Genomic DNA, 72089 nt, shown 5'->3' on the forward strand with positions numbered 1-72089 from the left:
GGTGAGCTCAATATGCTGCGGGAGATATAAAACTGGGAATAGGCTAGTGACCCCGTTTACGAGCTCTGCGACATGTCAAAGCGTGCATCACGAACGCTGTTGTTACTATTGGCTGTGACGCCCGTAGTTGACGATTTTCGTTACACATTTTTCAGTAGCAGAAACGGAACCTACTTGTTAAACAGTTGGTTGGTAGCACTCTGTTTCTTTGCCGGTTACGCTGTGCAACAGACAATAAAGCTTTGCAGACCAATGTTGAGACAGCAACCAGCCACAAATTTAAGTTCCTTTATTCAAAAACTACCTTCACCATTTTCGAATCATTACGATTCATCATCAGACGGTTTTCATTACAACATGTGCTGCATTTTTTACTAATTAGTTATCCTAAAATATAAATAATACATAATTATAAGCACGTTACAAAGATGGGTGAGTTACAGATTTGTATTGGGATGTGACTCACGTGAAATGTCGGTTTGGAGTACTTGTTTTCACAGTTTTCGTCCACCAGACAACGTTTGTAGTTTTCGTCGCATTCCCATCATTGTGCACATAAACTTGCATAACGGCGCAGTGATAAATTTGAAGCTCTCAATTATGCAACGTTTGTGGTTTTCGTCGCATTCACATCATTGCACACATAAACTTGCATAATTGAGCAGTGATAAATCTGAAGCACTCAATTATGCAAGTTTATGTGTGCAGTGATGTGAATGCAGCGAAAACTACAAACGTTGTCTGCTGGACGAAAACTATGAAAGGAAGTACTCCAAACCGACATTTCACGTGAGTCACATCCCACTGCAAATCTGTAACTCACCCATCTTTGTGACGTGCTTATAATCATGTATTATTTGTATTTTAGGATAACTAATCAACAAAAATTGCAGCGAATGTTGTAATGAAAGCATGAAAACCGCCTGACGATGAATCGCAATGATTGGTTCAAATGGTTCAATTGGCTCTGAGCACTACGGGACTTAACTTCTGAGGTCATCAGTCGCCTAGAACTTAGAACTAATTAAACTTAACTAACCTAAGGACACCACACACATCCATGCCCGAGGCAGGATTCGAACCTGCGACCGTAGCGGTAGCGCGGCTCCACACTGTAGCGCCTAGAACCGCTCGGCCACTCCGGCCGACAATTGTAATGACTCGAAACTGGTAACGGTAACTTTGAATAAAGAAACTTAAAATAAATTTTTGGCTGGTTGTTGTCTCGACACCTTCAAAGTTTGTCTTCAAATAACAGCCACGGTCTCCAACCATGTCATCATATGCCAAAATCGCATAAAGTTTTGCAGTTCAGCATTAAGGAAAAAGTGAAGGGTCTCGTGAATTGTGTCCCCTACTGCACGTATACATGACGACGAGGATGAGTTGTCAGTCCAAGCACCAACAGTGTTCCGAAGTTTTGCACCATTTAACTAGGGGTGCGACGTGTCCGTCTGCGTCTTGCTTCGCCTGCTGAAATCCTCGGATAAATTCTTAATGAGTGGCTTTTACCGTACAGAAAACTCGCTGGATGAGAGCCCTTATCTTACCAGAGAGTTGTCTCGTCTACAGCAACGAGGCCTACATGTCGAGAGTTTCCATCCACTTCTGTGTGTGTGTGTGTGTGTGTGTGTGTGTGTGTGTGTGTGTGTGTGTGTGTGCTGGGTGGAGCGCGGCTGTTGTTTTTGTGCGGCGCCTCCGTCCACTTCGCCGCGCCAGATTTCGTCCGGAGAGGCGCCGTGGGTACGGGTCCACCACCACTCCTGATAGCGACGCCTCGCCACGCCCTTTCACGGCTGTCGTGGAATGTCTGCCGCTCGAGCACGTCACACGTCTGCGCTCTGCATCGGAGTGGACGGCTTCGCGTCAAGTGGTACTGCTGCTGTAGCGCCAGTTGCGTGTAAACCGTGCGGGGATGGTGGAAAAACGAAGCAGTAGATCAGCGGCAACGTCAACACCTAAGTGGAAGGAGACCTACGAGGCATAATTTTTAAGTAATGTCCGTTTGAACATACACTACTGGCCTTAAAATTGCTAGACCAAGAAGAAATGCAGATGATAAACGGGTATTCACTGGACAAATACATTATACTAGAACTGACATGTGATTACATTTTCACGCAATTTGGGTGCATAGATCCTGAGAAATCCCTACCCAGAACAACCACCTCTGGCCGTAATAACGGCCCTGATACGCCTGGGCATTGAGTCAAACAGAGCTTGGATGGCGGGTACAGGTACAGCTGCCCATGCAGCTTCAACACGATACCACAGTTCATCAAGAGTAGTGGCTGGCGTATTGTAACGAGCCAGTTGCTCGACCAGACGTTTTCAGTTGGTGAGAGACCTGGAGAATGTGCTGGCCAGAGCAGCAGTCGAACATTTTCTATATCCAGAAAGGCCCCTACAGGACCTGCAACATGCGGTCGTGAATTATCCTGATGAAATGTAGGGTTTCGCATGGATCGAATGAAGGGTAGAGCCACGGGTCGTAACACATGTGAAATGTAACGTCCCCTGTTCAAAGTGCCGTCAGTGGGAACAAGAGGTGACCGAGAGGTGTAACCAATGGCACCCCATACCATCACGCTGGGTGATACGCCAGTATGGCGATGACGAATACAAGCTTCCAATGTGCTTTCACCGCGATGTCGCCAAACACGGATGCCACCATCATGATGCTGTAAACAGAACCTGGATTCATCCGAAAAAATGACGTTTTGCCATTCGTGCACCCAGGTTCGTCGTTGAGTAAACCATCGCAGGCGCTTCTGTCTGTGATGCAGCGTCAAGGGTAACCGCAGCCATGGTCTCAGAGCTGATAGTCGCTGCTGCAAACGTCATCGAACTGTTCGTGCAGGTGGTTGTTGTCTTGGAAACGTCCCCATCTGTTGACTCAGGGATCGAGACGTGGCTGCAGGATCCGTTACAGCCATGCGGATAAGATGCCTCTCGTCTCGACTGCTAGTGATACGAGGCCGTTGGGATCCAGCACGGCGTTCCGTATTACCCTCCTGAACCCACCGATTCCATATTCTGTTAACAGTCATTGGATCTCGACCAAGGCGAGCAGCAATGTCGCGATACGATAAACCGCAATCGCGATAGGCTACAATCCGACCTTTATCAAAGTCGGAAACGTCATGATACGCATTTCTCCTCCTTACACGATCATTCCAACCACGTTTAACCAGGCAACGCCGGTCAACTGCTGTCTGTTTATGAGAAATCATTTGGAAACCTTCCTCATGTCAGCACGTTGTAGGTGTCGCCTCCGGTGCCAACCTTGTGTGAATGCTCTGAAAAGCTAAACTTTTGCATATCACAGGACATTCTTCCTGTCGGTTAAATTTCGCGTCTGTAGCACGTCATCTTCGTGGTGTAGCAATTTTAAGGGCCAGTAGTGTAGGTACGCAACGAAAGGTTATTTCAGATAAGTAAATTTATTTTCAGAAATCACATACTTCATTATATTTTTTGACATAGTTGCCAAGTTTGTTCGAACACGTATCATGCATCTAAACCAATTTTAAAATACCCTCTTCATAAAGAGCTGCCGCTTGCTTCGATAACCAAGAGTTCAGTGCCGCTTTCACGTCGTCGTCATCATTGTCACGGTTGCCACTGAGCTGTTCTTTGAGGTGGAGGAACAGATGGTAATCGCTCTGCGCAAGATCATGACTGTAGGGTGGGTGGTCTAAAACTTCCCAGCCAAAACTGACCAATAAATCGCGGGTCTGACCTGCAGTGTGAGATCTTGCATTGTCATGAAGGACAATTTCCTTTGTCATCATGTCGCGTCTTTTATTTTGAATCGCTCTGCGTAGCTTTCTCAGGGTTTGGCAGTATGCTTCTGCATTGATTGTGGTTCCTCGTTGCATGAAGTCGACCAACAAAACACCATGCCCATCCCAAAGCACCGACGCCATGACTTTGCGCTGTGACAGAGTCTGTTTGGCCTTCACCTTTACGGCCGTGTGTGTGTGTTTCTCCATTCCATGCTCTGTTGCTTCGTTTCGGGAGTGATATGCGAAACCCATGTTTCGTCTCCAGTTTCGATCTAACTCAAGAAACCGTCACATTCATCGTGATAATGAGTCAAGAACTTCATCACACACTCAAATCTTTGGTTTTTGTGGTTCTCTGCTAGGTGTTTCAGGACCCAACAGGAGCACAGTTTCCTAAACTTTAGGTGTTCAGAAACAATGTTGTTAAGCACTGATCTCGATACGTCAGGAAATTCGTTTGAGGGACCTGTTATTGTGAAGCGCCTGTTCTCACGAATCCTCGCTTCAACTGAAGCCACCAAATCGTCTGTAATCAAAGAAGGGCAACCGGAGCAGTCTTCATCACGGACATTGTCACGGCCATCTTTGAATTCTCGTACCCACTTACGCACTTTCCTTTCACTCATAACAGTGTCATCGTACACTCCGCAAATCTGTCGATAAATTTCGCAGCAGACAGGTTCCTTGCTGACAAAAACCGTATCACTGGACGAACCTCACACGCGGCGGGCGAGTTGATAGTCTTAAACATTTTGAAAGCACAGAACAGTACCGTACAGGTTAGCTACAGAGCTGAAACTGAGCACAGTTGTTCCCAAAGCATGCCGGTACACGACGCAAGCGTTCGTTGCGGTATGCACGCAAACTACTAGTGTCTACGAGGTGCATTCAAGTTCTAAGGCCTCCGATTTTTTGTCTTTGGACTGGAAAGAGATGCGCATTGTTTTAAAATGAGGCCGCGTTCATTGTCAATACGTCCCAGAGATGGCAGCACCGTACGGCAGATGGAATTTTACCGCCAGCGGCGAGAATGAGAACTGTTTTAAATACTTAAAATGGCGACGTTTTCCTTACTTGAACAGCATGCAATCATTCGTTTTCTGAATTTGCGTGGTGTGAAACCAATTGAAATTCATCGACAGTTGAACGAGGCATGTGGTGATGGAGTTATGGATGTGTCGAAAGTGTGTTCGTGGGTGCGACAGTTTAATGAAGGCAGAACATCGTGTGACAACAAACTGAAACAACCTCGGGCTCGCACAAGCCGGTCTGACGACATGATCGAGAAAGTGGAGAGAATTGATTTGGGGGATCGTCGAATGACTGTTGAACAGATCGCCTCCAGAGTTGGCATTTCTGTGGGTTCTGTGCACACAATCCTGCATGACGACCTGAAAATGCGAAAAGTGTCATCCAGGTGAGTGCCACGAATGCTGACGGACGACCACACGGCTGCCCGTGTGGCATGTTGCCAAGCAATGTTGACGCGCAACGACAGCACGAATGGGACTTTCTGTTCGTCGGTTGTGACAATGGATGAGACGTGGATGCCATTTTTCAATCCAGAAACAAAGCGCCAGTCAGCTCAATGAAAGCACACAGATTTACTGCCATCAAAAAAATTTTGGGTAACCGCCAGTGCTGAAAAAATGATGGTGTCCATGTTCTGGGACAGCGAGGGCGTAATCCTTACGCATTGCGTTCCAAAGGGCACTACGGTAACAGGTGCATCCTACGAAAATGTTTTGAAGAAGAAATTCCTTCCTGCACTGCAACAAAAACGTCCAGGAAGGGCTGCGCGTGTGCTGTTTCACCAAGACAACGCACCCGCACATCGAGCTAACGTTATGCAACAGTTTCTTCGTGATAACAACTTTGAAGTGATTCCTCATGCTCCCTACTCACCTGACCTGGCTCCTAGCGACTTTTGGGTTTTTCCAACAATGAAAGACACTCTCCGTGGCAGCACATTCACCAGCTGTGCTGCTATTGCCTCAGCGATTTTCCAGTGGTCAAAACAGACTCCTAAAGAAGCCTTCGCCGCTGCCATGGAATCATGGCGTCAGCGTTGTGAAAAATGTGTGCGTCTGGATGGCGATTACGTCGACAAGTAACGCCAGTTTCATCGATTTCGGGTGAGTAGTTAATTAGAAAAAAAATCGGAGGCCTTAGAACTTGAGTGCACCTTGTACAACAAAATGGACCTTACTTAAAAAACACGTCCCGTATTACTGACCTCTAGTGGTGTCCACTAAGCTGCGACTGGTGAAATTTAGGGCCAAGTGATCTCTGAGTCCATGAAAGGTATAGAAGAAGTTCGCTAATCCCCGTGTCCGAACGTTAGAGCTTGCCCAGAAAGTAGAAGAGACGAGGGTTGTTACGTGGTGTTTTAATTTTCAGTAACCTCTGATGAAAAGTACTGGAGTTGCCTGAAGAAGGTCTGCGATGCCGAAGTCCATAATAATAGTTGAAGTAATTAGGATAGTTGTGGATGCATACCATATTGCAGTGCCTGTGTTATTCTGATTATGCATGCATGCATGTCCAAAGGAACTTTGCACCGTGATCAGAATAACACAGGAACTGCAGTATCTTATTTCTCTGCTGATACTGGGCAAGCGACTTTCAAACTACGTCTGACCTGTACGGGAATATACATTATGGATGTACGAGTCCAGGTCGTAGATGCATGGTTGACAACATATGGAAGTCTGCCCGGCCCGGCACAAATTTTCAAAGTCGCCATTCCATTCTACAGCTGATGCTTGTCATTATTGGCAATTGCGAATACATTTAATGTGTGTTGTGCATAAAACACGAGGAAACTCTGGACACACTGTTATAAAGATCAATAGTTGTAATTTCTTATAATCTAATATACGTGACACACAGTACTAATAGAAACAGTGTAAACATGCAATACTGACACATCTTGATATTAAAGAATATATACAAAAACTAACAACTACATTACTAACTACTTTCATTACGTATGTATGTACACTCCTGGAAATTGAAATAAGAATACCGTGAATTCATTGTCCCAGGAAGGGGAAACTTTATTGACACATTCCTGGGGTCAGATACTTCACATGATCACACTGACAGAACCACAGGCACATAGACACAGGCAACAGAGCATGCACAATGTCGGCACTAGTACAGTGTATATCCACCTTTCGCAGCAATGCAGGCTGCTATTCTCCCATGGAGACGATCGTAGAGATGCTGGATGTAGTCCTGTGGAACGGCTTGCCATGCCATTTCCACCTGGCGCCTCAGTTGGACCAGCGTTCGTGCTGGACGTGCAGACCGCGTGAGACGACGCTTCATCCAGTCCCAAACATGCTCAATGGGGGACAGATCCGGAGATCTTGCTGGCCAGGGTAGTTGACTTACACCTTCTAGAGCACGTTGGGTGGCACGGGATACATGCGGACGTGCATTGTCCTGTTGGAACAGCAAGTTCCCTTGCCGGTCTAGGAATGGTAGAACGATGGGTTCGATGACGGTTTGGATGTACCGTGCACTATTCAGTGTCCCCTCGACGATCACCAGTGGTGTACGGCCAGTGTAGGAGATCGCTCCCCACACCATGATGCCGGGTGTTGGCCCTGTGTGCCTCGGTCGTATGCAGTCCTGATTGTGGCGCTCACCTGCACGGCGCCAAACACGCATACGACCATCATTGGCACCAAGGCAGAAGCGACTCTCATCGCTGAAGACGACACGTCTCCATTCGTGCCTCCATTCACGCCTGTCGCGACACCACTGGAGGCGGGCTGCACGATGTTGGGGCGTGAGCGGAAGACGGCCTAACGGTGTGCGGGACCGTAGCCCAGCTTCATGGAGACGGTTGCGAATGGTCCTCGCCGATACCCCAGGAGCAACAGTGTCCCTAATTTGCTGGGAAGTGGCGGTGCGGTCCCCTACGGCACTGCGTAGGATCCTACGGTCTTGGCGTGCATCCGTGCGTCGCTGCGGTCCGGTCCCAGGTCGACGGGCACGTGCACCTTCCGCCGACCACTGGCGACAACATCGATGTACTGTGGAGACCTCACGCCCCACGTGTTGAGCAATTCGGCGGTACGTCCACCCGGCCTCCCGCACGCCCACTATACGCCCTCGCTCAAAGTCCGTCAACTGCACATACGGTTCACGTCCACGCTGTCGCGGCATGCCACCAGTGTTAAAGACTGCGATGGAGCTCCGTATGCCACGGCAAACTGGCTGACACTGACGGCGGCGGTGCACAAATGCTGCGCAGCTAGCGCCATTCGACGGCCAACACCGCGGTTCCTGGTGTGTCCGCTGTGCCGTGCGTGAGATCATTGCTTGTACAGCCCTCTCGCAGTGTCCGGAGCAAGTATGGTGGGTCTGACACACCGGTGTCAATGTGTTCTTTTTTCCATTTCCAGGAGTGTATTTACAAGAGTAACAATTAGGTTAGTTCGTGGTTACATATTGCTCTATAGCCACGTAAAATCCGTAAATAAGGTATTTAGATTAGATCTTAACTCCTTCCGAACAGGCCATGAAGGCCCAACGGTACCGACCGGCCGCCGTGTCATCCTCAGACCATAGGCGTCAGTGGATGCGGATATGGAAGGGCATGTGGTCAGCACACCGCTCTCCCAGCCGTATGTCAGTTTCCGAGACCGGAGCGGCTACTTCTCAATCAAGTAGCTCCTCAGTTTGCCTCACAACGGCTGAGTGCACCCCACTTGCCAACAGCGCTTAACTCTGATGACCTGACGGGAACCGGTGTTACCACTGCGGCAAGGCAGTTGGCTTAGATTAGATCGTGGTTCGATATTGTTCCAAAGCCACGTCAAATCTGTTTACTCAATAATTTAAGCGTTCAGTAGCAGTTGTTTTGTAACATAATATATGAACACAACATACTAACAAACATTGGCAATGAAAAGTAGAATAGAGCTACAAGCATTCCATGACTCGATTTTTGCTGTGGCGTGATCTTCATCATGTGGGTAATACTAACAATGGTAGCGCCTCCTAAGGACGCCGGACCTGAAATGCCTTCCCCCTGTCCCTTAAAAAAAAGACGCAATGTCTTTGAAGCAAATTGTGTTGAACACAATGAAATCCATACTACTTCTCTATAAGGGCAACCATTTTCATATTCTTCATGAGATCGTCAGACGTGTTCTTATCGCCACGCTTGCGAGTTACACTAAAATTTAATTCCGGTCGAAGAGAAAATGGAGCTCTTTCAGAGGGCGGTGGCTCACACGCCATCCAGCCAAGTAACGTCTCCTGTGATATCCCTAAACCATTAAGCTGCGAGCCTGGATGGTACATCTGGAGAAGAAACAGCCGATATCCTCGCTCAGTTAAACTTGACCTAAATTCTAATGACTTTTATTTTCAGCTGCGACAGAAAGTCACGCAGGAGCGCTGCGGTCATTGTGTTAATACTGAGAACGTATTTTTTCATCTTTTTCGTCCGCTAATAACAACAGTCCACTTGTTAATACTTTATTTGTATTTTTTTCGAGCGCGGCCCATCATCACAACTTTAGATGAAAAGACTTAATACACAGTATGGTGTCATATTATTCCGGCCTTAACAATCCTGAGCACCAATGTTAAGACTGAAGTCACGTGACACGATACTGCGTACGCAGCCCTTTCATCTAGCGTTCTGGCCACGTGTTGTGTCCGAAATGGATAATTGAATGAAGTCATAACTAAAGGGCTGTTGTTACTAGCGACAAACAAAGAGGTGAAAAAGATGTGCTCAGTATTCTAATGGTGTCGCCGTCCCCGGGACCTTACACCCGAATCTTCCTGTCAAAATAAAATCTACTACAGAACGTATGTAATGGGAGATATACTGGGCAAACAGGCAGAACATCTGAGACCAGGTACTATACAAAGAACATTCAGAGGCTGGAAGTATCGGACGAGCTGCTCAAGTTTTGCAGAACATTTAAGAGAAATGAATCACAAGCGAATTACAAGAGAGGAACATGTAATGGTAGTAAGGCACCTAGAAACTTCACAAGAAAACTATCAAAAAACAAAGGGAAAAAAGATATTACCAGTAAATGAGTGAGTGAAAATGACTAAGCGCTCATTGTTTAGACTAAATGATTATACAGTAGACAAATAGATCAACAGATGATCACATATCCATTACTCTCTTGAGTAGCGCCTAAATGGAACGGCAAAAATTTCGACACACACACACACAAACATATTTACATTAACACACAAGCAGACAAAAAACAAGCGAAAGGAAAACACCAAGAGAGTTGGTAACACTTACTAAAACAAATGACACACCAAACATAGAAAATGGTAACTGAAGTGTTAGGTATCGAAACTATAGTGATTACACGAAACAGTGGAGCCTTTCAACTGGTTTCACGGGAGGAAAAGCTGCGTGGTTTTGTGAAGGCGTTAGACGCTTTACAATAAGTACTTCTACATTATAAAAAGCTTCCATTAACTACTGTAGCGTTTTGAGATGCAAAAACCTATAAATAAAGTGCGACGGACTATTAATACGACAATAAATGTAAAATACCTGCTCCAGAGTTAAATACTCTGTGGACTTTAAGCATCTCCGTGCGGACTCGATAACAAAGATTTACAGACTGTATTAAGCTACGGCAAAGAGATAATTATTCCATGTTGGACATTGGAAGCGACATGTTCTATGTCGGATTGGGAGGAGCCATTAAGGCAGTAATCTATGTCTTATGGTATTGAAGAAAATAAATACATATAAAAGCACAAGAAGAGTATCAGGTGTGTAGAGTTCATAACCCTTAATCATTTCAAAAGAAATAATCAGTGATTATAAAGACTCAAGTCGTTTGGTAGGGAGGGGGGGGGGGGGGGGGGAGGGAACGAACCTGAAGTTTTACTTGGTTTTGGGATTTGTCGAGAATATTTCTCTGAAGACCCAAATAATTTACGAACTAAATTTGGACGCTACATTCCATACATATGACACAGCATAGCACTTGTCTGTAGCGATCGATTTCCGTAGAGCGATAAATTATCTTTGGCGATTTCAGGTGGAGAAGTTCCAGCAAGGAGGCTCAACGAGATATGCTGCTGCGAAACGCATATGGCATTAAAGTATACTTTAACTTAAGGAGAACAGTAAGCAATATAGACTTCATAACCACCGCAAACATAATTAACATGACTCAAATAAAAGGAGCAAACAGTGAAAAGGATTAGCTAAACCAAACCATAAATAACAATTAGTTAACAATAATACGCAATCACATTGATAAAACGCTCATTAAATAATAGAGAGAATAAGAACTTTAAACTACTTAAAAACCTATAACGAAACTGAAGTAGGGAGAAAAAGGTAGACATCTAAAAAAAAAAGATCTATTGTTACCCTCCACACTACCCTCCAATACTAAATTGGTGGTGATCCCTTGATGCCTCAGAATATGTCCTACCAACCGACCCCTTCTTCTAGGTAAGTTGTGCCACGAATTTCTCTTCTCTCCAATTCTATTCAATACCTCCTCATTGTTTATGTGATCTACCCATTTAACCTTCAGCATTCTTCTATAGCACCACATTTCAAAAGCTTCTATTCTCTTCTTGTCTAAACTATTTATCGTCCACGTTTCAGTTCCATACAGGGCTACGCTCCATACAAATACTTTCAGAAACGACTTCCTGACACTTAAATCTATACTCGAGGTTAACAAATTTCTCTTCTTCAGAAACGCTTTCCGTGCCATTGCCAGTCTACATTTTATATCCTCTCTACTTCTCACTCTCTTTTTGTGGTGGACTATCGTTCTTCTGTCACTCGTTATAACTATCTCGTCGTACACTTCTTTTCACAGCGTAAATATTGCGACTCCATTACGAAATCTGATCACAAAATTTGTACTTAACGGCCATATCTTCAGAAACCACAATGAAAAACATAAGAACTAAATTAGAAACATGAAGTTTAAAAATAATCTCTCTTCTACTTGACAAAGCACATTTAAAAATAGGTGTAAGACAAAGTATGGTTGCTACCCGGAAATCAGCATATGGCACATATAATGCACATGAGATGCATTGTCTTACTAATTAAAGGGCGAGGATTTTGCACATATACCAGGTGACCCACACAAGCCGTCCACTGTGGTTTTGTTTTTCCAGTTTATGTTCCTGCAAGAAGGGTTGCCTCGTCAATGTTGACCAAGGGGGAAGTGCACAGTGCACGTACAAGCGAACCTGCAAGTGGCTGTGACGCCATCTGCTTGCGTTTTCCTCTTGGATCCGCCTTGATAAGGTCGCGTGGCCCTCTGGTTGTAGTTCGAGTCAGGTATTACAGTGAAATGGGCAACAACTCCAAGTACTCCAGCAAAGATTACATCGATATGATATTGATCTATTGTAAGACGCACGGAAGCGCAGCTGAAGCCCGAAGGCTGCATTCACAACGTTTTCCAATGCGACGTCTTCCTTCTGCACATGTTTTTAGACGTACAGATAGCGTTTAAGAACCGAGGGAGCTTTCCAGATACAACCTGTCGTAGAAAGACCAATCCGCGACGTACTCGATGTTGCCGGGAACGCTATTGAGTATTTTGGAGCACATCCCACGCACACTAAGCTTAGCTTAAATGAAAATACCGTGTATGTAGAATGTAGTATAAACGAAAGAGTTGTCGTGCTATTGAATTTAGGTTGCAATATTATTTCTACCTATAATAATAATAATAATAATAATTCCCGTGGAGGCCCGGGAAAAGAATAGGCCTCCGGTATGTTATGCCAGTCGCAAAAGGCGACGAAAAGAACAAACCACTAATAGGGCTAACCCCCTTTTAGCGTGATTAGTTGGTTCAGGACAGGACAGAACTAAAGAAGCCTCGGACAAGCGCCGTCATGGTCGGGGACGACGCTTGAACCCTATGCCCGCCCACAATGGTAACGACACTGCTAGCCACACGGAAAATGATTCAAATCCAAATAGAGGTGTTTTGCAGGATATGCTTCCTGCAACCACTCTAGAAGGAAAACAAAGACAGAGGATGAGGTGGTCAGATGAAGTTAACCGACACCTCATGTTCTGTTATTACCAAGCAACAAACTTAGGAACCAACACAACTGGATACAGGTCACAAGTATACACAAAATTTATTATCAGATACCCAGAATTAAAATTTTTAACAGAACAACGACTAGCTGATCAGATCCGTGTAGTAATCAAAAATAACAGGATACCCCAGTCAGAATTAGAAAACATCAAACAACAAGTACAACAAATACTGGAACAAAATAATGTGCAATCAGAAGAAGGAGAAAATACAGTAATGGACTCAAACATCCCAGAGCAAACAAACAAAGAACACCACGAATCAATTAAACAATCAGAGGAAAACGAAATCTTAAGACGGCCACCAGAACAAGCACAAACAGAACATGAAGTGACACACATGTTAGATATAGAAGAAAAATTTCAAGTAATGTATATAGAATACAAAGACACAAATACAGACATTAGACCATTCTTGCATAGACCACCAAATAACCCACAAGTCGAAACAACAATAACAACTATCATCACAATCATACACAACAAAATAAATGAAAATACAACTATGGAAGAGTTACAACTACTGGTTTATACAGGAGCACTCACTACACTAAATATACACACTAGGCTGAGATCAGAAGAAACCAACACACAGAAGAAACCCACAAAACCAGCATGGCAACACAGGCTACAGATCAGAATAGAAAAACTGAGAAAAGACATCGGACAGCTAACACAATTTATAAGAAATGAAATATCAGACAAAAAACGAAAAAGGTTAGGTAAAATCTCACAACAAGAAGCTATAGACCAATTAGATGAAAAGAAGCAGAAATTACAAGCATTGGCCAAACGACTTAGAAGATACAAAAAAAGTGAAAATAGAAGGAAACAAAACCAAACAGTCAACACAAACCAAAATAAATTTTACCAGACAATAGATGACACATACATTAAAATAGACAACTCACCAAACATAACATAACACTTCTGGAGCAACATATGGTCAAACCCGGTACAACATAACAGGCATGCACGGTGGATACAAGCAGAAATAGACACATACAAGATGATGCCACAAATGCCCGAAGTGATAATTTTGCAACATGAAGTCACCTGAGCAATTAATTCTACTCAAAATTGGAAAGCCCCTGGAAAAGATAAAATAGCAAATTTCTGGCTAAAGAAATTCACCTCAACACATTCACATCTAACTAAATTATTTAACAGTTGCATTGCAGACCCATACACATTCCCTAATACACTTACACATGGAATAACTTACCTGAAACCTAAAGATCAAGCAGACACAGCAAACCCAGCAAAATATCGCCCCATAACATGCCTACCAACAATATACAAAATATTAACTTCAGTCATTACACAGAAATTAATGACACATACAACACAGAACAAAATTATAAATGAAGAACAAAAAGGCTGTTGTAAAGAAGCATGAGGATGTAAAGAGCAACTGATAATAGATCCAGAGGTGAAATATCAAGCTAAAACTAAACAAAGGTCACTACACTACACATACATTGATTACCAAAAAGGTTTTGATAGTGTATCCCCCTCATGGTTGCTACAAATATTGGAAATATACAAAGTACATCCTAAATTGATACAGTTCCTAAACATAGTAATGAAAAACTGGAAAACCACACTTAATATCCAAACAAATTCAAATAATATCACATCACAGCCAATACAGATTAAGCGTGGAATATACCAAGGAGACTCATTAAGTCCTTTCTGGTTCTGCCTTGCTCTGAACCCACTATCCAAAATCCTAAATAATACAAATTGTGGATACAATATTACTGGAACATACCAACACAAAATCACACATTTGCTATACATGGATGATCTAAAACTACTGACAGCAACAAATCAACAAGTCAGCCAATTACTAAAGATAACAGACGTATTCAGCAATGATATAAATATGGCTTCTGGAACAGACAAATGTAAGAAAAATAGCATAGTCAAGGGAAAACACACTAAACAAGAAGATTACATACTGGATAACCACAGAGACTGCATAGAAGCGATGGAAAAAACAGATGCCTATAAATATCTAGGATACAGGCAAAAAACAGGAATAGATAATACAAATATTAAAGAAGACCTAAAAGAAAAATATAGACAAAGACTAACAAAAATACTGAAAACAGAATTGACAGCAAGAAACAAGACAAAAGCTATAAATATTTATACTATACCAATATTGACCTACTCATTTGGAGTGGTGAAATGGAGTAACACAGAACTAGAAGCACTCAATACACTTACACGATCACAATGCCACAAATATAGAATACATCACATACATTCAGCAACAGAAAGATTCACATTAAGCAGAAAGGAAGGAGGAAGGGGATTCATCGACATAAAAAACCTAAATAATGGACAGGTAGACAATTTAAGAAACTTCTTTCTAGAACAAGCAGAAACTAGCAAAATACACAAAGCAATCACTCATATAAATACATCAGCTACACCACTGCAATTTCATAACCACTTCTACAACCCTTTAGATCACATAACATCAACAGATACGAAGAAAGTAAATTGGAAAAAGAAAACACTACATGGCAAGCACCCGTATCATCTAACACAGCTACACATCGACCAAGACGCATCCAACACATGGCTAAGAAAAGGCAATATATACAGTGAGACGGAAGGACTCATGATTGCAATACAGGATCAAACAATAAACACCAGGTATTACAGCAAGCATATTATTAAAGATTCCAAGACCACAACAGATAAATGCAGACTTTGCAAACAACAAATAGAAACAGTAGATCACATCACAAGCGGATGTACAATACTAGCAAATACAGAATACCCCAGAAGACATGACAATGTAGCAAAAATAATACATCAACAACTTGCCATACAACATAAACTAATAAAACAACACGTTCCAACATACAAGTATCCACCACAAAATGTACTGGAGAATGATGAATACAAATTATACTGGAACAGAACCATTATAAGAGATAAAACAACACCACATAACAAACCTTACATCATATTCACCAATAAAAAGAAGAAATTAACACAACTAATCGAAATATCCATACCCAACACAACAAATATCCAGAAGAAAACAGGAGAAAAAATTGAAAAATACATCCAACTGGCTGAGGAAGTCAAAGACATGTGGCATCAGGATAAAGTTGACATCATACCAATTATACTATCAACTACAGGAGTCATACCACACAATATCCACCAGTACATCAACGCAATACAGCTACAGCCAAACGTATATATACAACTTCAGAAATCTGTAATTATTGATACATGTTCAATTACCCAAAAGTTTCTAAATGCAATGTAACATACTGTACAGTTAAAAGGAAGTCACGCTTGATCAAGGTCCGCGTCACTTTCCATTTTTAACCAGACATAACGTCTGAGACAGGAAAGACAATAATAATAATAATAATAATAATAATAATAACATGGCCATTATTACTAATATTATGGAAGTTGAAACGTCTCTGTGAAGTCGTTTCATAAGACGCTGTTAGGTACAACTTATTCACTTTACTACCTGATTTTAGCTCAATTCATGAACTCTCCCAGAAAGACTGAGCACTCAAATTAGGCCTATTGATTAGTATACGTGTGTTTTCATGTGGGGTTTCGGTTTTGTTTTGTGGGAATCGCTGAATTTGTTATCGTCTGCTGGGAGCAGACGATGTTTCTCGTTCAAAGGAGAGCACAGGATGACCAACTTAGGTTTCCAATACCTGAACAGAGAGGTCTACCCATCTTAGTCGAGGGCTGTGTCGAAGGCTGTTTTTGTGTGTGAGGTTGGTGACGGAGGGCTACCCCTCTGGTAGCTTCCGCTGCACGAGGAGCTAGGTAATCTGGAAGGGGAAAGGGGCACTCTTCGGTGAACGCTTGGTGAGTACGGATCGTAGCTCTTAAGGGGGGTTTCATGTGATAGGAATCAGGTTGAGTTAGGACTTCGTTATGTTTAACTGGAGAAATATTTAAGAACTTCAGAGCACCACGTGCTCTAGTTCGGCCGTTTGCAAGCAGCAGACGCTGTTAGTATGTTAAATAATTATCGCACCGCCTTTTGTATTGGTTAAACCTCTGTCCAGACTAGAGCATGCGTAGAATCGTAATGCAAATCTCACTTAGATATTTTTATGGTATTGATGCAAAGGAGATGATAGTATAATTGTCTCCCACCCCCGTCTTCTGAGTTTCTTCTTGCTGTAGTTAAATTGTGCTCTGATTAATCCTCACGCAATTCTTACTTAAATATTTCGAGTCAGGCACCAGTAATGTGTAGTTAGGATGTGCAACCAAATACTTAGTTACAAGAAATAATTTACGTGAAAGATAAATTTTTTGGTGTCGATCTTACCCCTTTACTCTGATTTCCATTCCTGAATTAATTAAGTTGCTTCATGCACGACATGGAGTGCTATTTATCTGGCTGCTTAAAGAAATTTGCGTACTTGTAATTAAATTATTAAAGTAATTAAACTAATAATTTTCCAGCTCCGTTTTTTTTTCTAAATGGTTAGGAAGGGCTTGGGCTGGTGGCGACCCTGAATTTCTGAATTTTTATCATTATTTGTGTGAGAGAAGCAGCTAGAAATGGCGAGATAACGTATATGGCTCGATGAGAAACGTCGTAAAGATAGTAATACGTTACAAAGTCATTAGAGTTCACCTAGTAACACCCATTTCTCATCGTAATTAGGACAAAGAATAGCTGCAGCGAGGTCTCCGGTACAAAGGATTCAGGAGGAACTAACATGGCATCCCTTTAAGCTGCACTATACCAACAGCCATTTCCAAAATGGAATGTCATTCTGCAGACATCTCGTAAATAAATTAGCCTACAATCCGGATTTCATCAGGCAGATTTTATGGGGAGGTAAATGCTTTATCGCCAATGACGCCACTGTCAGTAGACACAATCTATATTACTGGATTCCTGCAAATTCTCCCTGGTTAAGACCACATCACATGCAAGCTCACTGAAGTGTTAACGTATGGTACGGCATTATAGGAGACCACGTCATTGGATCAGTTTATTTCGTTACCAGCGAAACTGGTCGGCTGTATTCGCAATTCCTACAGAATGAGTTCAATCTGGGGCATCTCCTAGAAGACATCACACTTCAGTTAGCTATGAGTCATTGGTTTCACCACGATGTTGCACAGGCCCATTACTGTAAAGGGGTTATGGAATAAATTTGGAAATTTGTGGTAAGATCTTATGGGACCAAACCGCTGAGGTCATCGGACCCTAAGCTTACACACTACTTAATCTAACTTAAACTAACTTACGATATGGACAACACACACCCATGACGGAAGGAGGACACTATAACAGAACGTCACCTTGAACCCTAAACTAGTATAGTAATACTCCATACAGTAAATAGTTTGTAAGTAACCGATACTCCAATGTCCGATTTGAAGACTGTCAGATTCCGTATATTTATCTTTATACACTTTAACCTTGTTTACGTGGCAATGGCGTCTACAACTTATGGCTATTGAGTCGCATATAACAGTTTCCAAAGCACATTGAATATACCATTTGGCGTAACCTTGATGAATGTAGAAAACTTTGGCTAGCCCTTTTCTGTGGATTCCTCCGTATTTAAATTAATCGCCCGAAACAAATTGGTAATTGTGAGAAACGTAAAATTATTTATTTCTGTAATTTCTTTACATATAATATTTTGTGTAAATACTGTCTTTGGCTTCGAGTTTAACAACTCGAAGAGACTGTCATCTTTGGTCTTGCCGGTACGAGATGGATCTTTGGAACACGAGGTTCGGGGTCTTTTATCACTAGCGTCGCTTGGGGAAGGCTGTGATATATATATGGCGGAAGACGCTTGATTGTAAATTTGGTGAAAGACAATAAACTTCATTTTATATTTGTGTAGAAGTGATTTTAAATGTGAGAAGATTCATGAAGTAGTGATGTGCATAAACTAAAATAATTCTTTTTCTCTAAGAGGCAAAATACCGCATGTTATCATACAAACCAGTTAGTCTCTTCCTAACATAAAGAAAACCACGGGAGCCTCTCAGCAGAATCACTCCTAGACTCAACAAAGCCAATATATACTATGAAGACAATAACGAAGGCATCATCGTAAAAGCTAAGTACCAACACTGTTCGTATTTGTTAACGACCTCTGTCTGAATTTGAACCTCCTGTAGATCCTAAATTTACCATGTGGACAAAGGAGTAGGACTTGAATACGATCTAACTTATGGACTGTGGAACTTTAGTAGGGAAGAGGTCCGTTAAAACTCGAACCTCCGACGGGGGGCCGGGGGGGGGGGGGGGGGGAGCTCCGCTAACCGTGACGGGACGCACTAGACCGCGTGGCTACCCTAAGCACCGGTTAGGGAATATCTCAACAGCGCGTACCCCAAACTGTGGATTGGTCGTGATCGTTGCATTCGATGGTCAGCGAGATCGCCTGATTTAACGCCCTTGGATTTTTTCTTGTGAGTTTATATCGAAGCCAGGGCTTACGAAACGAAACCGGAAAATTCAGATTTGTTAAAAGAACCAATACGTCATGCTTGCGCTTCAGTACCTACAGAATGCTAATACCGAGACGTGTTTACATCAGTACATCCAAAAACACGGATATGCATTTGAATGAATAATGCGATTCCAAAGATTTGTCAGTCTATAACATAGGTTTAAAGTAACATCATTCATGATATTCATTATATTCATTGTTCTTATTGCAGTCAAAGATATGATAGCATTTATGTAATACTGCCATTTGTGAAGCACGAATTGGTGCATTGTGCGTTATTAAGAAATTAGCTGTAATGCGTTCATATGCCTTGAAACAGATAATTAATGTGCTTCGGCCCTTGTGCATATTGTTTCGGTCAGGGACAATCATTCTTCTACACAGACGCCTTTCTGGAGCCCAGGAAACGAACCCGCATGCCTACTACAGCAAGCAAGTTTTCTAGCGACAAGCTGTAGGACCAAGTGCTGGTTTTACGTTTACCAAGCTCTCCTCTCTGTTAATGTGGAGTCCCCATTACTGTTCTGTTTAGGCAAACCATTTGGCGTCTGTGGTATCCGGGATTAATTAACGTTAACGGAGAAAAGCGTGGGTGGGCCACCTGGTATAGGTGACATAAGCTGGATATAACTTCTCCTCCAACTTTTTTCTCTGTCATTGTAAGGTTGTTGACATTCAAAGGGACAGATTATTTTTTCGCGCATTTTTGTGTTACAAGTTAAGTTCTTGCATTTTGGTAAGTTGAGTGCTGATTAGTTTGCCTGCAGTTGTAACTGTTGAAATTGTTTAATAAATATTCAGGATGTATCAAAAAGTGTGTTAGAAGGTGTGGTGGTTGCTAGATGGGCGCCATATGAGCATATTTGGCTAATAAAAGTATGTTCGAAAACGCTTCGTTTTATGCTGGCGTCTTTAAGATGCAGAGGAAGCTATAGGCAGTTTGGAACACACCAGGTCGGCAAGGAGTAAAGCAAAGAGTGAGAGCTGCGGGCACTCTAAGAGTACTGATGAGCTAGAACCTCCGAAATGGGACAGTAGGTAAACAAATACAGACACCACTGGATTTTCATTCCTGGAGGTACATGAAAACCCTAGTATACGAGACACCTGTGGAGTCATCACAAAATCTCGTGGTAGAAACACAAGTAGCGGCTGCAGTCACCTATGATACACTGGGAATCTTTCCAAGGGTTCGGCAAAACATCATTTGGTGATACACAAACTCTATCGAAGTTAGTGGCCGTCAAGTTGAGCACCTACTGTAAGTGAATTAAACTGATGTTTACTGACAGTAATGTACGTTGTCTCCTTTGCTCCTCACCCAGCTTATGTGGTCCAAGCTGCCAACTTCCTCTTCCACATTTCAGAAATGCTAGCATACGAAAGAAGCGTTTTCGAACGTTGACTTTAATAGGGCAATATGCTCGCACGGTACTCATCTATCAACCACCTCACCTTGTACAGTTCCTTTTGTTACACTGTGCCCTGAACTTAAGTACTGTCATCGATATACACTACACAACCACAGAGCCACTTTCTACTTGCACCGTTTCCTGCGCCAGAAAAGCTAGGACCAGATAAAATCATCCCAGGACGCCGTCGAAGATATTATAAAACGTATTTATAAAATACTAGCTGACGCCTAGCGTGAGCAGCAATGTCTCTTTTTCTTTCTACACTGAAGCGCCAAAGAAATTGGTATAGACATGCGTATTCAAGTAGAGAGATATGTAAACAGGCACAATACGGCCCTGCGATCGGCAACGCATATGTAAGATAAAGTGTCTGGCGCAGTTGTTAGATCGGTTACTGCTGCTACAAGATTTAAGAGAGTTTGAGTGTGGTGTTATAGTCGGCGCACGAGCGATGGGACAGAGCATCTGCGAAGTAGCGATGAACTAGCGATAATTTTCCCGTACGACCATTTCACGGCTGTACCGTGAATATCAGGTATCCGCTGAAACATCAAATCTCCGTTATCGCTGCGGCCGGAAAAAGTTCCTGTAACAACGGGACCAACGATGACTGAAGAGAATCGTTCAGCAGGACAGAAGTGCAACCCTTCCGCAAATTGCTGCAGTTTTCAATGCTGGACCATGAACAAGTGCCGCCATACGAACCATTCAACGAAACATCATCGACATGGGCTTTCGGAGCCGAAGGCCCACTCGTGTACGCTTGATGACTGTACGACAAAAAACTTCACGCCTCGCCTGGGCCCGTCAACACCGACATTGAGCTGCTGATGACTGGAAACATGTTGCCTGGCCGGACGAGTCTCGTTTCAAATTGTATCGAGCGGGTGGATGTGTACGAGTACGGAGACCACCTCATGAATCCATGGATCCTGCATGTCAGCAGGGAACTCTGTAACTCTGTTCAAGCTGGTGGAGGTTCTGCAATGGTCTGGGGCGTGTGCAATTGGAGTGATATGCGACCCCTGATACGTCTAGATACGACTCTGACGAATGACTCGCACGTAAGCATCGTGTCTGATGACATCTCCATTGCGCATTGCGACTGACTTGGACAATTCCAGCAGGACAATGCGAGACCCCACACGTCCAGAATTGCTACAGAGTGGCTCCAGGAACACTCTCCTGAGTTTAAACGCTTGCGCTGGCCACCAAACTCCCCAGACATGAATATTATTGGGCATATCTGGGATGCCTTGCAACGTGCTGTTCAGAAGAGATCTCCACCCCCTCGTATTCTTACAGATTTATGGACAGTCCTACAGGATTAACTGTGTCAATACCCTTCAGCACTACTCGTCAGACATTAGTCCAATCCATGGCATGTCGTGTTGCGGCAGTGCTGCATGCTCACGTTGAACGATTCTCTTCAGTCATCATTGATCCCATGCTTGCAGGATTTTTTCCGGGCACAGCGACGTCGGAGATTTGATGTTTTATCGGATTCCTGATATTCACGGTACACTCGTGAACTGGTTGTACGGGAAAATCCTAACTTCATTTCTACGTCGAAGATGCTCCGCCCGATCGCTGGTACGCCGACTATAACACGTCGTTCAAACTCACTTATATCTTGATAATCTGTGATTGTAGCAGCAGTAACTGATATAACAACTGCGCCAGACACTTGTTGCGCCGACTGCAGCGCGGCATTTTGACGCTTCAGTGCATTTCACCCCTTCTTTTGACGCCTCTGCGACGTACGTTCCAACTTGGACACGCAGTGTTGAAATGACGCGATTCTCTTGTGGCTGGCCGAGGCAAATATTTTAGACACACTGCTGCTCCGAAGCTACACGAAATTCCTCAGGGCGTGGCATAAACGGGGTGAGTGAAAGCACCCCTTTTCTTTGGGGCGTTGTTTCCCACATATTTCGCTGTCAAAAACTACAGTTCGCATTGAGCAACAGGGCGATGTTCTCGACAGCCTGACACTGTTGACATCAGACGTTTCAACCATTCTCTAAGGACATCGCGAGGCTGCGTCCCCAATTGGAGTGCAGCGCAACTGCAATTTTTGCTGTCATATACAGGTGTGGACCACTAGGGAGCGCTCAAACCCATTCGCCGAAATTTGAACTTGATCCGAAGTAAACTGTACGTTTTCAGGCATCGTGTTGCGTGCCCTCCCTAGCGTGAGCACGGGGGAGGAGGCAAGGGGTTAGGAGGTTGTGCGACATTGACACACGTGTGAATGAAACGACAAAGGCTCCCATCAAGACATCCCTCACCCTCCCAAGTTTGGCAACATGCTCAGTGGCTCCCGCCCACCTGCACAGACAACTTGTGAAATAATCCCAGGCGCCTGTAGGTGGGCAACCCTTTGACACTCCTGACAGCATTGCAGCTTCTCTTTACAGGCAAATTTTAAAGTTCTCAATGAAGGTGCGAAAGTGCACCGAGTGTATTGCCAAACTTGGGGACTGGAGTGGGGTAGGGGTCTTAAGAGGAGCCTTTGACGTTTTATTCATACATGTGTCAATGTCGCAGTCTCTTCCCCCCTGCCACTGCCCACTCTACTTACGCTACAAGAGGGCGCGAAACAGTAGGGCTGGTAATGCACAATTTGCTGCTTCGGATAACGTTCAGATTGAACGGTCCCTAGTGGTTGTAAGGTGCCAGGACATGGGCACTTACACGTTAGCTTACCAACATTAGTATTAATAATGAAGGGACTGTCAAGGGCATCAGATCATGACTCTATTGAATTATGATAAACATGAAGCACTCTCTAGCAGTATTCCCTGCATGTCTGCATGATTGAGCCACTAAGTTAACCCTAGGATGCATGGTGCCGAAAACACACATGAATTCGTATGCAGGGCCTCCAAGGCCCTGCCATAATCAAAAATTTTCCTCTTTTCATATAATCATTCTTTGGAGTTATATTTATTTCTGCCGAATTTATTGTCATATTGAAAGATTCCTAACATACAGTAACAGGATCTGGTGGGCCAGATTAACATTTTATAAATACAAAAAAAAAACTCTAAGAGTGAATTTTTATTATTTACATCCTTTACATACAACATATACAAATAATTTTATTAATTCAATTATAAGTTGCAGTTTACATTTTATAACATTTATTACAACCAATTTCTTCAATTAAAACATGCTTATTACTCACAATATTATGTATATAGGAAATATTTTGACAAAAAGTTATTATTCATTGTTCACATAAAATTGCATTTTTCTTAGTTTTCAACATGTGACAAACAAGAAGCACAAAGAACGCCACTATGTTCCTTACAAATGTTGGTTTTACACTTAATGCATGTCATAGCACTTTTCCTGTGTTTTTTATATGGACAATAATTGCATCTTCTTCTTTTTCCTGAAACAGGTAGTTGGTTTGGCAATATGGCATCTTTGCATGGCATCAATGATTTTCTTTGGAAGATTAGGGATCTGAATACGAAGTTCCATTAGTGGTCTTACCATTTCCTCTGCTAAATTTCTTAGGAACAAATGCCTTTTATCACTTCTTCCACTATGGTATGTCAGATGTTAGGCGGAAAATAAAATTTCACTGTTCATTGCTGCTTCGTCCATCATATTCACCAATAATGGAAATGGCCATCTTCTTGTTTGTCTCTTGCAAGTGTAATAACGAATTTTCTGGTCCATTTGATCTACTCCACCCTTCGTAGAGCTGTAGAACTTTATTATATCTGGTTTCTTTTTTGCATGAATTTCGTCAATGTTTCTGTCATGATGCATTGTGCTAATGAGAACTACAGACTTTTTCTTTTTGGGAACATAACTCACCATTGTAATGTCACCTCTAAATGCAAACAAAGAGGAATGAATCGCTCTTGAGGCAGATGGTTTCATCTCATTAGGAATTTGTGGTTCACTTTGTTTTATTGTTCCCACCACTGTAATTTGCTTCTGAAGCATCTCTTCTGCCAGCTGCACACTAGTAAAGAAGTTGTCAACAGTAATATTTTTTGACGATCCTTCAATGCTTTTAGCAAGATCATTCACCACATTCAATCCAAGATTTTTCTGAATAGGTTCATGGGCCTTCATTCCCGTGTAAACAATTCTGTCTAAAGCATATGCAGATGTAGCATCACATAACCAAAATATTTTTATGGTATACTTGGCTGGTTTAGAGGGCATATACTGGGTGAAGCTGCATCTTCCACGGAATGGGACTAGCTGTTCGTCAACTGTGAGCGAATCATCGGGCATCATTCTGTTTCTACACTTGTCAAGAAATAGTTCCCATACATAGCGAACAGATGCAAGTTTGTCATCTGCAGATCGAGCTTCACGGGTATGCCTGTCATCAAATCTAATCATTCTCCTTATATCCTCGAATCTATTTACTGACATGGTGGCCTTATATGTAGGATTTGCCTTTTCATCCAAGAATAATTCTCTAATAGGGACATCCCAACTCTTCTCAACACCAGAAAGCAGTAAAAGACCAAGAAAACCCTCCATTTCAGCAAGCGAAACGTTTTTCCACGTTTTACCACGTATAGAAGCCACTCTTCTGCCTTCAATATTTGTGTAGCTGATGATTTCCTCTAGTATTTCCTTGGAGATGAAATAGTCTCAGGCATCCTTAGGTTAACAGGTTTTCAAACCACGGGCTGGACCAAGTGCCTTCTTTACGATATTATGGACAGGCGTACAAAAAGTTACAGGAGGATCTAATTTCCAAATTGTTCCATTCCGACTAATGTATGTATGGTGATTCTTCATTTTCAGACTCTGATGAAGTAATATTATCGGAAGGACTGTCATCTGCCTCAATATTCACATCTGGAGGTTCATTGGCTGATTCTTCACTACTTGCATCTTCAAAAATATTTTCTTCTTCGCAAGAATCATCTTCTTCAGACCAATGAGCCACAACACTTTCAAAATTAGCTGCATTTGCACGTACTGACTCTCTTGCTTTGCGTGTCGAAGCCATAGCAAAAGGCGTGTCTCTCGAACAGCAGCTTGTGCAGCACTAAACGAGTCATACTCGTAACAATATGGGCCTTGCAGCAACAAACAAACTACAGCAACAATGAGGCTGACAAGAGCAGCACAGGATAACAATACTATGCAATAATAAAACATCTGATAGCAAAAAGATCAATAACAAACCGACATCGCCAATATCTGAAAGTAGTGTGTATTATTTTTTAGTTATACTATTACTACTACAGCTACTGCTGCTGTTGGCACTCATGTTGCTGGAAATACCACTACAGTTATTGTTGAATTAATAACTGCTCCCAAACAAATGTTGAAGACACTATAGGCGAAAGAACATTTATAAATGTGTGAGGGCCACTGAAGCCCTGTGTATGCATTCACGGTGTATGGGTAAACGTATTGAATTATACAAAAAACTTAAAAAGGTATCTCGTTCAGACTTGATAGGAGGAATGTCACAGTGTTAGTGAAAGAGTACTGGAAAGCAGTTTGAAATCAAACAAAAAATTACAGAATTTTTTTTAAAAATGAAGACACGCAAGGGCCTCGGAGGCCCTATATATGCATCCTAGGGTTAAAGCGTTGGTGAAAAGTGGCGGAAGTAGAGAATTGTGGGATATAAAGTCGGCAGATGGCCGTAGCTCGCCGGGCCGCCGTGGGCGGCAGGTAGCGGTCACCGGAAACGCGGGACAATACGGCGCTTTTGGGGGTAGCCCGGCATCCGGAGCCATCTGTACTGAGCAACACGTGGCGAAGACGGGTTTCTCGTTTGCCTAGGGGCGATACGACCTACTCGATCATTGGGTAGATCTCAGAAATGCCGTTGGAGGGATTTGGTAATGGTACAGCGTTCGACCTTGGCCGAAACAGAGTATTCTTCCGCCGCGTTTTCGTACGCGTGGGAGACGGGAGAATTGTGGAGAGTGAGGGCTTCGCCTTCAGCCATCCAGCGGTGCGGACTTGGAGACTGCGTCTTGGCCATCGTCTTCGAAGGGAGATATACGGTCTGTATCGCAGCACTGCACCAACGCGTGTTCCGTGCAGAGTTCTGCGGTTAGAGCTCTTTGTGTACTCAGAAGTGAGATTTTCACCAACGCTTAACCACTTCCAACAACATACCTAATATCATTGATCTGGTAGCTATCCTTGCGAGGTGCCGGGTATTTATCAACGCAGCTGCCGGTAATAGGGGCGCGTAATTGCAAATTATTAATGTGCCATTCTGGGGACAAACAGATTCACATTTTGTTTTTCTAAATTTTGTCAGTTGTGGGGAATATCAAATTAAAATGCCAATATTACAATCGAATTATCGACTTCATTGTAGCTAGCATTTACCCTGTCCCTTTAAGCCTTACATGTACTCTAGTCACTGCACAGCTTGCCCAGACGGAAAGGAAAGAAGGTTTGCAGTCTTCTATGTCAGCGACGGACAAATAAGTTTACATGGTTCTATCCTGTACATGAAAGCAGAAGTTGCGGTGACGCTGCACTCCAAAGGAGTGCTATCATGTTCAATGGGCGTACAGCCCCAGTCCTTGTGTCCTTATAGAAGGGTTGAAACTCCTGGAGATGTCAGCAGAGTCAAAGATTGTCAAGAACGTCGTCCTATTGCTCACAGCACTGCGAACTGTCGTTTGCGCCCTCGGAATTATATGGGAAACAACACCCCAAGGAAAGGTGTGGTTTCATTTGCGCAGTTTATGCCACCCCCGATGCGTTTTCGTATCGGTTCTGGGCGGCGGTGCGTCTGAACTGTTTACCTCTGCCATATAGAAGAAAACGGCGTGGTTTCAACACTGGGCGTCGCGGGGCGGCGTACATCGCAGAGGCGTCAAAAGGAGGGGTGAAATGTGGTAAGAGTGGCTGTGACGACCGCCCTACCGTGTGACGCGTCCTCGGCGGTGCTGGGCAGAATTGTGGTCAAATGTAGTGTCAATGTGGCATTCTGCCAACCTCAGACGTCAGTGAATTTCCGAGCTCTGGCTTTTTTTCCTCATATGTTGACACCTTGCTGTTTGAAGCTTTGTCGATCCCAAAGGTAACGTTGCAGGTCGCTAAGGTTTTGGACTATTATGGAGGGAGGTTGTAGATACCTTGGAGCCAAAATTTCAAAGTTCGGCGTGTCAGTGGGAGACAATTACGAGGTTTCAATAAAGTGATCCTTGAATTGTGTTGCGCAGTGTAGAAGACGAAATGTGAAGAATTGTAGCGCTGTCTTTCTGGCAACGTTACATGTCCAATTAATTTAAATTCTTCTGTAGTACCTCGACCCTTCATCCAAATGAAAACGCTCTCTGTAGGACCAGCTTCCCTCCTGTTGCCAGTCATCATCAAGGGAGCACCACTCTGGTAAGTAGATTCACCAAAGTCTTTTGTTGCAAATTCATAAATATGAAAGGTCTTGTACACAATAACGTCCATCTCGTTGTAACTTTCAAGGCGAAGTAGATCATCAGAAATACATACCAACAGTAATCCAACCGTTACCGTGTCCGAAAGCTCCTACATGCCTAACGCTGCAAAGGAACAAGGACCGTAACATCTTCAACTTTTGTACTCCTTTCGTCCTCAGTTGCGTGTAATATAACGTATGCTGATACTTTTACTTCTGGATCGTCTAATTACAACCGAATGAAACACAGTTATCGTGCCATGCTCGTTTCGCCTTTATTATTTGCAACGCAACTTCAGAGGTCTGGAATATGTACATATTTTTCTTTATATTATTTAGCTTACATTTTGGAACGATGTATATACAGGTTATAAACAGTTCAGGCAGTTTAGCGTTTCTATGATGTAGTAATAATTTGAAGTTCTACTTACAGGTTCCGTCGTCGTTTTTGTACATGTTGTGTTTTGTTCTGCTTTTGGCACTGTGTTTTTCTTCTTATAACTGCCACTTGAAATTTTGTTTCTCAGACTTCTTAGGAATAGGAAATGAACACTTATTTTGATGTTGTGTTTTGGTTGGGGTTACCAACTGTCGGATGTTATTGCGAAAGATAGAAAGCGTGTATTGTTGTGCTGTTATCTGTTTGTGTGTGCATGTATTATTACATGCGATTAGACCCTGTTGGATCACGCAAAGGTTCTTGATTCTTTTTCCTTTCCTTCCACACTGCTCTCATTTTTTCTGCATGGGCTCTCTTCCTTTCCTCTGTCCATTTCGTTCCTGCTTTCTTGGGTGCTTCGTTCTCTAACTTCCCATCTGTGTACTTTCTGCTTAAATACCTTTCTAACCAAAATATCTGAATAATTTATCTGCGCTTTTTGTAGGTCCTTTTTGACCTCTTGTGTGCGGAGTATACTTTTAAGTCCTATGTATTTAAGAATTTTGTGCCCATAAAATTTTAATGGCCTTTTTCTAATGTCTGCTGCAAGGTTGGACAATTTCTCAGTTGTCTAACGAGATTGTAGTCTATAGCCCATTTCTGTTTTCTTTGGCCCTAGTATCTTCGGCCGGCCGGAGCGGTTCTAGGTGCTACAGTCTGGAGCCGCGCGACCGCTACGGCTCAGGTTCGAATTCGGCCTCGGGCATGGATGTGTGTGATGTCCTTAGGTTAGTTAGGTTTAAGTAGTTTTAAAGTTAGGGGACTGATGACCTCAGAAGTTAAGTCCCATAGTGCTCAGAGCCATTTGAACCATTTGAACCCAGTATCTTTCTGATGATTTTACATTCTTTGTTTCACAAGTTTTCTAGGTCACCTTCAGGTTTTAATACTGTATTATAGTACCTAATTTTAGCGTTTTTGGACAACCATTTGTATTGTACACGTTGTAGGCTCCTCTATAGGCTCTCTTTAGGTTTTGGGGGCGAATGTTTTGTGCTATTTTCTTTCGGCCCGTAGGTTCAAGGACTTCACCTAAGTATTTAAAATATGGGACTCTATTGATACGACCGTATTTTATAGTTAAGTTTTCGGTGTCAGTTCTTGTGGTGATGAACTCAGAAAAATATTTGCAGACCAACCTTTCTCTGCACATTCCTTAAGGGTTGTATCTCTCTCTCTCTCTCTCTCTCTCTCTCTCTCTCTATATATATATATATATATATATATATATATATATATATATATATATATATATCTCGTGTGATCAAAAATTCAGTATGTCAGTATAAATTTGAAAACCGAATAAACGATGGAATAATGTAGATAGAGAGGTACAAATTGACACACATGCTTGGAATGACATTGGGTTTTATTAGAACCAAAGAAATACAAAAGTTCAAAAATGTCCGACAGATGGCACTTCATGTGATCAGAATAGCATAATTAGCATAACAAAGTGAGACAAAGCAAAGATGCTCAATATGTGCACCATCATTCCTCAACAATAGCTGTAGTCGAGGAATAATGTTGTGAACAGCACTGTAAAGCATGTCCCGAGTTATGGTGAGGCACTGGCGTCGGATGTTGTCTTTCAGCATCCATAGGGATGTTGGTCGATCACGATAAACTTGCGACTTCAGGTAACCCCAAGGCCAATAATCGCACGGACTGAGGTCTGGGGATCTGGGAGGCCAAGCATAACGAAAGTGGCGGCTTAGCACACGATCATCACCGAACGACGCGCGCAAGAGATCTCTCACGCGTATAGCAATATAGGGTGGAGCGCCATCCTGCATAAACATCGTACTTTCCAGCAGGTGTTTATCAGCCAGGCTGGGGATGGTGCGATTCTATAACATATCGGCGTACCTCTCACCCGTCACGGTAGCAGTTACTGACGTTTTGGTGTACAGCGCCATCTGTCGGACATTTTATGAACTTCGGTTTTTTTTATTTATTTATTTTTTGTTCTAATAAAACCCCATGTCATTCCAAGCATGTGTGTCAATTTTTACCTCTCTACCTACATTATTCCGGGGTTTATTAAGTTTTCAAATTTATATGTATGTGTGCGTGTGTGTTTGTGTGTGTGTGTGTGTGTGTGTGTGTGTGTGTGTGATTGTGAGAGAGAGAGAGAGAGAGAGAAGGAGAGAAATGATACGTATTTTCTTATAATTTTTTTAATTTTGTCCGGTGATCAGAGGTGGGGGAGGGGGGGGGGGGCGGGGAGAGAGAGACAGAGATAGAGAGAGTGAGAGCACTTTTTGTTTTTATTATACATTTTCCTATTATTTTTTTGTTTTAGGAAAACAGTTTTCGTTACGTCCTTAACAGTTTTATTAACAATCCTCATTTCTGGAAACGGTATGTACCTACAAACCTTCTCCAGACTATGCAATCACTTTGCTAAAAAACTTACATAAATCAGGCCATTAGACTTCGAGATCATACGCTCCAAAGAGACAGACGAACATAAATTTTTATACGGATAACGTTGTTTGACCAAGATCTTTTACAGTGTAGTGTTGTCTAGCGGACAAATTGGCGGCAGGCGTGTGAGACGTGTTAGCCTTTCAAGGACAGACAGGAAGCCGGCGCCGGTGGCGACCCTGTGAACGCCGCCCCGGGGCCCTTCTCAGGGCAGATAGCGCCACGCCACCCTGCCCTGTTGATACAGCCGCCGCCGCCGCACAAAGGGCAGGCGCCGCCTCTGCCTCCGGCGCGTCCCTCATCGCCCGTCGTAAACGCCGCGCCGCCCTGCCGTTTGCTGATCCTTATCTGCAGGCCGGACAATGCGTCCGGTCGTTGCCCCCGCACGCTTTTCCCACTGACGCCTCGGGCTGAACCCCAAACACTGCGGCTTGTTCCAGCACCGTTGCGAAATTATAGCCCGCGCTGGTAGAGGGCTGAGCGATCTGTTGTCGCCGCTACGGGATTCCCACGACAACGAACTGACGGTGCAGACTGTGTGGGCAAACCGGGGAAACTGCTGCTGGGTTCAGCAATACCAGGCTGCCGCTGGAGAACAGCAAACAGCAGGGTTCTCCAATGAGGTTGATCGGTTTTCACGAGGGTATCTCCAGCAACACCGAAGAAAACACTTCCTAGTTTCATTAAAATCTTAAAGAAAATATCAATTAGTACTAACTTCAACATCCGCTTGTATCAATCGACTATTATACTCGCGATACGTGAGTGGAACAGAGGGGGTGGGGGGAGAAATATGCCTGGCGCGAATTGTGCCCTCCACCACACACCGCTTGGTGGTTAGCGGAGTATATATGTAGATGTAACATTATACGAATATGAAGCAACAATATTTAGAAAGAAACGTGAAGAATAACTGTTGATATAAAGGGCGATCAAAAAGTTTCCTCTCGTACGCCGTACAGGTCAGAATCGGTATACCATTTAAGTAAAGTCGCTGCGAGCGTTAACGCAGTGATCCCACCGACGCACCAGGATGAAGATACCCGTTTGGTAGCACACCGTCTCCTGATGCGTGGAGAAGTCCGTAGCTGTCTGCTGCACATCGTCGTCCGACAGGAATCGTCCACCCTTAGAGGCCTTTTCTAAGAGACCAAAGACGTGATCATCGCAAGGGGAGAGATCACGCCTATAGGGTAGGTGCACGAATGTCTCCCGCTTGAGTTTGCGAAGCTCTTGCGTCATAGGGACGTGCGTTACCACGAAGCAGCACCACCCTTTGTCGCACACATTTTCACAACAGTGTTTTTCGACAGATAAGCTGCCCTATGTACTCCGACGGATGTCTAACAGTGTTTGTCATTTTGCCAGCCAAGAAAATAATGGCTCGGTGGTCCTCTTTGGACGCATTTGGTAATAACGTCCCAATAGTTCACGAACCCCACGCTAACCCCTTGCCTGCATGTCGGTACTTATACTGCCGCATCGGAGTCTCGCTACATTGCTTATACGCTGCAGCAATGCCCTCAAACGGAAACTTTTTGGTCACACCTTATATTTGAAAGAAAAATACTGAGAAACAGTTTTGGACCGACCGTGTAATGAAAAGAACATGGAACTGACCATATACCAAAAAAAGAAAATGAAGAACTAAGAGAGCTGTACTATCACCGTAACATCGTAGAAGTGCTAAAGAAAAGAAGACTCAACTGTACAGACCAATAGCAAGACTAACAAAGACTAGACTATCCAAAATACGCCTAATGGCCATTAAAATTGCTACACCACGAAGATGACGTCCTACAGACGCGAAATTTAACCGACAGGAAGAAGATGCTGTGATATGCAAATTATTACCTTTTCAGAGCATTCACACAAAGTTGACGCCGGTGGCGACACCTACAACCTGCTGACATGAGCAAAGTTTCCAACCGATTTCTCATGCACAAACAGCAGTTGACCGGCGTTGCCTGGTAAAAAACGTTGTTGTGATGCCTCGTGTAAGGAGGAGAAATGCGTACCATCACGTTTCCGACCTTCATAAAGGTCGGATTGTAGCCTATCACGATTGCGGTTTATCGTATCGCGACATTGCTGTTCGCGTTGGTCGAGATCCAATGACTGTTAGCAGAATATGGAATCGGTGGGTTCCGGAGGGTAATAAGGAACTTGCTGGATCCCAACGGCCTCGTATCACTAGCAGCCGAGATGACAGGCATCTTATCCGCATGGTTGTAACGGACCGTGCAGCCACGTCTCGATCCTTGAGTCAACAGATCGGGAGGTTTGCAAGACAACAATCATCTGCACGAACAGTTCGACGACGTTTGCAGCAGCATGGACTATCAGGTCGGAAACCATGGCTGCGGTTGCCCTTGACGCTGCATCACAGACAGGAGCGCCTGCGATGGTGTACTCAAAGACGAACCTAGGTGCACGAATGGCAAAACGTCATTTTTACGGATGAATCCAGGTTCTGTTTACAGCATCACGATGATCGCATCCGTGTTTGGCGACATCGCGGTGAACGCACATTGGAAGCGTGTATTCGTCATCGCCATACCGGCGTATCACCCGGCGTGATGGTACTGGTACCATTGGCTACACGTCTCGGTCACCTCTTGTTCGCATTGACGGCACTTTGAACAGTGGAAGTTATATTTCAGATGTGTTACGACCGTGGCTCTACCCTTCATTCGATCCCTGCGAAACGCTACATTTCAGCAGGATAATGCAGGACCGCATGTTGCAGGTCCTGTACGGGCCTTTCTGGATAAGAAAATGTTTGACTGCTGCCCTGGCCAATACATTCTCCAGATCTCTCACCAATTGAAAACGTCTGGTCAATGGTGACCGAGCAACTGGCTCGTCACAATACGCCAATCACTACTCTTGATGGACTGTGGCATCGTGTTGATGCTGCATGGGCAGCTGTACCTGTACACGCCATCCAAGTTCTGTTTGACTCGATGCCCAGGCGTATCAAGGCCGTTACTATGGCCAGATGTGGTTGTTCTGGGTACTGATTTCTCAGGATCTATGCATCCTACTTGCGTGAAAATGTAATCTCATGTCAGTTCTAGTATAATATATTTGTCCAATGAATACCCGTTTATCATCTGCATTTCTTCTTGGTGTAGCAATTTTAATGACCAGTAGTGTATCATTCGGCAGGACATTAGATGGAACTAGAGGCAGAGAAAGACCCAGAATTAGGTGGCGGTATAACATCCGGAATGACATAGCTAGCACGAACATCAACACCGAATGGACAAACAGTGCTCTCGACAATGAAATGGAAGAGGCTCGTAGAGCACGCGCATGTTCGATGAGGCCCTTTCCACATGTAAATTAAAAGTAAACTCCACCTACATGGATTTAGATATAAACTTGAGATGAATTTCATCTTCCGCAAAGGGCTACAAAGTTTTTATTTTCAGAAGAGCTAATCGATATACTATGTATGTTTCACTTACAACCTCTTCATGTTTTAAGAGTTACGTTAAGAATCAAAATTTTACCTTTCACAAACGATCAATGTTCTCTCCATTGTGCGCACGACAAACATTCAGACGATTATCAGACCCGTAAAACAACAATAAAGTAAAATAAAATAAAATTAAAATTCACATCTAGTGAGATCAGGCGCCCAAGGCTGGAATACGAAATCCATACTACGGGATGCATCGTTGAGGCAGTACTGACCAAAATCACGCAACGCAACTGGAACGGAGAACGCAAAGTGCTATTTTTTGCTATGTTTCACTATCTTCACTTGACGTAATTAAGCAATGAACGGGAGAGGTAAGCTACACCATGCAGACTGCAACTAGCAACCAGTCTAAACATTTCGGTTCGATGTGCACATTAAAATATAACCCAAGCGTCTATCTTCATTCGTGTATATGATTTTTTCTTTTTTTTTGCTTAATTTCGGGGTTATCAGTCAGCTTACTGGTTCGATGCAGCCTGTTATGAATTGTACGCTTGTGCCAACCTCTTTACCTCAGAGCAGCACAGAATGGATATAATTAAACTTTCGGTACCTGAGCCGGTATATCTCGAACAAGATTTCATGTCAAAGTTACGGACTTAGAGCTGCCTGGTAGCTATGAAAACGCACTAAAGTTAGTAAAAACGCAGAATTTTAGAAGAATGTATATTTTGTAACACAGAAGTATTTAGCAAACAAAACACTTAAGACAAAGCACAGACTAGATGAATGAAACGAAAACAGGACTTAGTAAACAACGACAGACTTTCCATGTACAGAGTATTTCGCGCGGAATAACTGCTAATATTTACATTCACATATACCTCAACATCTATAATCCGCAAGCCATCTCATGGTGTGTGGCGGAGGATTCATTGGACATGAGTGTCGCCTCCTCCATTTCCTGTTCCAGTTGCGAATGGTTCACAGGAAGATCGTTTGCCGGTAAGCCTCTGTGTGGCGTAGAATCTCTCTACTTTTATCTTCGTCGCCTTTTCGCGATATATACGTAGGAGTAAGCAATACAATGGTTGACCCTTCCAGGAATGATGCAGAACTTTCTCTTGCAGTGACTGCCACTGGAATTAGCTGCGCATTTCAGTGACGTTATCGCACTTACTGAATGAACCTGTAACGAAACGAGCAGCTTTCTTTGTATCTTCTCCATTTCCTTTATCAATCCTGTCTGGTACGGTTTCCAGGATGACGAACAATACTGAAGTAATCGGCGACTGAGGGTTTTGTAACCCTCCAAGATGAGACTCCAGGCGGGTGTAAAATGAATGCGCGCAGCGGAAAATAATAAACGCTAGAATGATGATTTGGCCCTGTCTGACTACCCCCTGAAGCAGATCTTAGGATCTCTTAATTCTCTTTAAGATATAAATTACAATCTAAAGATAAATGAGTGATGAAGGCAATTAATACTACTAAATGATAAACGTTGTTGCTCAATATATTTTTATTATAGATTAAAATCAACCCTTTAAGTACATTTGTCTATATTTCCTAACTAAAATTGCAGATCAATTTCCCACTCTGCCTCCTCTTATGGCCACGCGATCTAACATAAATAACTCGAAATGACTGACATCGTCTACATACCAAACACTAGAAGACACTATTTTCAAAATGACCTACAGTGGTGTGGAACCTCAGCGGAAATAAAAAAACGTGATCACAACTGTTTAGCCTATATAGCCCATAAGCCGAAGCAATTAGCGATATCACCGTATGTACTGCGTCTGGGGCGTCGGCGTGCTGGTCCTCATACACGTCTGCGTCGATGGAAGAACTCCAGCCACAAAGTGAAACTCTGTCAAACACTAGGACAGCACAAGGCGGTCCTCTGACACACTCTAATGCTGTATTCTCCTCTCTGTCTTCTACAGACGAGAAACGCGAACTACCAGCCACAAGGACGGAGTTCAGATAACGTCTCAACGAAAGTATAGGCAGAGGAAGTGCTCTCAATTACTGAACGCTGCGTACTCAACGACGACTTCCAACCTGGAGGTGAAGTTCAGAATTGTATAGGTTCGCAACAGTACAGTGCCTAACTGTTCTAACTACAAACTCTCCTGAGAGCAAAGACAGCAAGTCAGTCTGTACTAACAAAAGTTGAAATCGAGCAACCGCCACACACGGGCAGTCAAAAACGGAAGACCACGTCTCTCCACCGCTGGCTTCCCAGCAAGGCCGGGCTTCCCATCCTCGTAATTCCGAAAACGAATCATATTCCTGAAACCACGGAATATTCTCCCTCTCTACAGATTCTTCTGAACGCCGACCAACGATATTTTAGTCTTTTACTACGGTATATTGATAAGTTTCACTTACGGACCGTCTGACAGCAACTGAATAAAACACAATTTTAGTGCCATACGCGTTTCGCCTTTATTTTCTGCAAGGCATCATCAGTGGCCTGGAATATGTACATATGTTAGCTATTTTATTTACATTTTTGTCACTGTGCCTATAGGTTATAAACAGTTCTGGTGGTTGGTATTTCCTATTAAGTAGTAATAAGTTGAACTGTACTTACAGGTTTCTTACATATTACGCTCCTGTTGCATTCTTGGTGTTGTTCTTCTTCCTATGAGCGCCAGTTTGCTGTTTTTCCACATTCCACAGCACTATGCACTGAACGCTTGTTTTAATGCAATGTTTTGGTTTCTGTTGCCGACTGTCAAATGTTTTTGCCAAAGATCGAATATTACTGCCAAACTTATGAGTGTAACTATTGAAGTATCTGTGGTCTGTGTGTGTGTGTGTGTGTGTGTGTGTGTGTGTGTGTGTATTTAATTTTATTGTACTATTTATTTTTGTTTTTGTCCTGTGTATGTGTGTGTGTGTGTGTGTGTGTGTGTGTGTGTTTTGGTGTGATATGTATTTTTTTGTGCTGTGTGTGTGTGTCTGTCTGTATTTTGGTGTTAATATATATATATATATATATATATATATATACATATGTTATCATTTCCTTTATTAAGTGTAGTAGGGAGCCTGTGCTGATGTGTGTTTGTTCATTTATCACATGTTTGTTTTCTGCTATGGATTTCTGGATGTGGAAGTTTTCTTGCATTTGTATAAGGTGTTTGTCATGGTTGCTTATTCTCATTATTTTCATTTCTTGTTCCATGTTTGTAGGATGATGGTTGTAATGTTTTAAATGCTCTGCAAGTGTGGAATGGTTTGTTTCATACTTCCAACATCTGATATGTTCTTTGTATCTTGTTTCAAAATTCCTGCATGTCATGCCTATGTATACTGCATCACAACTTTGACATTCAAGTTTATATATTCCTGATTGTTGGAATTTGTCCCTCTTGGTAGCTGGCTGGCTTAGGTGTGATTGAAGGGTTTGCCCAGGCTTATATGCTATTTTGAAGCCCTGTCTCTTTAGGATGTTTGCAACTCTGTGTGTTAGTTTATGTGTGTAGGTCATGGTGTACCATCTGGTTCTTTTCTGTGTGGTGTTGTCATTGTGTGTGTTTGTTGAGTGTGTTTGTAAGTTTTCAGCTTGTGAGTTCTTTTGTATTGTGGAAATGTTGTGTTTGTTTTTTATTTGTGTTTTTATTTTTTGATTGAGCCTGTGTACCACATGTGTGTCATACCCTTTGTTCCTAGCTATTTGAATGATCGTGTTCATTTCTTGTTCATAGTTAGTCTTTTGTTGCCCAGCACAGAAAGTTTGCGAGGAAAAACCTGTACTCGTACATTGGTAGGCTTCTGAGTAAAAATCCTTGGAAATAACCCATCCTGCGTGGGTTTCGACGTACGACTTCTTCGTTCCTCTCATATGCGTCCAAGATTTGCAGAGTTCCCGGTTATCCTTCCAGACCTGCTACAATTGCGGCCGGCCGTAACCCTATTGTGCTCCAGGGCTCAGGTGCCACGACGTCCATCTAGCTACTTCCTGTTTTTAAACAGGACCAACACCTGTGCAGGCCTTCCATCCAGAGCTTGAGTTCTGCCTGCCGTTTCATCTCCACTGACGTTCCAACCTCTACTAGTATAGGTAATCATTCATTACACCATTGTGTTAATAAAGACAATCCGTCACCTTTCGTGCAATAAGCGTTAACAATTATGTGCCAGGTGTAAGTGACAATGTCAGTCTCCTTTATATATCATATATAGGATATACAGCCTATTACACGATACCTAATTGTGTTTGTAGATCACAGCAAAGTATGTGGATGAGTGCTTGTAAGGCGCGAAATTATAGCCACCTTACAAGCCACCTCCTTTGTGGTTGGACTGTCTGGTATCTGACGTACTTGTGATTAGTTTTATGTGATGGTTCCACTTTAAGGGGAGGTTTTACTACCTTTGGCCCAAAAAAAGGATGTTATTTGACAATTTTTTTCTCGGGATGTGTTATGGATATCAATGTCAAATTTGGTGAAAATGTTTATTGATATTTCCTTTACAAACTGGAATTTTTTCGACCGAAAATGTTGAAGAGCAAAGGCGGAAGTGCCGTCGGAACAAAACAAAATTTCGATGTAGACCTCTACTCGTCAGCCGACTAGTCTGAAATCAAAATTGTGTTGACGTTAGTGAAGTATAAAAGATTCTTTGGGAGTTGTACTTCGCTTAAGATATGTGCACCATAGGAAACAAAATGGAGACCATTTTTTAAAAAAATAGGGTTTTTATCATGGTTTTTCGACTTTGTCGGCCAAGTAAAAATATATATAGTTGACGGATTGGGATAAAATTGGTACAACTCCTAGACAATTTAGTTAGCTTCGTCGGAAACAAAGATTCATGCCAATCGGTTCAGTAGATTTTAAGTTACCGTACCGCGCGATAAAAAAAAAGTCATTCCGAGATAAACGCGCTTAAGTTTTGACTACATATAAATGCAATATTATGCAACGTACGTTCAATCTGCTATTCCGGGTCCATAAACTAGTCCATCCTCTTCCTCATAGAGAGCGTTCTACTCGATCTGGGCCATCCTGCGCTGCGCCAGAGCCGCTCGTACGGCCGGTGACAAGCGGTTTTCTGCCGCTTGAATCCGGTGGTCGTCCGAATGTTTGGCGAACTGCGTCGAATAGAGTCCCAGGGTGACGTCCATCGTTGTCATGGTCTTCAGAATTGCTGAATACCCTTCGTTGAAGCTGCTCACTGCCAGGAAAGTCGCAATCTCCACAGTCTTCGCACCAGAATGCAAATGCTAGGGGGCTAACTTCCAAACATATGCGTTCAAACTTTCATTTGAATTTTGTGTGTTTCCTCCCAAGCACCGGTGCAATAACTCGCCCTCCGAAAGAAAAAAAAAAAACTTGTGCGTGAAAGAGGCCGATTTGAGGCAGGTGCATTGTTTTGTTACCGCGAATAACAAACATTTCCGTTCGGTATTTGGAAAAACCGTTTCAGGGGTGGATTCTAAACACTTTTATGGATCCAAAAATGCAATTTTAAAACAATAGATTTTTTGAACCAAAAGGTAGTAAACCTCCCTTTAATTGCACCGTACGCATAGTCCTAGATACTTTATGGCTGTGACTGATACCAGTGATTGTTCTGGAATCGTGCAAGAACGGCTCTTTCTGCATATTTATGCGGAGTACGCTACATTTGCTAATGAAATGACGCAGTTTCAGGGACTTTACTGGTCTCATACAGATATGATTTTATGTATAAAGACTGAAGGGGCGAGTGAAAATTTGTACAAAGGCCCGGAATCGAACCGCAGTCTCCTGCTTCAGTGTATATACGCCGCTTCAGTCGATGTACGAGTACCTAATATCACATCTGTAAGACACCAGTCAAGTCTCTGGCAGAGACTCATTTCATTTGTATAAAAACCTGCTCCTGCGTTTCAGGCTGGGTACCCCCCTCCCCTTCCGTTCGATGCTGAGGTGCTGTTCCAGAACATGAAGAGCCTCAACAATTCTGTTCGTGTGTGAGGGGAATTTAAAGTAGACTGGGGTGGCAGTGAGAATTTGGATCGTGGAGGGACGCGTGACAACGTATTCGGTGCAATTGTCTGAACCGCTGTGGCTTAATGGCTAACGCACCTCCTTAGTACACAGGAGGCCTGGGTTTGATTCCCGGTCTTGGTACAAATTTCACACTCCGCTTAAGTCTACATACACGAAATCATACGTTACAGTTGTTTAAGTTGAGGGTCAGGTGCCAGTCCATGCACCAAGCGTCGATCCTCTTCAGGTCTTCCTGTGTTTGGCTACAATCTTGTAGCGCTGCGATTTTTCTGTGTACGGGGTGAAGATTAATAAAACAGACAAACTGCAGGGACTGGTTCCTGAATGGAAATGGTGGGAAATATGTATTAAGAACATGTGTCCGGAAATGCATCGTTGCCAAGGTAGATGTCGCTGACGAATTACAGTTCCTCTGACTATGTGCCGTATGTTTCTTGTGTGTTGCAGGCTGTGTGATTGATGCAGCGTACTGTAATTAGTAGAATGGTCCGGTATTCACGTCGTGAACAAGCCGAGATGGGGTTTGCGTACGGCGAAGCAGATGGGAGATGGCTATACGAAAACAAATACCCTCACAGACACCAACCACATTACACAACGTTTCAAGCCCTTTTTGGACCTTTGTGTTAGGATGGGTCCTCTCTGACTGACGAACGGGCAGAGAGGCGGTGGACTGGCGTACACCAGATCTGGAGAGCTAGGTTCTACAGGATACTAAGATGAACACTAGTACAAGCACACAAGGAACTCACGACACGTGGTCAGAGAAACTGTCATTCGTCAGCGCCATCTACCGTGGTATCGATGCATTTCTGCACACTTGTTGCTAGAAAATTTGTACCTTTTTCTCTCCATTTCCAATTAGGAACCCGTCCCTGCAGTTTGTAGGTCTTATTAATGTTCACACCGTACACTGTGAAAAGTAATCAGCCTATAACACAACCGACATTAGTTTTGCGTTTGAACGTTTCTCTCCATTGAGAACGACATGCTGTATTCTGTTGAAACTCTTCAGTTCAGTCACACAGCTGGTCTGATGTTATGTACTCCTGTATTTTGTACATCAGGCGACAGAGCGGAATTGTATCGAACGCCTTCCAGAATTCAAGGAAATGGCACAAACCTAGGCGCCGGTATCTGCTGGTTTTTGGCCCGCAGCTCGTGGTCGTGCGCTAGCGTTCTCGCTTCCCACGCCCGGGTTCCCGGGTTCGATTCCCGGCGGGGTCAGGGATTTTCTCTGCCTCGTGATGGCTGGGTGTTGTGTGATATCCTTAGGTTAGTTAAGTTTAAGTAGTTCTGAGTTCTAGGGGACTGATGACCATAGATGTTAAGTCCCATAGTGCTCAGAGCCATTTGAACCATTTTTTTTTTGCTGGTTTCTGGGCTTCGTGGACAAACAGAGCGAACTGGATATGACTCGATCATTGATTTCGGAACCCACGTTGATTCCTACAGAGGAGACTTTCTGTCTCCAGGTATGTCATAATGTTGTTGTTCAGCTCTCCATGCTACTCTATCCTGTGCAAGCTTCTTCGTCTCCCAGTACCTACTGCAACCTATATACTTCTGAATCTGCTTAGTGTATTCACCTCTTCCTCTACGATTTTTACCCTCCATGCTGCCCTCCAACACTAAATTGGTGATCCCTTGATGCCTCAGAACATGCCCTACCAACCGATCCCTTCTTCTAGTCAAGCTGTGCCACAAACTCCACTTCTCCCCAATCCTATTCAATACCTCCTCATTAGTTATGTGATCTACCCATCTAATCTTCAGCACTCTTCTGTAGCACCACATTTCGAAAGCTTCTACTCTCTTCTTGTCCAAACTATTTATCGTTCACGTTTCACTTGCATACATGGCTACACCCCATACAAATACTTTTAGAAACGACTTCCTGACACTTAAATCTATACTTGATGTTAACAAATTTCTCTTCTTCAGAAAGGCTTTCCTTGCCATTTCCAGTCTACATTTTATATCCTCTCTACTTCGAACATCATCAGTTATTTTGCTCCCCAAATAGCAAAACTCCTTTACTACTTTAAGTGTATCATTTCCTAATCTAATTCCGTCAGCATCACCAGACTTAATTCGACTACATTCCATTACCTCGTTTTGCTTTTGTTGATGTTCATCTTATATCCTCCTTTCAAGACACTGTCCATTCCGTTCAACTGTTCTTCCAAGTCCTTTGCTGTCTCTGACAGAATTACATTGTCAATTCCGTTCAACTGCTCTTCCAACTCCTTTGATGTCTCTGACAGAATTACAATGTCATCGGTGAGCCTCAAAGTTTTTATTTCTTCTCCATGGATTTTAATACCTACTCCGAATTTTTCTTTTGTTTCCTTTACTGCTTGTTCAAATACAGATTGAATAACGTCGGGGAGAGGCTACAACCCTGTCTCACTCCCTTCCCAACCACTGCTTTCCTTTCATGCCCATGTCATAATACCCAAGCATAAAACATGTGCCAAAATTCTACAAGAGATCGACGCCAGAGATATAGGTTTAGAGTTTGGTACGTTTACAAGAGCAGGCTCTAATGTGACGACCTTGATCAGCACGGTGTGTAGGTATCGGTCGACTTGCTGTGGTATGCAATTCTCGCTGAACAATCCACAACAGTCTCTCCCGTGCTCGAAACGTACCTGAACCCACAAACTAATCCCGGAACATGTCAACACTTTCACGAGCATAAATACTGGAGTTAGTAGACACAGCATTGGTGAATAATAGCCCTTAAAAAGGGCAACCACAGAGGGTGGACAGATAAATATACTATAATCATCCAGAACGTTAGGACCGCCGATAAAACTCGTCCAGGCGACAGCAACATCACCTCGCGAGGAATGGCTGCTAATCAGACACACGCACTATGCCTGTATATCAGTGATCGTGCTGTCTGTGTGTGGAGCGCTGAAGGTACGTGATCTATCTGGCTTTGATCGAGGGCATCTACATCTACATCTACATTTATACTACGCAAGCCAACCAACGGTGTGCGGCGGAGGGCACTTTACGTGCCACTGTCATTACCTCCCTTTCCTGTTCCAGTCGCGTGTGGTTCGCGGGAAGAACGACTGCGGGAAAGCCACCGTGCGCGCTCGAATCTCTCTAATTTTACATTCGTGATCTCCTCGGGAGGTATAAGTAGGGGGAAGGAACACATTCGATACCTCATCCAGAAACGCACCTTCTCGAAACCTGGACAGCAAGCTACACCGCGATGCAGAGCGCCTCTCTTGCAGAGTCTGCCACTTGAGTTGGCTAAACATCTCCGTAACGCCATCACGCTTACCAAATAACCCTGTGACGAAACGCGCCGCTCTTCTTTGGATCTTCTCTATCTCCTTTGTCAATCCAACCTGGTACGGATCCCACACTGACGAGCAGTACTCAAGTATAGGTCGAACGAGTGTTTTTTAAGCCACCTCCTTTGTTGATGGACTACATTTTCTAAGGACTCTCCCAATGAATCTCAACCTGGCACCCGCCTTACCAACACTTAATTTTATATGATCATTCCACTTCAAATCGTTCCGTACGCATACTCCCAGATATTTTGCAGAAGTAACTGCTACCAGTATTTGTTCTGCTATCGGCCGGCCGTAGTGGCCGTGCGGTTCTAGGCGCTACAGCCTGGAGCCGAGCGACCGCTACGGTCGCAGGTTCGAATCCTGCTTCAGGCATGGATGTGTGTGATGTCCTTAGGTTAGTTAGGTTTAATTAGTTCTAAGTTCTAGGCGACTGATCACCTCAGAAGTTAAGTCGCATAGTGCTCAGAGCTATTTGAACCATTTGTTCTGCTATCATATTATCACACAATAAAGGATCCTTCTTTCTATATATTCGCAATACATTACATTTGTCTATGTTAAGAGTCAGTTGCCACTCCCTGCACCAAGTGTCTATCCGCTGCAGATCTTGCTGCATTTCGCTGCAATTTTCTAATGCTGCAACTTCTCTGTATACTACAGCATCATCCGCGAAAAGCCGTATGGAACTTCCGACACTATCTACTAGGTCATTTATATATATTGTGAAAAGCAATGGTCCCATAACACCACCCTGTGGGACGCCAGAGCTTACTTTAACGTCTGTAGACGTCTCTCCCTTCAATCCAGGCACACAGCTGGTCTGATATTCCGTAGGCTCTTACTTTGTTTATCAGGCGACAGTGCGGAACTCTATCGAGCGCCTTCCGGAAGTCAAGGAAAATGGCATCTACCTGGGAGCCTGTATCTAATATTTTCTGGGTCTCATGAACAAATAAAGCGAGTTGGGTCTCACACGATTGTGATGGCCAGAGGATCGCAGCGAGCATTTCGGAAACTGCACGACCTGTCGGGTGTTCGAAAAGTGCTGTGGTGAGTGTCTTCAACACGTGGCGAAACCAAGGTGAAACCATGTACAGACGTCTTGCGTTTGGGCGCCCACCCCTCATTGCAGATGTCGGACTTCGTAGTCTGGGCAGACTGGTAAAACAGGACAGGAGCGAACTGTGTAGCAAATGACATCAGATTTTAATGCTAAGCAGAGTGCAAGTGTGTCTGTTAACACACAGTGCACCGAACACTCGTAACGATGGGCCTCCGCAGTCGACGACCCAAGCATGTGCTAATGTTAACACCATGCCATCGACAACTACGACTGAAATGGGGCGTGACCGTAGGCAGTGGATGTTGTTGCAGTGGCAGAGCGTTGCACGGACTGATGAATTCCAATACCTTCCTCATAATGACGATGGGAGGGCGCGAATCCGTCGTCTTCCAGGGCAACAGCTCCTTGACACCTGTACTGCGGGACGGAGACAAGCTGGTGGCGGCTCCATTGTGCTCTGGGAAACATTCACATGGCATCCATGGGTGTAACGGAGCTCGTGCAAGGCACCATGAAGGCGAAGGAGTATCTTACACTGGTGGCACACCACGTACACCCCTTCATGATGATCACGTTTCCCGACGGCAGTCGCGTTTTTCAGCAAGATAATGTGCCATGTCATAAAGCCGGGAGTGTGATGGTGTGTTTCGAGGAACACAATGGCGAGCTCTAATTGATGAGTTGGCCCTCCAACTCTCCGGATCTGAACCCGATTGAATACATCTGGGATGTGACTGAACGTGGCGCCAGAGCTCATCTCCCCCCTCCCCGAAATTTGTGGAAAGTAGGTGACGCGTGTGAAGATGTAGTGCCAACTCCTTCCAGCGACCTAACACGGCCTCATTGCTTCCACGCCACGACGCGTCGCAGCTGTTATCCGTGCCAAAGGTGGACATACCGGCTATTAAGATAGCTGGTCATAATGTTCTGGCTGCTCAGTGTACACTACTGGCCATTAAAATTGCTACACCACGAAGATGACGTGCTACAGACGCGAAATTTAACCGACAGGAAGAAGATGCTTTGATATGCAAATGATTAGCTTCTCAGAGCATTCACACAAGGTTGGCGCATTGACGGCACTTTGAACAGCGGACGTTACATTTCAGATGTGTTACGACCCGTAGCTGTACACTTCATTCCATCCCTGCGAAACCCTACATTCCAGCAGGATAATGCACGACCGCATGTTGCAGATCCTGTACGGGCCTTTCTGAATACAGAAAATGTTCGACTGCTGCTCTGGCCAGCACGTTCTCCATATCTCTCACCAATTGAAAACGTCTGGTCAATGATGGCCGAGCAATTGGCTCGTCACAATACGCCAGTCACTACTCTTGATGAACTGTGGTATCGTGTTGAAGCTGCATGGACAGCTGTACCTGTACACGCTATCCAAGCTCTGAGTCAATGCCCAGGCGTATCAAGGCCGTTATTACGGCCAGAGGTGGTTGTTCTCGGTACTGATTTCTCAGTATCTATGCACCCAAATTGCGTGAAAACGTAATCACATGTGAGTTCTAGTACAATATATTTGTCCACTGAATACCCGTTTATCATCTGCATTTCTTCTTTGTGTAGCAATTTTAATGGCCAGTAGTATATTATCGAGATGGTGATCTTAATTGAAACATTGTTGTGCCGGAGTCTGCCTTCGCGTGCGGGATATTCTTGCAAGGTGAAATTTGCGGTAAAAAGTCGCCAGCACCCGCTAACCTAACGTCACAAAACGATTCCTTCAGGAATTGCTGCATAAGTACACAGCTAGTTTGCAGTACCTTATGTAGATCACGTTAACAACTTCAGTTCCACTTCTTACTTTGTTGTTGTTTCCTATTTTTCCAGTATTCCCTCATTTTCTCCCCATGAAGTCTCTTCATTTCTTCTGTCCATGTTGTTCCCGATTTTTTAATCTCTTCTGCTTTGAAAGCCTTCCAAATTTATTTATTTGTTTTTAAAACGGTTTCTTTCTGCTGTTTCTGATTCTTTGGTGTTGTTTCTTTCAAGATCTTTTCTTACTTCTGTAATCCATACTATTGTCGATTTCTTCTTCCAGAAATATAGGAGTATTTGTTTTGTTAGTCTATTTCCATCCATTCGGTAGAGATGTCCAAAAAAGGTTAATCTTCGTTTGGCCATTACTTCAGATATTTTCTCTTTATTTTTGTATATCTCCTCATTACTTCTTATTTTCCAACCATCTGCAGTTTTCATTATTTTTCTGATAACCCTACTTTCCAGTACCTCTAGTTTGTCCATCTTATAGTTCATCGTTAGGCGTTCAGATCCATATAAACATTCTGGTCGTGCCACAGTGGTGTAGTGTTTTAGTTTTGTTTTTCTAGATATACATTTCTTGTTGTAAATAATTTTGGTCAAACTATGTGCTCTTTCCATTTTGTTAATTCTCACATCTATTGCAGATTTTTCTAGTCCATTCTGTTGCATAGTTTCTCCAAGATATTTAAATTTATTTACTCGCTCTAATTTACCTATTCGTGTTTCTATGTATTTTGGTGCATTTTTTATACTTGTCATGAATTTTGTTTTTTCAGCTGAAATTTTGAGACTAGTTCTGTTTGCTAATTTTTCCTGAATGTTTATTTGAGTAACTGCTTCTGTCAGGTTTTCTGAAAGTATTGCGAAATCATCGGCAAAAACCAAGCAGTTTACCTTAATTCCATTTGTTTTCCTTCCCAGAGTTATTGGTTTAATTTTGTGTTTTTTTAGCTCCGAATTCCAGATCCTTACAATTTTTTTCTAGAACGCAGTTAAACAGTAAAGGGGATAAACCATCACTTCGTCCAACCCATAAATTTGACTTTAGATACTGTACCTGTTAGTGTTTCACGAATTATGTTTGCTAGTTTTGATTTAACACCAAATTCTCTGATGACCTTATCTATAGTTTCTCTGTCTATACAATCAAATGCTTTCTTGAAATCTATAAATGACACTAGTATTGGTTTGTTGGTTAACATTCTATGGCGAATTATTCACTTTACGTTAAAAATTTGTTCTGCATAGGATCTTCCCTTTCAAAAACCACCCTGATATTCTCTTAGTTGTTTGTCTAAAGTATCTACCACATCGTTGAGGAGCATTTTTGATAATATTTTGTATGCCACTGGCAGAAGTGACACTCCTCTGTAATTACTGACGTTTTGTTTGTCTCCCTTTTTATGTAGTGGGTGGATTAATGCTGTTTTCCATTCAACTGGAATCTTTTCAGTTTTCCAAATGTTCTCAAAAAGCAGCTGTAGATCCTTTATGATTTTTGGTTGTGATCACTTCAATAATTCTGCTGTAATGGAGTCTTCACCACTTGCTTTATTGTTTTTGAGTGTTTTGATGGCTTCATGAATTCCTAGCTCTGATGGCGGGAAATCTTCCACCAGATTTTCAGGTGTCACTGGAAATTCTAATTTTTTTGTTGGAACTGGACAGTTTAACAACTTTTCAAAAAACAAAATTGCTAAAATTTCACAATTTTCTTTATTATTTAATCCTATTTTACCATTTTCATCTTTGAAACAAATACTTGGTGCCTGATATCCTTTAAGTATGTGTTTACAGGTTTGGTAAAAATTTCTAGAATTATTTTTGGTGAAATTGTCCTCTATTTCAATAAGCTGACAATTTCCAAAGGTCCTTTTGATATTCCGGATTATTTTTGATGTTTCTTTTCTTTGTTGTCTGAATTGTTCAAGGTCTTCCTCTTTTTTCGAACTGTGACTTTATTAATAAAAGTTAAAATGAAACAATTATCTGCCTCAGTCACTCCTTTTGTTTCATCCCACGATGCGTTTCTAGAGATAACACTCTCGTCTTCAGCCGGAACAATGACATTGTGTTACGTATTTTTCTAGCTGGATACAGTCAGTTGTTTGTTGTGGTTTTACTTTGCTACAAAAACGTATATCAGGCTCTTTTTAGCGTGATATGGTACTAATATTATAAATTTTAAATAATGATAGTTACTTACAAAGTGTTAGTGTGCGAAGAACCGCAGAGCTCTGTGTACTGGAACAGACTGTAAGTAACTACATCCCCGTTTAAAATTTATAATCTTATTATGATAACAAGTTCCTGTGATACGTTTCTGTGGCAAAACGGAACCACAACGAGCAACTAGCTGCATCCAGTTAGCAAACATGTAATAGAATATCATATATGTTTGACATTGCGTCATGAGTTGGGGGCGATCTGAAGTTACATTATTCTTGAAGAATCAAGTTAGCCGAGATCGCTGGCAATTCTTTTTATACTATGACAGGTTTGGACAGATATACACTATCACTATATGATCTGAAAGTTACGAAAACAAACATCCCAAGTGAAGGTGGTTTAAACACATGCGGTTTCATGTAACTGCTGTGTATACTTCTTTAACATTAGAACGTATCTTGTTACATTGTTAGATGTACATGCTTGCCACAGCACTGAAAGTCACTTAGTGATAAGTCAAATTGTAGTAAAATAATTGCTAGCGGTCTTGACAAACTTGATTCTTCAAGAATAATATAACAGAATATCATTGTTCCACCTGAAGATGAGAGTGTAAACTCCCGAAGAGGTTCGTGGGATGAAATACAAAGAGAAACTGATCCAGATAATTTTGTTATTTGAACTTTTACAGGCTGAAATAGCCACTATGCTCTGTCGACTGTGTTACCCTGGGTAGGAGTTTTTAAATTTGAGCCAAGAACAGTCACTTTTTTAGCTGGACTTTGAAAGAACAACACGGACTTCTAAGATTGTTGTAGACAGCTACTAGACGCCTGTGTGTTGAAGCTTCAGAAGCGTAGGGGCGGCTTCCTCGACTAGCAGTCATTTCGATCGAATTTTTGTCTGGGAATCGTGCAAGCTCTGTGGCTAATTTAATGATGGTAGCATGAATATATGACGTCACTGAGCCACAAGATCATCCATGCTCCCGCTCAATTAATGCCGAATGGTGTACTGTCACTGTGTCATTATTTGACTCCTTTCTTTTTTTTCTCTCATCATTATCTAGGCCTTTTTGTCTGCGATTTCCGTTATGTAACTACGTAAACACTGTCCGCCGACTTTGGATTTAGGTTCAATGATTTAAATATCCTTTGGCGCTGTTAAAACTGTTCAGTCGTTGTGCTTTATTAGTACGTACTTTTGAATACCGCATCTGCAAAATGGAGCAAGGTTGTAGTTGGTGGTTGCCTATCTAAGAGCTTTCAAGGGCAACCCAAATTTCATCATCAGTACTTCCCATAATTATTGTCCGAATTTAAATATTTAAAATGCTATCATAATCAACTCAGTAAGACGTCTGGCCGTCCAGACCACCTGGTCTTAATCTGTGTGACTTCTGGCTGTGGGGTTATCTGAAAGATATATGAAGATAGTAACTGTTCTCGAAAGACCAGATACCATTGATGACCATGCAGCTTCTCTATCAGTCCGTCTTCAGGCCACAAGTGGCCCAGCGGGACCATCCGACCGCCGTGTCATCCTCAGCGGAGGATGCGGTTAGGAGGGGCGTGTGGTCAGCACACCGCTCTCCCAGTCGTTGTGATGGTTTTCTTTGACCGGAGCCGCTACTATTCGGTCGAGTAGCTCCTCAATTGGCATAACGAGACTGAGTGAACCCCGAAAATTAGCAACACCGCATGGCGGCCAAGTGCCAGTCACGCCCGACAGCGCTTAACTTAGGTGATCTCACGGGAACCGGTGTATCCGCTGCGGCAAGGCCGTTGCCTTAGCTTCTCTAGAATAAATGATAATTAATTGAAACCCTCAGCTGCCGACAGATGTTGATATACCCCGATAGGGACAGTTGAAAATGTGTGCCCCGACCGGGACTCGAACCCGGGATCTCCTGCTTACATGGAAGACGCTCTTTCTATCCGAGCCACCGAGTACACAAATGAACAGCGCGACTGCAGGGACTTATCCCTGCACGCTTCCCGTGAGGCCCACATTCCCAGCTGTCCACAATCTACATATGCGAGTGATGAGTGGATGGGCAAATATCTATTGGTACATTACGTGTGTAGATTGTGCACAGTTGGGAATGTGAGTCTCACGGGAAGCGTGCAAGCGATAAGTCCCTGCAGTTGTGCTATTCATCTGTCCTCGGTGGCTCGGATGGATAGAGCGTATGCCATGTAAGCAGGAGATCCCGGGTTCGAGTCCCGGTCGGGGCACACATTTTCAGCTGTCCCCATCGAGGTATATCAAAAACACCCGCGGCAGCTGAGGGTTTCAATTAATTGTCATTTATCTGAAATATGTTGCGTTCAGTGCTCCAAAAGCGAACGTAGCTGGACTGAACGCACGTATTGTGCAACGCGTTCTGAACGTGACCCGCGAGAAACTTCAATGTGTTGTGGAACATGCTGCTTGTCAGTTTCAACTTGTGGCAGAAAATGGTGGACTGTATTTTGAACATGTCTTGCGCCAGTTTCACGACAGTTAGAGACCGATGTCATTTTGTTGTTTATACGGTTTTTGGTTCCAGGAGATTTAAAAACCGATTTTTCCCATCTGATGTGGTACGACCGAGGTGGATGGGCTTACCTAACTAACTGTAGCGCAACTGTTGACTACTGAACTTGTGCAATCAAGCACAATGAACAGTACGGATGATGCAATGTGCAACTCAAATCATAGTAATCGTTTTGCGATTGATTTGTCATTTGCATTTACATTAAGACACTTACAGTGCCATCTATTGGTAAAATGTTCGTTAAGTTTTTTTTTGTCCCATGACGTTTCAACTTGAGTTAATAATATGCTGCTCGAATTTGACGTCATTTTGAGTAGTAGTTCTCTTTCTACAGCAAAAGTGGAACTTCGATTATGGACACCCTGCACCCTAAACGATTATAAACAAATGAAAAGATGAAACTTCCTGGCAGATTGAAACTGTGTACTGCACCGAGACTCGAACTCGGGACCTTCGCCTTTCGCGGGCAAGTGCTCTACCATCTGAGCTACCCAAGCACGACTCACGCCCCTTCCTCACAGCTTTACTTCTGCCAGTACTTCGTTCCTACCTTCCAAACTTTACAGAAACTCTCCTGCGAACCTTGCAGAACTAGCACTCCTGAAAGAAACGATATTGCGGAGACATGGCTTAGCTACAGCCTCGGGGATGTTTCCAGAATGAGATATTCACTTTGCAGCGGAGTGTGCGCTGATATGAAACTTACAGGCAGATTAAAACTGTGTGCTGGACCGAGACTCGAACTCAGGACCTTTGCCAGATGGTAGAGCACTTGCCCGCGAAAGGTAAAGCTCTCGAGTTCGAGTCTCGGTCCGGCACACAGTTTTAATCTGCCAGGAAGTTTCATATCAGCGCACACTCCGCTGCAGACTGACATTCTGGAAATGAAAAAATAATCGACAAAACAAATACGAGTATAAAGTTTTGTTAGGTGTGTGTAAATTGGCAGTTAGTCTTTTCTGGCTCACAATGTACTACTTGGTCTGTGTCTATTCCGTTCTGCAATCAGGGTCACTTCTTGTAGGCAGACACATCTCCGAGATTGGATCAATTAGAATTATTCTTTCTGGGCGTTGCAGTTATTAAAGCGATAGTGTGCGGCCCCAGTCACGTCGTTTTCTCCCGTATCGTTCCATTTTTTCTAGTCAACTGGGGCAGAAGCCTGTCCATTACTGACTTCAGGGGCGGCTGAAACGTTTGCCGAGCGACACAGCACGGGGTCTCGCCACGGGGTCGGCGCGCAGCCAGTATTAGGCGGGCCCTCGAGTTAATTTAATTCTGGGGACGGCGACAGTTATGCCCGCCGCAGATGGAGACGGACAGCGAGCGGAAATACCGAGCTCCGAGCCGCCCATTAATGGGATGGCGGGTGGCGCCACGGGCTGCCCGCTGTACCAGCAGGAGCCGCGGCGTGGGCCGTGTGGGGATTGCGCACCCACGTGGTCCAAGTGCCGAGGTTCAACACCGCCAGACGTTATGCTACGCTGCGTGGTTACGAGTCATTTCCGTGTTCGAACGTCCCAACCTCCCTAATCCTTTACGCTTGGTACTTCTCGGTGATTCCCAAAACGCTGTTAACCCGCGTTCCTTCTAGATGCTCCATCCAAATGACTAAACTGTTTAATTTTGTTTCTACTTGAAATCTTGAAGTAATATCTGATCAAAAGCTAGTGTGGCGCTTAAAGGCGTATTGACAATGCGCTTTTACACCATTAAGGTTGGCAACAGTTACTCAAACTGGTCAAACCGAATACATAAGAGCACACGGGATACACTATTTGTTCCATCGTACAGCAGAGTCAGCATGGTAGGCAAGGACGTCTAGTACAAGACGAAAACCTAACAGCTGCAGATCGAAAGTGTTTCAGCATAACATTTTAAAGTCTTTTTCTTTTTAAAATTCAGTCTTGATCACACCACGCATGTTACAAGAACATAGGTAACCAGCTTCGGTCATATAACATGACCATCATCATACCTGTAATTTAATTTAGAAAGTAATAGAAACATTACTAGATTGACGTTAAAATATGACAAAATGGTTATAAAGATAAAGTACAATAAGACGTGTTAAACCCATGGCGTACTTCGAAAATGGTAGGTGGAGCACTCTTCTCAGCTACTGTGATGTCAACTGGTGCCAGCAAGTGACGAGCATACGCTTAAGTACGAAGATGCTCCGCCTACCTCTTCTCCCTCCACCTCACGTCAACCAATCAGTATACAATGGGTTCACATAATCGTCAAAACGTAAAAAAAACAAAGTACAATAATAACATAAAAATAGTTATGTATAAAATATCTCTTTACAACCATGGAATTACTTAAATATTGTATAAAATATCAATTAAAAGCCTTAAAATAACAGTACTGACGATGTATACTCAGTATGCCCTCTATGGACTAAGATGGTACTACCACAATGGTTTCAAACTCAACGATGTTGTGAAGGTCTTTGGCACTGCGGCATCATATCGATATGTGAGTTGTGACTCGACTGCAAGTATACGTCTATGCCAGATCCAGTCTGTCTGTCTTATATTAACTTTATTTGGCACAGGAGATATACGTAATGATCAGCTGCAAAGTGGTATGATATTACATAGATTTTTTTTAATGTCATAAAACTGATTTATTAAAAATGGACTCATATTTCGTAGTATTTCTAGTTGGAAGTTTAAAATTGTGATATTAATATTTACGTACTGTTCTAAGGTACATTTCTGCCATGGATACAACTGGGTCCTAGGATTTTCTGAACAAAAGAGTGCATATGTGTTCATAGAATTTCGTCAAAGAGATCATAAAAATGTTTTTCACGAAAATCCAACCGTTCATTGAGAAGCACTGACGGTTAATCTCTATAATGGGCATTTATCTCGATCTCCTCCAAAATATTTAATAATAAGCATAGTGTAATGTAGGACTTGCAAATCCTGATGTACCATCCCTTCTGCATGCTTATTAAAAGTTATGTGATGGCCAAAGACTGATTTTGCTCGTGCGGTACCTGGTGTATGTCTCGTTTTCTTAATTGTCAATAGTTATCGTTTTGAGACAATTCCAAAGTCCTTAACACAGAATTGTACAGCTACTGAAACGTAAGGAATATCACACAGATTTGAAGAAGGCATGCTTTGAGAAATGATAAAATACGAGCAGTTGGCTGTACTTCCGGAGTATCTAGATAGCTACTGTGTAATTAAATTTATACAGCCCATGGACTTATCAGCAACAATCGAAGAAAAACTACCATCAAACTCGACTAAATTATTAAAAGACAATTTGCAGCACGGTTTCGGAAGACTACACGACAAATTCCCGATGATCTGAACAAGATTTATGAAATTCATTTTCTACAGTATATTGTCGTCTTTGCGACGAAGGCTTAACAAGCCTCCGTTATTGCAAGAAAACCTTCATCAGTTCAGGAAGTAGGAAAAAGAGACCTGCCTTTGCTAGGAAACTACACTCCTGGAAATTGAAATAAGAACACCGTGAATTCATTGTCCCAAGAAGGCGAAACTTTATTGACACATTCCTGGGGTCAGATACATCACATGATCACACTGACAGAACCACAGGCACATAGACACAGGCAACAGAGCATGCACAATGTCGGCACTAGTACAGTGTATATCCACCTTTCGCAGCAATGCAGGCTGCTATTCTCCCATGGAGACGATCGTAGAGATGCTGGATGTAGTCCTGTGGAACGGCTTGCCATGCCATTTCCACCTGGCGCCTCAGTTGGACCAGCGATCGTGCTGGACGTGCAGACCGCGTGAGACGACGCTTCATCCAGTCCCAAACATGCTCAATGGCGGACAGATCCGGAGATCTTGCTGGCCAGGGTAGTTGACTTACACCTTCTAGAGCACGTTGGGTGGCACGGGATACATGCGGACGTGCATTGTCCTGTTGGAACAGCAAGTTCCCTTGCCGGTCTAGGAATGGTAGAACGATGGGTTCGATGACGGTTTGGATGTACCGTGCACTATTCAGTGTCCCCTCGACGATCACCAGTGGTGTACGGCCAGTGTAGGAGATCGCTCCCCACACCATGATGCCGGGTGTTGGCCCTGTGTGCCTCGGTCGTATGCAGTCCTGATTGTAGCGCTCACCTGCACGGCGCCAAACACGCATACGACCATCATTGGCACCAAGGCAGAAGCGACTCTCATCGCTGAAGACGACACGTCTCCATTCGTCCCTCCATTCACGCCTGTCGCGACACCACTGGAGGCGGGCTGCACGATGTTGGGGCGTGAGCGGAAGACAGCCTAACGGTGTGCGGGACCGCAGCCCAGCTTCATGGAGACGGTTGCGAATGGTCCTCGCCGATACCCCAGGAGCAACAGTGTCCCTAATTTGCTGGGAAGTGGCGGTGTGGTCCCCTACGGCACTGCGTAGGATCCTACGGTCTTGGCGTGCATCCGTGCGTCGCTGCGGTCCGGTCCCAGGTCGACGGGCACGTGCACCTTCCGCCGACCACTGGCGACAACTTCGATGTACTGTGGAGACCTCACGCCCCACATGTTGAGCAATTCGGCGGTACGTCCACCCGGCCTCCCGCATGCCCACTATACGCCCTCGCTCAAAGTCCGTCAACTGCACATACGGTTCACGTCCACGCTGTCGCGGCATGCTACCAGTGTTAAAGACTGCGATGGAGCTCCGTATGCCACGGCAAACTGGCTGACACTGACGGCGGCGGTGCACAAATGCTGCGCAGCTAGCGCCATTCGACGGCCAACACCGCGGTTCCTGGTGTGTCCGCTGTGCCGTGCGTGTGATCATTGCTTGTACAGCCCTCTCGCAGTGTCCGGAGCAAGTATGGTCGGTCTGACACACCGGTGTCAATGTGTTCTTTTTTCCATTTCCAGGAGTGTATTTTAACTTGATGCCTTCCGACGCGAATCAGTAGGTTCATCGTTCTACAGGTGAAACATGCAGTCCACACTACAACAATCCAATCATGAAGTACGGAATGGAGAAGCTTCTCCACTAAGGTGTAAGTCCTTTACTGTCCATAGAAGGACATAATGGAAAGGGACGTATTGGACAAACGTATGCCACCATATGCTAGAACGCACAAGCCATGAACCTGTGGGTTTCGTAACGACAAGCATCGTTTCGTGTGTGTCAAGGAAGATAAAAGATGAAAGTGGGTACTGGAGAGATCTGTTAGACGAAGAGTTGAAATAAAAGTGTCGTCTAGACACCCAGAAAAGCACGCAAGTCTCAATGTTTAATTGTTCTTTGCTCTCTCTAGCAATTTAACTGTAGCGTACCTCTTCATGATTTAACTCACATTTCCGGAAAGTTGCGTGAAGTTTAAGTTGTTGTTTCAGTAACTTTTCACTCTTGTTTTTGCTTACATACAGTTGTGTATGGACCAAATTTGTGAAATCATATTTTCACGTTTATCTGAAATTTAACTGACTTATTCTTAATAAGTATCACGTTTATCATGAGTGAAAAGTGCTTGACTTGCCGTAGAATTGTTAGGTCGCGGCTTTGCTATAGTTTCTTCGATGTGGGTGACTGTAGTGGCATGGGAATAGGGGAAGTACATGAGACTCATCAGTGGTTCTGTAGGATATGTAGTAGAGATAGGAAGATACTAGAATTGGAGGGGAAAATTGCCGCCCTTCAGGCTGAGTTAGACAAGGCCAGGAGAGATCTTGACAGGTTAAGGAGGGAGAACGGTAAAGAGAGGTGGGAAGTGGCAACAGGCAACAGGAGGAACAGGCCTAGAACTTTGTCTGACAGCGTCGTGGTGAATGCGGAAAATAAATTTGACCTGTTGCTTCAGTTAGAAGGTGGTGAGCCTCATGCAGTTGCAGGTGTAGACAGGGCACAACAAACTTTCAGCAGCAAATTGAAAAGTAACAATGTAGGGAAATCAATAAATAGAAAGAAAGTGTTGTTGTTAGGTAGTTGGCCAACTTTTGCAGGATGAACTAGGATAAAAATACCAGGTGACCAATTTTTTAAAACCTAGTGTTGGTCTGGAATAAGTGATAGAAGATTTAGGATCACTTTGCAAAGATTTCACTAAAGAAGACAGACAGGTTATAATAGGTGGGAGAGGTAATAGTATTGACAGAGATCCTGGGTACAGTATAGAGTGTTGACCTGGCGAAGATTGCTTCAGCATTGAAGCATACTAGTTTTGACTCTGTATCTGTTCTTTGGTACCATGACCGACCCCTTTTGAACTCTTCTGTCAAGAGAGTTAATTTGAACGGCTGCTTATGTCGGGTGCAGGGTCACACATTGCCGTGGTTCCTGTTGATTCTCTCAATAGGTGGGATTATACTAGGCATGGCCTTCACCTCAACAGGAAAGGCAAGCGTAAACTGGCTGGGAAAACATCAGGAATGTTAAAGGGGACAGGCACTGTCATGAGTGATAAAATACCAGTGGTTATAGGGTTCAGAAAAATCCTTTTTTAGGGCAGGGAGGACAGAAAGAAAACAAGTTTCAAGAGAGGTTAGGATTGAGACAAAACCTTCAGTTTGAGATAGAAACAAAAAAAAAAAAAAAAAAACGTAATTCTAGCTTAATACATCAGCATAAACAGCTATTGGTAAAGAATTTTCAACAATCAGCAGAAATTTCAACTCTACCTAATTTTAACTCAGTCAGTGTGAAATGTGAGCTATCTTCATTGCATCAAAATATTCGAGGACTGAGAAATAAAATTGTTGAATTAATTATCAGCACAGATTGAAACGATACAGTGCCGCCCGACATTGAAAATAGGTACAACATTCTTCGTTATTCTTGTCAGAACAACATATTTTTTGTAATAATAACTCAATTTCACTTAATACACCGAAGCTGAATACCAGTGTAGGAAAGAAGGACAATTTATTTATTTAATTGATCACATGTGAACTCGCACAAAATAAATCCCTATATCCAATTTGGTGAGATCTGCGAAATGAGTGAATGTATGGTCGTCTGCTAACTGCAGATAGTGAATGGGCAATATATGATCATCTTTGAGATGGTCCTTTGGTCACCTTTGGTGGAACTAAAGAGATGAAATTTACCTGAGCTTTGAGCGCCTGAAATGTGGCTGACCAATATGATAACATGGTGCGCCCCCACCTCGACGGAGCTGTGAGCTGACCTGAAGAACGGCCATGTTTCAGCACTCTGGCGCTGGATATTGTGTTGGTAAGACCTGCCTTAGGTGTGCTCCGTAAAGACAAAAGAGTGGAGAAAATGGTATACATGTGAAATACTTAAGAGAAGTTTGGAATAATTATTTCTCTATTTCAGGAACTTTTGGGGGGAGAATTAAATGACAGGCAAGTACGGGGTGCATTCAAGTTCTAAGGCCTCTGATTGTTTTTCTAATTAACTACTCACCGAAATCGATGAAACTGGCGTTACTTCTCGACGTAATCGCCATGCAGACGTACACATTTTTCACAACGCTGACGCCATGATTCCATGGCAGCGGCGAAGGCTTCTTTAGGAATCTGTTTTGACCACTGGAAAATCGCTGAGGCAATAGCAGCACAGCTGGTGAATGTGCGGCCACGGAGAGTGTCTTTCATTGTTGGAAAAACCCAAAAGTCGCTAGGAGCCAGGTCAGGTGAGTAGGGAGCATGAGGAATCACTTCAAAGTTGTTATCACGAAGAAACTGTTGCGTAACGATAGCTCGATGTGCGGGTGCGTTGTCTTGGTGAAACAGCACACTCTTCCTGGACGTTTTGTTGCAGTGCAGGAAGGAATTTCTTCTCCAAAACATTTTCGTAGGATGCACCTGTTACCGTAGTGCCCTTTGGAACGCAATGGGTAAGGATTACGCCCTCGTTGTCCCAGAACATGGACACCATCATTTTTTCAGCACTCGCGGTTACCCGAAATTTTTTTGGTGGCGGTGAATCTGTGTGCTTCCATTGAGCTGACTGGTGCTTTGTTTCTGGATTGAAAAATGGCATCCACGTCTCATCCATTGTCACAACCGACGAAAAGAAAGTCCCTTTCATGGTGTCGTTGCGCGTCAACATTGCTTGGCAACATGCCACACGGGCAGCTGTGTGGTCGTCCGTCAGCATTCGTGGCACCCACCTGGATGACACTTTTCGCATTTTCAGGTCGTCATGCCGGATTGTGTGCACAGAACCCACAGAAATGCCAACTCTGGGGGCGATCTGTTCAACAGTCATTCGGCGATCCCCCAAAACAATTCTCTCCACTTCCTCGATCATGTCGTCAGACCGGCTTGTGTGAGCCCAAGGTTGTTTCGGATTGTTGTCACACGATGTTCTGCCTTCATTAAACTGTCACACCCACGAACGCACTTTCGACACATCCATAACTCCATCACCACATGTCTCCTTCAACTGTCGATGAATTTCAATTGGTTGCACACCACGCAAATTCAGAAAACGAATGATTGCACGCTGTTCAAGTAAGGAAAACGTCGCCATTTTAAGTATTTAAAACAGTTCTCATTCCCGCAGCTGGCGGTAAAATTCCATCTGCCATCTCTGGGACGTATTGACAATGAACGTGGCCTCATTTTAAAACAATGCGCAGGTTTCTATCTCTTTCCAGTCCGGAGAAAAAAAATCGGAGGCATTAGAACTTGAATGCACCTCGTAGTGGGTGGGAGAGGTAATAGTATTGACAGAGATCCTGGGTACAGTATAGAGTGTTGACCTGGCGAAGATTGCTTCAGCATTGAAACATACTAGTTTTGACTTTGTATCTGTTCTTTGGTGCCATGACCGACCCCATTTGAACTCTTCTCTCAAGAGAGTTAATTTGAACGGCGGCTTATGTCGGGTGCAGGGTCACACACTGGCGTGGTTCCTGTTGATTCTCTCAGTAGGTGGGATTATACTAGGCATGGCCTTCAGCTCAACAGGAAAGGCAAGGGTAACCTGGCTGGGAAAACATCAGGAATGTTAAAGGGGACAGGCACCATCATGAGTGATAAAATACCAGTGGTTATAGGGTTCAGGAAAAACCCTTTTTTAGGGCAGGGAGGACAGAAAGAAAACAAGTTTCAAGAGAGGTTAGGATTGAGACAAAACCTTCAGTTTGAGATAGAAACAAAAAAACGTAATTCTAGCTTATTTATCAGGATAAACAGCTATTGGTAAAGAATTTTCAACAATTAGCAAAAATTTCAACTCTACCTAATTTTAACTCAGTCAGTGTGAAATGTGAGCTATCTTCATTGCATCAAAATATTCGAGGACTGAGAAATAAAATTGTTGAATTAATTATCAGCATAGATTGAAACGATACAGTGCCGCCCGACATTGAAAATAGCTACAACATTCTTCGTTATTCTTGTCAGAACAACATATTTTTTGTAATAATAACCCAATTTCACTTAATACACTGAAGCTGAATACCAGTGTAGGAAAGAAGGACAATTTATTTATTTAATTGATCACATGTGAACTCGCACAAAATAAATCCCTATATCCAATTTAGTGAGATCTGCGAAATGAATGAATGTATGGTCGTCTGCTAACTGCAGATAGTGAATGGGCAATATATGATCATCTTTGAGATGGTCCTTTGGTCACCTTTGGTGGAATCAAAGAGATGAAATTTACCTGAGATTTGAGCGTCTGAAATGTGGCTGACCAATATGATAACATGGTGCGCCTCCACCTCGACGGAGCTGTGAGCTGACCTGAAGAACGGCCATGTTTCAGCACTCTGGCGCTGGATATTGTGTTGGTAAGACCTGCCTTAGGTGTGCTCCGTAAAGACAAAAGAGTGGAGAAAATGGTATACATGTGGAATACTTAAGAGAAGTTTGGAATAATTATTTCTCTATTTCAGGAACTTTTGGGGGGAGAATTAAATGACAGGCAAGTAATATAAAGGGGGTCGTAGTAATCTTCGGAAGTGACCAAGGGTCACAGTGAAACCACGTGTAGCAATAATTTGAAATAATTGCGAGTGCTAGTACTAAGATGGAATACTTGTGAGTGCTAGTACTAAGTTGAAATACTTCCGAGTGCTAGCACTAAGTTGAAATACTTCAGAGTGCTAAAGTTAAGCTGAATTACTGACGTGTGTACTAGAAGTTGGAAATATTTAAGAAATGGTGTGTGCAGGACTTGAAATTAGAGACGAGTACTTCCACGTGGTGAGTACTGTGTGAGTCTCAATCTGTGTATGAGACAAAAGATAAAGAGAAGTACTCGTCCATGGTATCAGTTGGGGACTCGCGTATGTGACGAGTATGTTCTTAATATTACTTTGCGTGTTATGTTTCCGTGTGACGCTGGAGTCAAACTCTAATACTCTGAGAGTGAAGCAAGGTGAGTCAGCCGTCTATCCAGCAACGCCACTTGCCTTGCATTGCACAGGAAGACGTGCACATATCCTCCAGAGTTCGTAGTAGTAAAGAAAAGTTACGAAGTGGGGCAGTGTCGTGTGAAACTGGGATGAATAGTAATTGAAGTGGGAAAGCTGAAAGTGAAGTGATTCTAACGTTGCGACTATTCTTTGTGATGTATGTTGCCAATGTGAGGTATTTCATGTAATTTAGGTATGTGTGGTTTGCATGGGAGAGTAGCAAGATAGGTTCAGAGGCAGTGGGTCATGCATGTTCCTTTTTGTACCGCTCGGTCTGGAGGAAGTTTTCGTGATGATGGGTGTGAGAGTCGAAGTGTGAGATATAGCAAAAGATCCACCATCCTATACAGAAAGTGCACTGTAGCGTTAAATAATTACGAGACCATACGATAGAGAATCACCAATGTAAAGCCATGCCCACCGGGCGGAGTTTCTCATGTGTAATTGTTGTAGAAAATTTAATGGTGTGTTTAGGTTACAGAATTTATCGGAATAAAAAAGACAGTGAAAAGAAAAAGATTGGTGGCCTTTTCCTTCGAATAGTTTGTTGTCATGATATCCAGAATTTATAATGTGTGCGCCATTCATATTCAGTGCGATGGCCACGTGTTGATCAAAGCCGTTGGGTAAGAAAGAAAATGTGGTATTCCCAGTGCGTAGTGAACAGTCAGAGTTGTGTAAATTACTAATATTCAGATGTGCGTTATCCTCTTCCGTTGCGTAATATTCAAACAGGAGAATAATTTGTAACTTAATTGTGAGTACTAGAGCTCACGTTACTTGATAAATAAGAACGAATCCACTCGCTTGGCAGACCGCTCATATTGCAGGTCTGACTGCTTGATGGCACAGTATGAGCAAGGCATGTGGGGTGCCTCTCAAGAAAGAGTCCTCAAATCCAGCTGACATAATCTGCCTCTCTGAATACCATTTGACCACTGGTATAGAACTTTTAAGTGTTACAGGATTTAGGTTAGCATGTCACTTTTGTAGAGCAGGAATGGAGAAAGGAGGAGTTGCCACATTCATCAGAGACTGTCATATATTTAAGACCATAGACATTCACGAATTCTGCCCAGAACAGCATATGGAAGCATCTGCAATAGAAGTAGAATTTCGTGAAAAGTCTTTCATAATATTAAGTGTATATCGAGCACCTGCAGGTAACTTTAATCTGTTCAGAAACCACCTTGAAGCTGTACTGGCACATTTAACAACCAAAAACTGCTGCTGGTGACTTCAGTGTAGATTTCCTTAAAGACTCTACCAATAAGAATATATTTAAGTTAGTAACACTATCACTCAACTTAATTCCCACTGTAAAGTTCTGCACTAGGGTAGCCAATTGCTCACATCCAGCCATAGATAATATCTTTATAGAAAAGTCCAACTAACAAAATTATATTCCAAAACCAATAGTTAATGGCCTCTCACACCATGACATGCAGTTCCTTCTGTTAAATCTTAATACTGAACACGACATAAAATCTGTTAAATCTGAGCTCAAGAGGGTAATCAATGAGCCAAAAATTGATTATTTTAGGACACTCCTCAGAGACATTCACTGGAGTGATGTTTACAGTGCTCATGGCATGAATGAAAAATATAGCACTTTTGCTAATAAAGTGCTTACCTTATTTGAACACTTTGCCCCCAAAACTAACCAAGGTTAGAGCAAAGTCTACAAAGAAGCCATCGATTACTCAAGGAATAGTGGTATCTTGTAAAACAAAAAGAAAACTGTATCTGTCAATCCGAAACAGTTCTGATATTGATGCTGTAGCACATTATAAGAAATACTGCAAAATATTAAAGACTGTAATACAGACATCAAAGCAAATATATTACAAGAAAAAGGTAGTCATATCAGATAACAAAATAAAGACAATATGGGATATAGTGAAGGAGTCTGGTAGAACCAGACATGAGGAGTGATAAATAGCATTAAGAGTAAATGATACATTGGGACAGATGTGTATAGTGTTACAGAACTTTTTAACAAACTTTTTATAACTGTTACTGAAAAGATGGGGTTGTCAGGTTCTGTAGTTGCTGCTATGGAATACCTCAGACCAGACATTTCAAGTAACTTTCATAATGTGAATTTGACATTCACTATCACAGCAGAAGTAATGTCCACCATAAAAATCCTTAAAATCAAAAATATCTAGTGGATATGATGAAATATCAACAAAGTTAATTAAAGAATGTGATTCTGAGTTAGGTAAAATATTAAGCTCTCTGTGTAACCAGTCGTTTATCAGTGGAATATTTCCTAAATGGTTGTAATATGCTGAAGTTAAGCCACTGTTTAATAAGAGAGCTAAAGAAATAGCATCAAATTTCTGTCCAATTTCACTTTTGCCAGCATTCTCAAAAATTTTAGGAAAGGTAGTTTACAGAAGGCTTTATAACCATCTCATCACAAATAACATATTGTCAAAGTCACAGTTTGGATATCTAAACGGTTCTGATATTGAGAAGGCTATCATCTACACTTCCAGTGAAAATGTACTTAATTCATTAGACAAAAAATTGCAGGCAACTGGTATATTTTGTGATCTCTCAAGGGCATTTTACTGTGTAAATCACAATATCCTTTTACGTAAATTACAATATTATGGTGTAACAGGAAATGCTGCAAAATGGTTCAAATCTTATATCTCTGGCAGGAAACGAAGTGTGTTATCAGGAAAGAGACATGTTTTAAGCTATCAGGCATCATCCAACTGGGAACAAATTACATGTGGGATCCCAGAAGGTTCCATCTTAGGGCCCTTACTTTCTCTTGTGTATATCAATGACCTTTCATCAGTAACATTTCCAGATGTCAAGTTCGTTTTTCTTTGCCAATGATAAAAACATTGCAGTAAATGGCAAATCAAGTGTAGTCTTACAAAAATTAGCTAATAAAATATTTGTGGACATTAATCACTGGTTCCCAGCCAATTCTAAACTTTGTAAAAACGCACTACATGCAGTTCAGAACTTTTAAGGGGTGTCCCACGAGTATATGCCTAACATACGACGACAAGCAGATAGAAGAAGTTGGCAGTGTTAAATTCTTGGGATTATAGCTTGATAATAAATTCAGTTGGGAAGAGTACACCACGGAACTGCTGAAGCATCATAACAAATCTTTATTTTCAATGTGAATTGTGTCAGACATAGGGGATATAAAAATGAAAAAGCTGCCATATTATGCTTACTTTCATTCCATAATGTCATATGGGACTATGAAATTTGTCATCAAAATATATCCCTTTTTCAAACCAACGGCTCAATTCATGGAATTAATAATAGAAATAAGAATAATATTCACAAGGATTTAAAGTCACTTACTCTTGTACAAAAAGATGTGCATTATTCAGGAACACACATTTTCAATAACCTGCCAGCAGCCATAAAAAGCTTAACAGCCAATGAAATTCAGTTTAAGAGTAGCCTAAAGGATTTATTGGTGGCCAACTCCAACTCCAGTGATGAATTTCTCAGTAGAACCAACTGATTTGTATGTGTGTACATATATATGAGTACAATCTAACTTCTGCACCATTTCAGTGCAGTAATGTGTTCATTCTAAATAAGTATTGTAGTAGTTCTATTATATATTTATTACCTTATATATAAAATAAACATTATTCTTACATTTTAAATTCAGTGCATTAATGTGATCTTAGTAAATGAGTATTTGTAAAATGATTCTTTCATGTTGTTGTTGTTGTTGTTGTTGTTGTTGTTGTGGTCTTCAGTCCTGAGACTGGTTTGATGCAGCTCTCCATACTACTCTATCCTGTGCAAGCTTTTTCATCTCCCAGTACCTACTGCAACCTATATCCTTCTGAATCTGCTTGGTGTATTCATCTCATGGTCTCCTTCTATGATTTTTTACTCTCCATGCTGCCCTCCAATACTAAATTGGTGATCCCTCGATGTCTCAGAATGTGTCCTACCAACCGATCCCTTCTTCTAGTCAAGTTGTGCCACAAACTTCTCTTCTCTCCAATCCTATTCAACACCTCCTCATTAGTTATGTGATCTACCCATCTAATCTTCAGCATTCTTCTGTAGCACCACATTTCGAAAGCTTCTATTCTCTTCTTGTCTAAACTATTTATCGTCCATGTTTCACTTACATGCATGGCTACACTCCATACCAATACTTTCAGAAACGACTTCCTGACATTTAAATCTATACTCGATGTTAACAAATATTTCTTCTTCAGAAAGGCTTTCCTTTCCATTTCCAGTCTACATTTTATATCCTCTCTACTTCGACCATCATCAGTTATTTTGCTCCCCAAATAGCAAAACTCCTTTACTACTTCAAGTGTCTCATTACCTAATGTAATACCCTCACCATCATCCGACTTAATTCGACTACATTCCATTATCCTCGTTTTGCTTTTCTTGAGGTTCATCTTTTATTCTCCTTTCAAGACACTATCCATTCCATTCAACTGCTCTTCCAAGTCCTTTACTGTCTGACAGAATTACAGCGTCATTGGCAAACCTTAAAGGTTTCATTTCTTCTCCCTGTACTTTAATTCCTACTACAAATTTTTCTTTTGTTTCCTTTACTGCTTGCTCAATATACAGGTTGAATAACATCGGGGAGAGGCTACAACCCTGTCTCACTCCCTTCCCAACCACTGCTTCCCTTTCATGCCCCTCAACTCTTATAAGTGCCATTTGGTTTCTATACAAATTGTAAATAGCCTTTCGCTCCCTATATTTTACCCATGCCACCTTCAGAATTTGAAAGAGCGTATCCCAGTCTACATTGTCAAAAGCTTTCTCTAAGTCTACAAATGCTAGAAACGTAGGCTTGCCTTTCCTTAATCTAGCTTCAAAGATGAGTCGTAGGGTCAGTATTGCCTCACGTGTACCAATATTTCTACGGAATCCAAATTGATCTTCCCCGAGGTCAGCTTCTACTAGTTTTTCCATTCGTTTGTAAAGAATTCGTGTTAGTATTTTGCAGCTGTGACTTATAAAACATAGTTCGGTAATTTTCACATCTGTCAACACCTGCTTTCTTTGGGATTGGAATTATTATATTCTTCTTGACGTCCGAGGGTATTTCGCGTGTCTCATACATCTTGCTCACCAGATGGTAGAGTTTTGTCAGGACTGGCTCTCCCAAGGCCGTCAGTAGTTCTAATGGAATGTTGTCTACTCCCAGGGCCTTGTTTCGACTCAGGTCTTTCAGTGCTCTGTCAAACTCTTCACGCAGCATCATATCTCCCATTTCATCTTCATCTACATCCTCTTCCATTTCCAGAATATTGTCCTCAAGTACATTGCCCTTGTATAGACCCTCTATATACGCCTTCCACCTTTCTGCTTTCCCTTCTTTGCTTAGAACTGGGTTTCCATCTGAGCTCTTAATATTCATACAAGTGGTTCTCTTTCCTCCAAAGGTCTCTATAATTTTCCTGTAGGCAGTATCTACCTTACCCCTAGTGAGATGAGCCTCTACATCCCTACATTTACCCTCTAGCCATCCCTGCTTAGCCATTTTGCACTTCCTGTTGATCTCATTTCTGAGACGTTTGTATTCCTTTTTGCCTGCTTCATTTACTGCATTTTTGTATTTTCTCCTTTCATCAATTAAATTCAATATTTATTCTGTTACCCAAGGATTTCTACTAGCCCTCGTCTTTTTACCTACTTGATACTCTGCTGCCTTCGCTACTTCATCCCTCAAAGCTACCCATTCTTCTTCTACTGTATTTCTTTCCCCCATTCCTGCCATTTGTTCCCTTACGCTCTCCCTGAAACTCTGTACAACCTCTGGTTTAGTCAGTTTATCCAGATCCCATCTCCTTAAATTCCCTCGTTTTTGCAGTTTCTTCAGTTTTAATCTACAGTTCATAACCAATAGATTGTGGTCAGAGTCCACATCTGCCCCTGGAAATGTCTTACAATTTAAAATCTGGTTCCTAAATCTCTGTCTTACCATTATATAATCTATCTGAAATCTGTCAGTATTTCCAGGCTTCTTCCATGTATACAACCTTCTTTTATGATTCTTGAACCAAGTGTTAGCTATGATTAACTTGTGCCCTGTGCAAAATTCTACCAGGCAGCTTCCGCTTTCATTTCTTAGCCCCAATCCATATTCACCTACTACGTTTCCTTCTCTCCCTTTTCCTACTACGGAATTCCAGTCATCCATGACTATTAAATTTTCGTCTCCCTTCACTATCTGAATAATTTCTTTTATTTCGTCACACATTTCTTCAATTTCTTCGTCATCTGCAGAGCTAGTTGGCATATAAACTTGTACTACTGTAGTAGGCGTGGGCTTCGTGTCTGTCTTGGCCATAATAATGCATTCACTATGCTGTTTGTAGTAGCTTACCCCCACTCCTATTTTTTTAAATTCATTATTAAACCTATTCCTGCATTACCCATATTTGATTTTGTATTTATAACCCTGTATTCACCTGACCAAAAATCTTGTTCCTCCTGCCCACTATATCTAACTCTAACCTATCCATTTCCCTTTTTAATTTTTCTAACCTCCCTCCCCGATTAAGGGATCTGACATGCCACACTACGATCCGTAGAACGCCAGTTTTCTTTCTCCTGATAACAACGTCATCTTGATTAGTCCCTGCCCGGAGATCCGAATGGGGGACTGTTTTACCTCCGGAATATTTTACCCAATGGGACGCCATCATCATTTAATCATACAGTAAAGCTGCATGCCCTCGGGAAAAATTACGGCTGTAGTTTGCCCTTGCTTTCAACCGTTCGCAGTACCAGCACAGCAATGCTGTTTTGATTAGTGTTACCAGGCCAGATCAGTCAATAATCCAGACTGTTGCCCCTGCAACTACTGAAAAGGCTGCTGCCCCTCTTCAGGAACCACACGTTCGTCTGGCCTCTCAGCAGATACCCCTCCGTTGTAGTTGCACCTACGGTACAGCTATCTGTATCGCTGAGGCACGCAGACCTCCCCACCAACGGCAAGGTCCATGGTTCATTGGGCGGGGGGGGGGGGGGGAGATTCTTTCATATAGTGTTCATTAAAAATAAAAAAAAAACACAAAAAAAGTCCCAAGTGGAATGATCGTCATTTTTACATTTTTAATGATTATTTCATATAGTGTTCATTAAAAAATGACGATCATTCCACTTGGGACCTGTGGAAGGTAAATTAGCTTATTTGTTTCAGTTGCAAATATTTGTGATGTATTATTGTTTTTCTGACATGTTCTACATCCTGGAGGACCTCCTCACTATGGATCAGTTGGAATGAAAGTAAATATAATCTAATCTAAATGCCACTTACTACAGAAAAGAGGAATATGTATTGGTGGAAAGAGCATAGAATGTATAAGATTTGCTGATGACGTGGTATTAGTGGCAGAAAGTCAGCGGACTGTGAATAACATGCTCAAAGATCTGAATGAAGCTTGTGTGGAATATGGGATGCAAATAAACACAGCAAAAACAAAGAGTATGGTCATCAGTACAAGACGCAGACTGTCCAATATTAAAATAGGACAAACTACCATTAGCCAAGTAAGTGAATTTAAATATCTTGGAAACACAATAACTGAAGACTTGAGATGTCACCAGGAGGTGAAAACTCGAATTGCCATAGATAAGGAGGCATTCAACAGAAAGAGGAAACTCTTATGTGGCAAATTAGATAATGGACTAAGGAAAAGGCTTGGCAAATGTTTTGTCTGGAGTGTGGCACTATATGGGACAAAAACGGACGCTGAGACGAGACGATGAAAAAAGTTAGAAGCATTTGAGATGTGGATGTGAAGGAGAATGGATAGAATAAGCTGGATGGAAATAGTGAGTAATGGAAGAGTATTGGAAAGGGATGGTGAGAGAAGATGTCTGCTGAAGGTTGTAAGAGAAAGGAAAAAGAACTGGTTGGGACATTCATTGAGAAGGGAGTGCTTGCTAGTAGATGCTTTGGAAGGATTGGTTTGTGGGAGAAGGAGATACAAGATGATAGATGACATAAAGGGAAGAGGAAATTATGCAGACCTGAAAAGGATGGTAGAAGACCGGACAGCCTGGAGAACTACCATGTGAAGACCTGCCTTTAGGCAGAACACTGATGATGATGACTTACTACAGAGCAAGTTCCACCAAATCTGTCACAGAAATAATTGCTTCAATAGGTGATAAAGGCAACCCTACCTTACTGTTCATAGAATTGCTCAATGAATAAAAAATAAGTTTTTATAAAATAATGTCTATTGCTTCAGTCACTTTTTACGAATATTTAACTAGCACGGCACATTTACGCAGCATGCTATCATCATCAGGTCCATTCTACCTATATACAGGGTGTTACAAAAAGGTACGGCCAAACTTTCAGGAAACATTCCTCACACACAAAGAAAGAAAATATGTTATGTGGACATGTGTCCAGAAACGCTTACGTTCCATGTTAGAGCTCATTTTATTACTTCTCTTCAAATCACATTAATCATGGAATGGAAACACACAGCAACAGAACGTACCAGCATGACTTGAAACACTTTGTTACAGGAAATGTTCAAAATATCCTACGTTAGCGATGATACATGCATGGAATCCCTGATGCGCTGATGCAGACCTGGAGAATGGCGTATTTTATCAGAGCCGTGCACAATACGAGCACAAAGAGTCTCTACATTTGGTACCGGGGTTGCGTAGACAAGAGCTTTCAAATGCCCCCATAAATGAAAGTCAAGAGGGTTGAGGTCAGGAGAGCGTGGAGGCTATGGAATTGGCCTCTACCAATCCATCGGTCACCAAATCTGTTGTTGAGAAGCGTACGAACACTTCGACTGAAATGTGCAGGAGCTCCATCGTGCATGAACCACATGTTGTGTCGTACCTGTAAAGGCACATGTTCAAGCAGCACAGGTAGAGTATCCCGTATGAAATCATGGCGGTGAATCGAGGAAGTACAGTACATACTGACGAAACTAAAATGAGCTCTAACATGGAAATTAAGTGTTTCCGGACATATGTCCACATAACATCTTTTCTTTATTTGTGTGTGAGGAATGTTTCCTGAAAGTTTGGCTGTACTTTTTTGTAACACTCTGTATATATATATATATATATATATATATATATATATATATGAGGAGAAATATAGTATGATTATGAATCCTCAGGCACCAAACTAAGATTGCAACCAAAAATATACAAAGAATAGTACCTGATTGTGAACTCAAGAAGTGGCCAGGTCACAAAATTACAAACAAACTCAACCAGATATTGGGCAAAACATATATATAGACTGGAAATCGCGCATTAAAAAGCAGTCAGTAACTAATAGAAGAAATTATGACACCAGCATCCTCCATTCAACACAACTAGTGTCTTTTGATATCACAAGCCTATAAACAAATATACCCATCCTAGAAACACTTAAAATCATCATGTCAAACTTCATAATACATAAACTATTATTTAATACATAAATTGGCATTGCCTGAAATTGTTGAATCATGGACTTTCTTGAAATAGTACTGAACTTTAACCATTTTACATTTAATAATAAAGTTTATATGCAACATAAAGGTCTCACAATGGGTTGAGGCAAAGCAGGTAGAAATGACAATATAAATATTGACCATACTGAAAAAACTCTATTAATAAAATTATTTTCTAGAACTGGTACATTCATGGTATATTGCCCTTGATAGACAGTAGCACAAATTATATTAACAATGTACTTGATACACCCAATAAATAGGACAGAAATATAAAATTCTATTTGAATATGAAAACAATTGTAGCATCAACTTCCTAGACCTAAACATCAGTAAAAAATAATTTACATACCATCAAAGTTCACAGAAAAATAACAACACACACACCATACATCTGCTCATCTGGCTTCCACCATGACGCGCAAGCATGGTGTGTACAGAGCACTAGTTAACAGAGCAAACATTATTCCAATGAATAAATGTGCAGAGCTTGATGAACTCAGCACAGTCAAACAAACAGCTGCAGCAAATATCTGTAATGGGAAACTTATTGACACCCTCAAGTAGAACAGAAAAACGGTAATAAATGAACTGCCACACAGAAAGTGAAAAAAAAAACCCTTGCTTCCTTATCACTGACAGGCATCCTCTCCAACAACATAATTAACATTTTCAGACCGCACAATAACAGTAAAATATATGTATATATCTGCACAGGATTGTATTCCGACACATAACTTCACTGGCACAATCAGAAAATGGAACTAATCACTCATCAGATTAATGTATTGTATATGTAACTGGAATGCACTAGAGAATGATGGCATGCTGCCAAAGTGCATCATTCTAATTAAATATTAGTAAGAAG

The sequence above is a fragment of the Schistocerca americana genome, chromosome 1 (genome assembly GCF_021461395.2).
Source record: "Schistocerca americana isolate TAMUIC-IGC-003095 chromosome 1, iqSchAmer2.1, whole genome shotgun sequence".
Classification (NCBI taxonomy): Eukaryota; Metazoa; Arthropoda; class Insecta; order Orthoptera; family Acrididae; genus Schistocerca; species Schistocerca americana.